This window comes from Rhododendron vialii, chromosome 3a (genome assembly GCF_030253575.1).
Source record: "Rhododendron vialii isolate Sample 1 chromosome 3a, ASM3025357v1".
Taxonomy (NCBI): Eukaryota; Viridiplantae; Streptophyta; class Magnoliopsida; order Ericales; family Ericaceae; genus Rhododendron; species Rhododendron vialii.
In genome coordinates this window covers 33,198,872-33,256,857 of record NC_080559.1, presented here as the reverse complement: position 1 = coordinate 33,256,857, position 57,986 = coordinate 33,198,872, and the positions used below count along the sequence as shown (strand labels likewise).

Below are 57,986 nucleotides of genomic sequence, written 5' to 3'. Positions count from 1 at the left end.
TTGTTTCTGTGGAACGGCCGCGTCCTGTCATTACAGCCCCCGGGGATGACTGCTCAATCATGGTTCTAGATGCGCTTCCGGCCGACCTCTGGGATGCGGAAGAAGCTATTAAGACCTCACCGCCCGCTGATATTTGGGACGTCGACAACATTGTCGACCTCAACATGGGGAACGAAGTATGGACCGTCAATACTGCTCTCGTCGATGGAGGATTTTGGGACGTTCCATTCGTCACTAACCCAGGAGCACCATTTGAAGAAGAGGCTGCACGGGATCCCGCCTTTTGGGAGGGTCTAGTGATGGAGGATTTGGAATGGGATACCGCTCTGGGGGCAGATTCGACTGCAGCGGTGGCATCAACGGACAAAGGGAAGCGCAAGCTGGAAGAAGTACCGGCCGATCTGTGGGATTCTATTGACTCATCATCTTGGTGGGACGTGGCCAATGTCACTAGGAGCGGCCGAGTGTTTCAGCCTTCCAACCTCCAGGCGGGAAGCTCGTCCAATCCGCCCGGTCAGAAAGCCACTGTTCCCGCTGCTCAGCGAACTGATCCGCTCTTTCCGAATGGGGCTCCAGAAGAAGACGCCATTTTGAAACAGCTCGAACGGATTCCTGCCGCCGTCTCTATCTGGGGCCTGATATCGTCATCAAAGGAGCATCGTGAGAAGCTGTCTTCCGCATTGGCCCGGCTCACTGTACCGATCGACATTACCCCCGAGGCCATGATTGCTCTCGTGCTACCACTTCTCTCTAAACACTCCGTCACTTTCACTGAGAGGGATCTGCCCGTTGAAGGAACTGCTCACAACCGCCCGCTGCACATCACCATCAAGTGCCGGGGACATTGGGTGCCAACCGTGCTAATTGACAACGGCTCAGCTATCAACGTTTGCCCGATGAGGGTTGCCTACCGTTTGGGATTCTCAAAGAGCGACCTAACGCCCTCCAATCTGGCCGTCAAGGCATATGACAGCACTCGCCGCATGGTGGAAGGAACTCTGATGCTGAAACTGGATGCTGAGGGTTTCGAAATGGATGTAGAGTTCCACGTGGTTGACGTCCCCGCCACCTTTAACCTGCTGCTGGGCAGACCTTGGCTTCATAGGGCCGACATTATGGCTGTACCTTCAACCCTACACCAGAAAGTCATGCTGGGGCTGCCTACCGGAACCTTAACAATCTGCGCGGACTCTGGGATCCGCCCGCTCACGGATGACGGCACGCCTGTCTTGGGCATTATGCACGGGGAAGAAGACTCGGACTTCGGGGGTTTCTCTTTCGACACATCTGGCTCAGTCCTCGCCATTGCCATGGATGATGACTTCACCATAAGCTCAACTGTCCTCGAAATGATGAGGAAGATGTCATTCATGCCGGGCCTAGGACTCGGGGCCAACCAACAAGGGATCGCCGAGTTCCCTGTCTTTCCTTCCAACAACGGCCGCTTTGGTCTTGGTTACACTCCACCGGCCAAAGGCGCCGAAAAGAGGAAAGACACGGGAAAACCTCGAACCCTTTTTGGTAACCCCGACAGCTACTTTGTGCGAGAGGGAGGAGGTTCTGCTTATTCGGGACAGATAGAGCCGTTTTGGGATCCAGAGGCTTCCACTTGGCTGCCGGGATTTGAAATATTTGCTGCGGACACCTGGTCCGATGAAGAGTCGGCCGAAGAAAAACTGGCCAAAAAGGAGTTCGAGAAGCAGCTGGGTCAGACCAAGGGAGAGTTTGACTGGCTGAAGGCTTTTGATCAAGGGGATCTGGAGATGCTGTTCTCCCAAGTAGGTTTGGTTGGCAAGGGCGAAGAAGCTGAAGTGCTGATGCTCGGGCCCGACTCCCCAGATACTCTCGAGGATCCTACCTCTCTCATTGTGAAGGCACAGGGAAGTCTCAATAATTGCATTTTCACTCCGCGTCTAACATGCATTGACGATGAGTCTGAGTCTGACACAGAGTCTGTCAAGTCTAAGTCTAGCTCAGAGTCGGAGCTTGAGCCTCTCGGCCCTCCACGTCGTAGCTTTTACTTCGAGTTCGAGTCTGTTGTACTTGGCAACCCCGTGGGGTTTTATGAAATGCATGATCCTACTTCTGACTACTTTGCTAGCTTCTATATAAACTGTGTCGACCCTGACGATGAAGGAACAGACTTCGACGGGGATATCCCGGCTGAGTTGCGTTCCCTCATCGAAAAGGAAGACGAAAGGCGTGCTCAGCCTCTAAAAGAAGAAGTAATTTTTGTAAATTTGAAAGACGAGGATGACCCCCGCATGATGCAAATCGGTGCAAATCTATCCCCAGAAAATCATGCCGGAACTATCGAGCTTCTCAAGGAATTTCCCGAGGTTTTCGCGTGGTCTCATAAGGATATGCCCGGCATCGATCCCGAGATAGTGCAGCATCGCATCCCGTTAGAGCCTGGGGCTGTCCCCGTCAAACAGAAGCTCCGCAGAATGAGGCCGGATTGGGTTCAGAAGATCAAGGAAGAGGTTACTAAACAGATTGATGCAGGGTTCATAAGGGTTGCAGAATACCCCAAATGGGTGGCCAACATCGTGCCCGTTCCTAAGAAGGATGGAAAGATCCGAGTCTGCGTCGACTTCCGGGACTTAAACAAGGCAAGCCCCAAAGACAGTTTTCCCTTGCCACACATTGACGTGCTTGTGGATAACACGGCGGGGCATGCCTTGCTCTCTTTTGTCGACGGATTCTCCGGATACAACCAGATCTCTGTGGCACCCGAGGACCAAGAGAAAACGACATTTGTCACGGAATGGGGGACTTACTGCTATGTAAAGATGCCGTTTGGGCTGAAGAACGCCGGGTGCACTTTCCAACGGGCTCAAACGACCTTGTTTCACGATTTTATCCATAAGACCGTCGAGATCTACGTCGATGACATGATTGTGAAGGCAAAGGAGGAAAAAGACTATCTCCCGACACTCAGGCAATTTCTCGAAAGGCTCCGCAAGTACAATGTGCGCCTGAACCCACAAAAGTGCACGTTTGGGGTCACGTCAGGCAAAATGTTGGGGTTTCTGATCACCGCGAGGGGAATTGAAGTGGATCCTTCCAAAATCAAAGCAATCCTTGAGATGGAGCCACCCAAGTCTGAAAAAGGTGTGCGAAGTTTTCTAGGGAAGGTCCAGTTCATCAGCAGGTTCATCTCTAAGCTAACTCTAACCTGCGGGCCGTTGTTCCATTTGCTCAAAAAGGGGGTCCCATTCGAATGGACGGAGAAATGCCAGACCGCTTTCGAGTCTATTCAGAGGTATTTGCAGAACCCACCGGTGCTGATGCCGCCAACGCCGGGTCGGCCTTTGATTCTCTATCTGTCCGTTTCTTCAACAGCCATGGGGTGTCTGCTAGCACAGGAAGGAAGCAATGGGGTCGAGAAGGCTGTGTACTACCTGAGCAAGAAGATGGTCGGATCTGAGGAGCGTTATACCCCTCTGGAAAAGACGTGTTGGGCGCTAGTTTGGGCTACAAGAAAGCTTAGACACTACATGCTAGCCTATTCGGTGAGACTGATTTCTCGGATGGATCCTATCAAGTATCTGTTCGAGAAGCCGGCGCTCACCCATAAGCTAGCACGTTGGTTGCTTCTGCCGGCTGAGTTCGAACTCCAACATGTCACGAGGAAGTCTGTAAAGGGGCGCGCTGTGGCCGAATTTTTAGCTGATCACCCTATCGACGGCCCGGAAGACGTGGATTTCACATTCCCCGACGAAGAGGTTCTAACAGTGGTCGAAGAAGTATGGACACTCTATTTTGATGGGGCTGCTAACCAAAGGGGATTCGGGATCGGAGTATTGTTGATCACGCCCGCCGGTGCACACATTCCTCTCGCCTTCAAACTGAATTTCGATGTCACCAACAATCAAGCCGAGTATGAGGCCTGCATCGTCGGAATGGAAGCTGCTATCGCTTTAGGGGTCGAGAAGTTGGAAGTAATTGGCGATTCGAACTTGGTGGTTTCCCAAGCCAATGGAGATTGGAAGGTTCGTGAGGAAAAGCTGAAGCCTTATCACCAAGATTTGGAAGAACTGATTCCTCGCTTCAATAAGGTGACTTTCACCCATGTCCCACGCTTGAGGAATCAGTTCGCCGATGCCTTGGCGACTTTGGCTTCAATGATCGAACTTCCAATAGGAGTTAAGCTGCGGCCAATTGTGATTGAACAGAGGGACTTGCCCGCTTACGAGTATATCAACGCCATTGATGATGTCGATGATGGCCTACCCTGGTACCATGACATTTGGAACTTTGTGGAGCGCGGGGAGTTCCCTATTGAGGCCACGAAGAAGGACCGGATTGCCTTACAGAGGCTGGCTTCTCAGTACATCATCTGTGGGGGGAAGCTGTATCGAAGGTCGCACTGTGGGATGCACAAGCTCTGTGTCAACGGCGTCGAGGCAACAAGGATAATGGAAGCGGTTCACGAAGGAGTCTGCGGGCCTCACATGAGCGGCGTCATGCTCGCTAGGAAAATCCTCAGGCAGGGTTATTACTGGTCTACAATGGAGACGCAGTGCGTCGACTATGTCCGGCGCTATTACAAGTGTCAAATCCACGCAAACTTGCAGCATGTCCCTCCGTCTAAGCTGTATGGCATGACTTCGCCGTGGCCGTTCTCTGTTTGGGGCATCGATGTTATCGGGATGATCAGACCGTCTGCTTCAAACGGCCATAAGTTTATACTAGTAGCGATAGACTATTTCACCAAATGGGTCGAGGCCGAATCCTGCAAGACGCTGACAACGGTTCAAGTTGCTCAATTCATTCGAAAGAACATCATTTACCGGTACGGAGTTCCTCAGGCATTTGTATCCGATAACGGGAGCCATTTCAAGGGAAGGGTTCTGGAGCTCTTCGAGGAATTTGGTATCGAGATCCATCATTCAACGGCCTATCGCCCGCAAACAAATGGGGCCGTCGAAGCTGCAAACAAGAATGTCGAGATGATCATCAAGAAGACTACCGAGTCTGCAAGGGATTGGCACGAGCAGCTGCCTCTCGCCCTCTGGGGGTACCGGACATCTATTCGCACTTCAACGGGTGCAACTCCTTTCTCTTTAGTCTATGGGATGGAGGCGGTACTTCCCATCGAGCTCGAGGTACCATCGCTGAGAATCATGGTCGAAAGCGGTCTTGAGGAAACTGACTGGTTAAGCGGAAGGTTTATCGAGTTGATGTTGTTTGATGAGAGAAGACTCCGGGCCTTGTATCATGTTCAGGGGTATCAGCGTCGAATTGCCCGTGCATTCAACAAAAAGGTGAAGTCCAGGGGCTTGGTCGAAGGAGACATGGTCACGAAGGAGATCCGGGCTCCAGTGTTTGATCCTCGTGGGAAATTCAGGCCGAAGCGATCCGGGCCATACATCATCAAGGCCATCCTATCCGGGGGTGCTGCTAAGCTCATCGACCTCGACGGCAATGAATTCAACACCCTGGTCAACCTGGATCAGCTCAAGCGTTATTTTCCCTGAGAGATGCTCGTTGGGTCGAAAACCACAAGGGTGGGCGATTCCAAGCAAAAGTTAGAGCAGCCTGCTAGACCGAAAACCTAAGGAGGCGGTTCTAGGCAAAAATAAATAGGCAAAAGTCGAAAGCTCGCTAGACCGAAAACCTGCAAAGGCGGTACTAGGCAAAAGTTAGAGCGTAAAAGGAGAGGTAAAATACACGAGTGAACCTTAGCCTGAACTACGTTCTGACCTGATTCCCTGAAAAAGGGATACGTAGGCAATCTCACCTTGAGATTCGGTCACACTCTATCAAAATTTCGATCCAGGTTCGACACTTTTGGGTCAATAGCGCAGTTCGAGGGGATCGAGCACAAGTCAAAGGCTGCACCGAAGCGAGTCAGAAAGGGGGAAACCTGTTGTCTTTCAACTTTATTGCAAATTACTATTTCTAATATATAAGCTGAGCACAAAAGCCTTAAAAACAGTTGAAGCATGAAAAACAGAACAAAATGCTTAAGAAGCCTAACGGCTCGCAGTTTATTCTAAGCATAGCAGAGTGGCCCGGAGTCAGTCAATATTTTCCCTTGCATGCACATCTGCTCTCAGCCACTGTCTGTAGCGGCTCTTTAGCCCTGTTGAAAAACCCGGCATCTCAGCCTGAAGGGCTCTAAGGCCTCAGCGCCGTTGGTAACCGCCGAGTGTTTGAGCATTGAAGTTCGGGACACGGAAATCCCCAATGCTGGTGCGGTGGTTCTCTTGAGAGGCGCCCAACTGTCGAAGAACACGGCCGGGAGTGTAGAAAGTGAAACTCGATAGCCCAGCAATCACCATCCGGTCGAATCCGTCGGAGGAAATAGCCATATCCGGGAGGTCCAGCCAGGGGCACCTCCAAGCAATCTCATCAGGCTGCATTTGCTGCATGAACTCATACCAGCCTTCTATGTCCATGTCCGGATACCGCATCTCCCTTTGATGGATCCTCTTCGGAAAGAAATTCCAACCCGCTACCGGAGGGTGCAAGAGATTCAACTTGTCCGACAGCCACAACTGCATGAGCGAAAAGACAAGTAAGAAGCCAAATAAAGCCTGAGGGAAAAGACAAGTAAGGAGTTAGGAAGCAGCCTAAGCCGAGTGTCGAGGTAAAATGAGAACGTGTGAAAAACCGGAAAAAGGTGAGCTGAGTGAGATTACCTGAAGCAAAAGCGGGCTGCCGCTGAAAACGGCGGACTGGCCCGTATACACCAAATCCAAACCCAAGAGAGTTTCGGCCAGGACCAGAGGGACCACGTTCCTTCGCGCCCCCATCTGTGCAGCAACGCTCACCAGTGAAGGGCTGACCCGCCCGTCGGCCGGCACAAGCAGGTAGGCGGCCAGCAAGCAGATCACCAAGGCAAAGCGGCGACGCGCCTGAGCATCATCACTAGCCAAATTACCGTCCGGGCTGTACATTTCGATCAACCGCATGATTTTCAATTGGCCGCCCTCCAGGATGGTATTCGCCAAGCTCCGGGAAATATTGAGTGAACTGGCCAGCAATTTGGGCATGCTCGCCTGGTAGGGCGGAACTACAAGCGTAGGGGACGAGAAGGTCTGAAGGTACGCCTGGAATTCTTCGACAGTCGGGCACATCTCGTCGTCGCCAAAGCGAAAGACATGGACATCTGGATCCCAGAATCTGAGAGCAGCCTGCAGGAGCGCTGGGCGGAGTGGCACATGTCGAAGAAAGCGGAACGAGGCGAGACCGTGGTATTGAAAGTTGAGCCAGTCAACGCTTAGAAATTGCGCCAACCAGGGCCTAAGTAAAGTCGGGAGGGGGTTGTCCATGACAAATATTGAAGTATACTGGAGGAAAGGGGAAGCAGTGCGCCTTGGGAAACCTTTGCAGGGCCTCTGCTTTATAGGCCTTTGCCCTTTGAAATTTTTGCCAATAATGGGGCATCCGAAGCCTCATGCTAGACTCCAAATCATGTTCATGCAAAGGACACTGCCCCCTGAGACACCCAGAAACCGTGTGCAAACCGTGTAGGGGTGAAGACAAAGTGGCCCCCGAAAAAGGACAGTTGGTCAGTCAAGTGGATCTGGCACTCAGGACCCTGGCGTACGCCAGTTATTTACTGGCGTGTCCGTGTCCCCACACTACTGGCGTACTGCCCTCAACTTCTGGCGTACGCCAGTAGGCTTCACCAGAAACCAGTCTTGAGCAGCTACTGCCTCCGTGTGGTCGTTTTCAATTCCGGGGCTGGCTTTGGCTATTTGTTGGGTCCTACAAGTCACAAATGACATTTAAGACTATGGCCAAGTATCGGATTCCAAAAGCCACGCCCGATGAAGATTTTGGACCCTCGGTGGCCCGTGTCGAGACAAAATCAAGGATACGGATGGTCAAAACTCGTTTCCAGGGCTCTTGCCAAGTTTTGTCATACCATACAAGTTGCGTAGGACTTATGTGACTGTGTGGGGGTGTCGGTTTTCAGTCCGGGACTATATCGAGTCATCTTTGGCGTCTTATGCCCGTTTTTATGGCATTTTTAGCGTTTTCTTGGTATTTCCCTTGCACCGGTACATTTCTATCGGTTTGGATGATTCGTACAAGTCATTTTGCATCTATGTCACCGTTCAAAAGGGTCAGTTTCCTTCCCCGGGGTAAATGATGGAGTTTGGCCTACCGGCACCCAAAACTCCCGTATCCCCCGCGTGTCTGGGATACGTGTGGTATCCTAGGACGTTTCTGTCCATCTTTTCTTCGAGCTAAGTCAATTATGTGCGTAGTCAAGTGTCTGTGGTCGACTCAAAGTATTCATCAATGCATGATAGATATTAGCGGATGTTTTGTTCTTTCCCTTTACCGAGTCTCACCAAAGTAATGGGAAAGCAGTAAAACAGAAAATGCATCTATTATATACTACTGTGTCAAAGCTACTGGTGGAAATGTACCGAGTATCAAACGACACAACGGCCCGGGCAGAGCTAAATGTATCAGGGCACACTCGCCCGCAAAATCAAGAGGCACGCAGGCCCCGTCCAAAACATCGAGTATCAAAGTATCTATCCAAAAGCGGCAAGTACCGGCAAAATAGACTAAGGCTCGGTGATAGCCCTCAGTCGTCAAAAAGGTCTTCCTCGTCGTCCTCGTCCTCGCTGTCCTCCACCTCCCTAGGGTCTATCCGGAACCTCGGATCGCTCGCCGAGTCGGAGCCGCTGCTGAGGGACGTCCCCTCTTCCTCTTCTTCCTCTGCCTCTTCTTCTTCTCTCCTCTTCTTCTGCGAGGGTCCCTCGGCAGGCTTCTTCTCTGCAGGCCTCTTCCTCAGCTCCCGGCGGAACTGGAGCTCCTCGCTGGCCGGAGTGATTTGCACTCCCTGTTCCACCCTAGCCGCTGGCCGGGAGGAGCTCGAAGCTGCCTTCTTTGCTGGGGGAGGCCGCACGCTCTTTCTCCTAGGAGCCGCCCTAGCGTGTCCCTGCATAGTCATTCAATTCAGTTAACATACTTTGTGCATATTGTATATATTGAAATGCTGAGTGCAGGAAATGTCAAAAGCAATCCCGATCAAAAGTAAAAGGAACAGTTATACCTGAGGCTGCTCAACGGGAGCTGGAACTGGTGGTGGGTACTCCAATTGCAAAGAGGCGCCGCCGGCTATCCTGTGGAACTCCTTCTCCATGGCCTTCATCAGGCGAGCTGCCTCCCGTACCCATTCTATCGGGGCCTGTGACATATTTCGGGACAGAATCAGAATGCAAGCCAAGTGTACATACTGAAAACAAATACGGGAACTACAAAAGGGTAAAGGAATGTCTTACCGGCCCTGTGATCTCTGCTGGGTCTGTCCTGGCGGGCTCGAACCGAACTATAGCCTCCTCTCCTGCCGTGTCCCGCACAGCTAGGGTCCAAGAAAGCCGAGGCAGCCCAGTCGCTGTGGCATAGTCGCTCCTCTCTCTCGGGCGGGATGCCCTGCTCTCCCGGCTCCGCCTCTCCTCACCAGCCTCAAGCGCCTCACTCTGCACGGCGACATGCTCCAGCACGCCGAGCGGCCTCGCCAGGTGCTGCCTCCGGTATACGGCGTAGTCACGCTCAGGCCTCAGAAAAGCAGCCAGCCCGGTCGGAACAGTGAAGCGCCTCAGCTCAGCCAGGGTATACTTGTCCGTGTGGGAAGCGTGAGGAGGAAGTGGCCCCGGCACCTGAAAGTCAAGAGCGCCTAGTGACTGCCGTGTCACCCGGTCACCCAGGTACCACCGCCACCCGAAGGCCGACTCCAAAAGCACCCGGCTCGCAGTCACCACCCTACTCTCCGCCAGGTACTCAGGCTCAGGCTCAGCGCCGCTCCAAGGGTTCCAATCCACCTGCAAGGCAATGGCACAGTTTGTAAGGTATCAGCGACAGCATTAAAGCAATTCTACGGGTATAATGATCAAATTCGACATAATTGCATACCTGAGTGCCAGACAGCTCGTCGAGGTAGGTCCGGAAAGCTAGGAGGCTCCCTCTGGACTTCTTTTTCCCGCTGTACATAGGACCCCAAATCATGGCACGGGGGAGCATCCTCAGGTTCGGGCACTTGTTCTCCGGAGGGTACATCTTCAGCACCTCATAAGCCCATAGCTGCAAATGGTAAAGACAACCAAGGCGTCAGGATACAGTTCATATGCAAATCAAAGTACAAATGCAATAAAGGGAAAAGCGGTAAGTAAATGATAGTCTTTGTTTCTTACCTCCCACACCCTCCAGTAGCCGGCAGTCGCCTTCTTCCCGCGAGAGAACGCCCCCATAAAGCCATAGCAGGTGCCCAGGGCAGCTCCTCCCCAGTCAAAACCTCGAAGCTGCGCCTAAGTCATGGAGGGCCGGTAAGTAGGACAGGTGCACTGTGGATCGCTTGTTCGGGTACAGGGTAGCCCCGAACAAGTACAACAGGTAGGCCCTCGCCATCTGCTCCGCCTCCAACTCTGACTCCGGCTCCCTCCCGTGCAAATACCGTTTGAACTGGTCATAATGGACGGTCTCCGCCTCACCCGCCGGCGCCTGCCCTAGAAACCACGTCAGAGCCGCCGGATCCCTGTAAATCTCTGAGTCAAACGAGATAGGCTCTCCACCTACCCTCAAGCCTGTGAGCGCTGCGAAGTCGGACGGGGTCACTGTCATCTCCCCAATCGGCAAGTGGAAGGTATTTGAGGAATCCCACCACCTCTCGGCCAGCGCTGTCAGCAGAGCGTGGTCGCTCTTCACGGCCGTCAACGTGAGGATAAACGGCCGGAACCCTGCGGCGTCAATCAAGGCCCTGACACGCTCAGGCAAGCTCCTGTACAGCTCAAGCGAACTCGCCGGACCTCCGTGGCCCCGAGTGCTGGCCGCCCCCCTCTGCACAACAAAGACAGACAGACAGCAGAAAGAACTTCATCAATGAATTGCAATCCAAACAGTTAGTCGAATTCAGAATATCAAAGAGTAACTCTACAGTCGAAACAGGTATCATAAAGGTCGAACAAAAGCTACTAGGCACTTGTATTCTCCTATCCAGCTCTGCTATCAGTCGAATCAATTCAAGGGTGTTTCTTAGTCGAGTTCCGAGCCACTGGGCCTCTCTTTTCTCAAGGTACATCTCTCAGTCGATTACGCGAGTTTTCGGTATGGCAATATGGTCGAATCAAGCTATTGGGCACGCCATCCGGGCGTCCGTCATGTCATGGCAATCTACTTAGTCGAAGTCAAGTTCAAAGGATAGCCTTATTGATCGAAGCCACTTATGGTCAATTCTAGTTTGGCGCTAACCATTTCCTCAAAGTCATGGGGCATCCTGCAAGTCGATTCAACTACTTCGATTGTTCTACCATTCAAGTCGAGTTTCTGCGTCGAGGCATATTATTCGAGGTTCCATTTTCTCAGTCAGGTTACAATCGAGGTTCCAATCTACATGCATTACGAGCTACGCTACAACAGTTCAAAACTACCTTTGGATTCAAATGATAAGACATGCATATCAAAGGAAAAAGTTCAAAAGGAACACCTGTGCCCAGTCCACTGACAAGTGCCTCTGCGGGTCCCTCAGTATCAGCTCGGCGTCATAACTCCCCCTCAAAGGCGCGAGGCTCTCGACCCCGGACGGTATAAACAGGTGTGGCTCGGGCGGAGCGTACGTAGCCGCGTCAAAATGACGGCGGGGTGCCAGCCGGGCGGACTCTGCGAGCGTCACTGCTCGCTCAAACGACCACACCTCCCCCTGAGCCTCCTCAGCTATCTCAGTCTCGCTCACAAAGGCTTCCTCATCGGCCCTGGCCCTCTCGGCCTCCTCCCTCAAGCGCTCCTCCTCCTGCGCTCTCTCCACTTGCCGGGCCCTATCCTCTCGTGCTGCCAGCACTGCAGCCACTACCCCCGGGTTCTCACGGAGCAACCGGCCGAGTTCCTCCTCGGACACAAACTCAGCAAAATCTCCCTGAGTGATGGGTACGTGTGCCGAAGACCCCACTGCTGGCCGAAACTCCACCTCCTCCGTGGGGACTGCCCCGGACGCTCCCTCCTCAACCACGGGACCTTTGCCCCTCGCCGGATCCCTCGGTGGCGTCCCCGGTCGGCCACCATCATCACCACTGCCCCTGCCGCTGCCGCCGGCTCCAGTCGAGTCCAAACCGGTAATCACCACACCCTCTACCCCACTGCTTGGATCCAGTCGACGAACCTGTGGACCCACTATCACAACAGAGCCTGGCGTACGCCGTATCCCTCCTGGCGTACGCCCCTCATCGCCACCGGCCACCGCCGCTGCATGGCCACCACTGTCGCCGCCGCCGCCTGCGGCCGCTACACTGACACTCGATGAAGGTTCGGCAGTAGCTTGATCGTCGATTCGAGACTCCGGAGTCTCGACACTACCCCGTGGCCGATTCCCCTCCTCGCCGGCATTGCCATTGCCGCCACCACCATTGGGTTCCGCCATAGATGGGTGAAGAGGTATGGATTTTTGCGAAAAATGGGAGAGTGAGGAAGAGATTGAAGGATTTCGAGAAGGCTTGACAGTTTCCAGAGTTCAAAACCAGAGAAGAGCGGTTTCTGCACCGCCTCAGAAGTTTATACGACGTATGGGACGTTTGGGCCGGGTCTGGACTCGGGTCTGGGCTCGGATCTCTGTGATAGATGGCGTACGACAATTAAGTGTACCGTACGCCAGTAATTTTTGGGCCTCAGGCCCAATCCATATCCAATACTGAAAATTCGTCCTCAAGTGAAAGCCCAACTTATTCTGAGAAGTTTTGGGCCCATCCCCAAGCAAGAGTCCGTCCAATTTCAAATCAACGACGATCCACTCGTCCAATCTCAAATCAACGACGATCCACTCGTCCAATCTCAAATCAACGACGATCTATCCGTCCGATTTCAAATCAACGACGATCCACTCGATCTATCTCAAATCAACGACGATCTATCCGTCCAGTTTCAAATCAACGACGATCCACTCGTCCAATCTCAAATCAACGACGATCCACTCGTCTAATCTCAAATCAACGACGATCTATCCGTCCAACTTCAAATCAATGACGATCTATCCGTCCAATTTCAAATCAACGACGATCTATCCGTCCGATTTCAAATCAACGACGATCTATCCGTCCAATTTCAAATCAACGACGATCCACTCGTCTAATCTCAAATCAACGACGATCTATCCGTCCAATTTCAAATCAACGACGATCTTCTCGTCCAATTTCAAATCAACGACGATCTATCCGTCCCACAATCTGCTGTCCCCAACAGAATCGGTGCTTCTAAAAAAGGGGGATCATTCCCCAGGAGAGTCCACATTTCTGTGATCTGTCTATCAAAAACAGCAAAGCGGCGGTCTATCCGCCCCAGCGTCGAATCAAACAGGTTCTTCAAATTTCTTGCATTCTGGATAGCCTTGAAGAGGGTGTCTAGAAAACCTTTGACGTTACTTGTCTTCAGTCAATGGTGCGTCAAGTGCCGTCAAAGGGGGGCTTCTGTAGACACCCCATTCTGGACTGTCCAGATAACGTTATTTGTCGATCTTATATTTCCCCAATGATGATTTTAGTCGAAAACAGTTTAAGGACAAAGGTGTGGTCGAGCTTTGAGCGTCCCGAACCTCTCTCAAACACCTTTCAAAACCCTTCAAACCAGAGCCAAACAGCCCCAGCAAAACCCAATTGGCATACGCCAGTGTCCTGGAGGCGTACGCCAGTTATCTGCCACGTGTCAGTCATCGACCAGTGGCTTAGCTTTTACTGGCGCACGCCATTTACAAGTGGCGCACGCCAGTCAAACCCAGTCAAATCAACTTTATTCAGCAACTTGGGCGGGACTTTTGTGCCACCCTGACGTCGGCTACAGCGTCCCTGATGATTACTTTCTGCAGAGACGTTCCCTCTCTCTCCTACACCCCCCATCAAGGCAAGTCCCATGCATTTAATGCATGGGAGGCTCCAACCTTGCCTTAGCCAGCCAAACAGGCCTTAGCACCTAACTGATCTCAGTCTTCCCCCCCTATAAATACCCCCCTTGCATTCATTTGCAAGGGGTTGGCCTCATTAAGAAGTAGAAGCTCTCTCCTTCCTCCTTTCTTGCTCTCTATCCCTTTTTCTTCCATTGAAAGAGAAAAGAAAACAGCCCACTTCCACACACCCTGCTGACATCCAGCCACCATCTAAGCTTCCATCTCCAAGCTTTAAAGTTCAATACCACCTTCAATCCTCAAACAAAAAGGTATACCACCTTTGTGTCCCTTTCTGTTTTTGGCCCCTGAGGGGAACCAGTGAGGCCCAGGCTAGTAAGTAATACTAGTCCTGGCCTCAAACTGGCAAAATACGACAAACGTATGAGGTGATACATGGCGCACGCCAGTAACCATATGCCGTACGCCAGTCATGGTAGAACGAGCACTACTGGCGTGGGGATCATGGATCGTCATTCCTCTTATGTTATCTTTCTGTCAGTCACCCTTGCATGCTAAATAACCAGTTTACCGCTTTCTGTATATTTAGAACTGTTTAGATGTAGTAGTTAATACTCGCTTCTTATCTGCTCAAAAGGCCCCTGGGATCCTTCTGGTCATGCTCCAGAGCCCAGATGATGCAAAAGCCAAGCACTGGATTAGGGTCCAACGTGCGTACGACAGTCCATGACTGGCGTACGGCAGTTAAAGCTAGGATCCAGTGGCTGGCCCTTTGCATCTTAGTTCAATCCTGGCCTCCTTTCTGTCCCCACATTGTTTAGGGGGTTTCCTGTCTATTTTCATGGCTTCAAGCCATCTCATCTGTCTGTAAATGTATATATCCTGCTTATTTAACTGCATGGTTTGTCCTGGGTGTGCGCTGGTCCCTTTCCAGAGCCCAGAGGATTGCAAATAGGGACTGTGAAGCTTAACAAGTGGAGTACGCCAGTTATGAGGTGGCGTGCGCATGTACAATCAGCATGCAGTGGCTCGGCCAGTGCATGCTGACGGAACCTGCTTACGTTCCTTCAGGGCAGCGTACTTCAGTTTATTCAAGCTACTCAGTACTTGTTCTCAATCTATGTTTAGCATTGCAATCAAAATCATCCATAAACATTTTGTCGCCTAATTGCAACTTGTTAAAGTTTTAACCCCCCATTAACTGTTCCCCCGCCCTAACTGGCTAAAAAATGATCAAATGAGAGAAAAATGCAAATGTTTTATAAAACGCCCGAGTAGAGACCGATCTCCGGATTGGGCGAGAGGGGTGCCATAAAACCCTTCCCCTCTCGTAACATGGCTCCCGAACCTCAGATATCGAAGGTGACGACGGACCGGTCTATGCCTTTTCAAAATCAAACAAACGTGGCAAACGTTTTTCGAGTTCGGTTCCTTGGGTGCTCCTACCGCTAAAACCCGAGTGGCGACTCCGAATCGAGGCGTTTCGCCGCGCTCTTCCAACAAAAAGGGCCGCGCCCAATTTTACGAATAAAATTTCCGGGGGCGCGTGCCCACAAGTATATGTTCTTATTAGTTTAATATTTGATATGTGGGCCATCGGTTTACTTTTATTAAGTTAATAATTTTTTGAGGAGAGGGCCCACTATAGTAGCTGCAGGAGCCTATAATGCTTTGCCTTGGTGTGGCACTATTGCCTTGGCTTGGCGCACCCCAACCAAACAAAGTCCAAATGTTTCTGCTACTTCAGGTCTAAAACCAAATTAGTTGGCTTGACATATGCAGATCTCTTTAATTGAGAAGTACTAGTAGTTTGTCGACTGTTTAATTGTAGGGTTATCTCTTTCCCTATTAAGAGGATCATCAATCCTCCTGCTCTCAACACTGTACTTGTGCACTCAATCCTCGCACTCTCAATTCATAATTTTACAATCTACTATATAAGATCCTTGGTGAAGTAATTCGGTTGGAGATCGATCCAAGTTGTTCAATAAGTCCACATCTTCATGGATGGAACTCTTGGAATCCATTCCTATACTGGCTTCTTGTGCCTCTCTTATGCTCGAACAACCCTTGGAGTCACTTCATACTGGCTTCTTGTGCCTCTCTTATGCTTTGAAAAATTGTTATAATGTTTGAAGGATTACCTTTTTTCAGTCTAGCTCCAATTCAGACTAGACAAACTCAGTTAAAAAAACAAATGAAAAATATTTGCCGCTTCACATGTGCCTCAGGCACATTTAAGTTGTGCCCGGGCACATTCACATTTTCTATCCTTTTGTAATGTGCCTCGGGCGCATACTATTTTCTCTCATTCTATAGGGCGCCTCAAGCGAATTTCAACTGCACGTTGGGAGCATTCAGTTTTTTCTGTTGATGTAATTTCATTGCTACATATAACATCCAGTGGCTCATAGATTTCAAGAATTTGAAGGTGCAATAGATTTCCAGAAACAAACCCATGCATTCATCATTAGGCTTCAACGCAGCTCCACCTCGGCTGCTCTCCATACTTCTTCAACTCTATCCCACCTTTCAACAACAGCTTAAACTTTACTAAGTGTAGTAGCTAGCCAGCATTTTAGGGTTCCAAATATAAGAGCCATTTTGCTACATATTCCCCTCATTTTTTGGTTCCCATGAACTCTACAAGCTACCAATAGTGCTCCCAAAATCCTACCACATAGAAAAGTCACTAGTTTCAGAATCATACCAAATGCCCATTCCATGATTGGCCCAACAAATCCTCGTTGAGCTTCCCATTCCGAATCTCCATTTCATGGCATAAACGACTCTACAGCCTTCACCTATATGGCCAGAGTGGTTACAAGCAATTAATAAGCTCAAGAAGGTCATACTTTTCGGCTCCATTCCTTCTTCCACCATTTGACGACAAAACTGCAGAGCTTCAAAACCTAGCTCATGGTCATATTATATCAGCTCTCCATCAATATGACCTTATATAATAGCACTCCAAGTAATGCTGTTCTCTATGTCCCCAAACTTTACATCAAAATCCAACAATGAAGTTTGGAAAACATTGTGATTAAGTCCATTTTCAATAGCAAAATTAGACATTTTGCCTTGAAAAGATTGACATTCTTCCCAGAAGCAACAGACATTGGGGTGTGGAGTTTCCACAGATGTCAGGGTTGAAAGGGTGGAGTGAGTTGCCGGGGATTGGAGTGATCGGAGACATTCTTTCGTCGTCGGATCTCAAGGATAGAGCATCTGTGCTGGTGGTGCAGCAACAGAAAACCACTGCCTAAAACTGTGATGGAAGGTGCAACTTTTATCGATGTTTAAAGGCCCATTTTGGTCTTTTCCAGTGGTCCTGTGGAACTTGTAAACTCTCAAATTACATAGCACTGGATGAGATGTATTTTGCTAGAATTGTGTATTGTATACCAACATATTTTAAGAGCAAATAGATGAGAGGATACAACGAATGAGTTGATTGAAAGAAAAGGAAGGAAGAGTACAATAAGTTGGATCAATGTGTATGAATATGAACCATTTATTCTGCATAAATATCTGTGAGAGCAATTGTATGTTTGTTTTTTCTCTGATAATTGAGAAATTCATGGAGAAGAACACCAGGTCCGGCTTCAAGGCTTCTCTTGGGGGCGGCTATTCGCAACAAGGGAGATAAGCTATAGATAAATTAATTGGCCGTGTCGAATTACACTTGACCGCATTTAATTTCACTTGGCCGCTACGAATTACTCTTAGCCGCGTTGAATTTCACTTGGCCGCTTCAAATTACTCTTGGCCGCTTCTAGTTGCACTTTGCAGTGCAATTAGATGCGGCCAAGTGCAATTAAACGCGGCCATTTGCAATTCGACGCGGCCATGTGCAATTAAACGCGGCTATGTGCAATTCCATGTGGCCAAGTGCAATTCAAAGCGGCCTAGTGCAATTCAACGTGGCCAAGTGTAATTAAACGCGGCCAAGTACAATTTGAGGCGGACATGAGTAATTCGCAGCAGCTAAGTGCGATTCGATGCGGCCAAGTGCAAATCGATTTAGCCAAGATCAATTCGATGCGGCCAAGTGCAATTCAACACGTCCAAGAGTAATTTGTAGCGGTCAAGGGAAATTCGACGCGGCCAAGAGTATATTGATTTTTCTCGAATAACCGAATACTTTTGTTTGTAAATAATGCATAATTAATTCCGTCCCTGGTACACTGCTCCTTTTCTTTTTTCTTTTTCTTTTTTGACAAATTGTTTTAGCAAATACATTATTTTTAAGTTTAAAAATTACAAATAATTACTTATTTTTTAAAGAAAACTTAGCAGAACGGGGCTAGTCTTAAGGTACTTACATTTGAATTGAATGAAAGTCGAATTTAATTAACTCAAACATGACTCGAAATGAGTTTCAAAACATGTTCAAACCTTGGCTTGTTTATACGTTAAAAGACTGGTTTTTAATTAAGGAGAAGAAAAAGAACATGACACATATTGCAAGTGGAGTGGAGTGCAGTTGGTGTCTCCCTTATACTCCGACACACATGGGCAGGGTTCGATTCCTGCGGTAAGCACCCATCCCTCTACTCAAGTCTCCTAGGATATAGTAGAATAGGAATAAAGAATGACAAAAAAAAACCACCCCTATTACGTCACAAGTAGGTTTCATCGTAAACTAAATTTCCAGATGTCTCAACATTGCATAGCTATTTGTAGGAAATTCCAATGCATCTATTTCAAGTCCGAAGCTAAGATATTACCATGTGATATGAGCATTAAAGCAGATGTTTAACTCTCCCCAACAGATTATGGAGACTTGAAACTCGAGTTTTAAGCAAAAAATTCCAAGCAGTTAACATCACGCGCATGTATTTATTATGAAAAAAAAAACAGTCCTTTGTTCAAATCGAATACATCTATTTTCAATTTAAGAAAATCCTACTAGGAGAAAGGAAAGTAGGGTTGGGGTTTGAACTCTCACCAAATTAAGTGTTCATTGCTTGCTCTACCAATTAAGATGGGAGGCAACTTCACGCTTACCCTTTTTGCCTATTACATTTCTCCTCCACTTTTCAGTCTTCCCCACAAGTTCAAAGGTCCAAACATAAGTTTGAAAATTCCATCTTTTGTGATGCATGTGGTATCTAGTGTATATGAGTTTCCAAAGATAAAAATGAATGGTACTATACGATTCTCGAAGACTTTGGAACACAGGAAACCCAATATATTTGGAAACGTGTACGTTAATTCCTATCAAGACCACATATTTCTTCTATAGAGATTCATCGTTTTCTTCAAAACCGGATGTACCATGTACTAGACAAGGTCCAAACCAAAATAGAAAGAAGAGAGGAATTACAGGGCTAAAAAGCAGAAGGGAACTTGAGGGGTAGCAAAGACTTCCTAAAGCTAGAACCAAGTCAATCACATTCTAAGCTATACAGAGCTATTGAACTCATTATTGGGCAATTTAGAGGGCTAATTTAGATATCTAAAGGGCTAATGGGGTTAAAGGGGGGGGGGGGGGGGTGTGGGGGGGTGGGTGGGTGGGTTGTCCCAAGTAATCTGATACTCAATAGATTCAACAGCTACAATGTAATTGGTGGACACAAAGACTCACTAGGTGCTCAGAGCCTTCAAACAACCGAGTCGAATTGACGGCACAAACCAAGTAGAATATGTGCAAAAGCAGCAAAACCCAATTTGTTACTTTAGGGTTTGTTTCCCACACCAACTTAGCCGAAAAACGAGGAGAGAAAACTTGACTATAAAATAGGCAGCTCAAGAGAAGTGAGAACATACCTTTCTCGGCCTTCAGGCAAAGATCAAGTGTAGTATCTGCTCTTATTAGTTTAATATCTGATATGTGGGCCATCGGTTCACTCTTTATTAAATTAATATTTTTTGAGGGGAGGGCCCACTACAGTAGCTTGTTACTACGGCCTCTAATACGTTGCATTGGTGTTGCACTATTGCCTTGGCTTAGCGCACCCCAACCAAACCAAGTTCAAATGTTTCAGCTACTTCGGGTCTAGAACCAAATTAGTTAGCTTGACATATGCAGATTTGTGTAATTGAGAAGTACTAGTATTATGTTGACTGTTTAATTACAGGTTAGTCTCTTGCCCTACTAAGCGGATCATCAATCAGCTGATCTAGTTTTAACTCCTTCAAATTAATGTCTTACGCTCCCTCTCTCAATTCTTAAACTGTACTTGCGCACTCAATCCTCGCACTCTTAATTCGAAATTTTACAATCTACTATAGGAGATCCTTGGTGAAGTAATTCGGTTGGAGATCGATCCAATTTGTTCAATAAGTCCACATCTTCATGGATGGAACTCTTGGAATCCCTTCCTATACTCGCTTCTTGTGCCTCTTTTATGCTCGAACAACCCTTGGAGTCACTTCGTACGGGCTTCTTGTGCCTCTCTTATGTTTAAAAATCGTTATAAAGCTTGAAGGATTGCCTTTTTTTAGTCTTGTTCCAATTCAGACTAGAAAACCTCAATTAAAAAAACAATTTAAAAATATTTGCTGCTTCACATATGCCTCAGGCGCATTTAAGTTGTGCCCAGGTGCATTCACATTTTCTATCCTTTTGTAATGTGCCTCAGGTGCAATTGAATCACGCCTCGGGCATTTTCTATTTTCTCTCATTCTGTAGGACGCCTCAACCGAATTTCCACTGCACGTTGGGAGCATTGAGTTTTTTCTGTTGATGTAATTTCATTCCTACATATAACATCCAATGGCTCATAGATTTCAAGAATTTGAAGGTGTGATTGATTTCCAGAAACAAACCCATGGATTGATCAATAGGCTTCAACGCAGCTTCACCTCAACTGCTCTCAATACTTCTTCAACTCTATCCCACCTTTCAACAACAGCTTAAACTTTACTTAGAGTAGTTGCTAGCCAACATTTTTAGGTTCCAAATATAAGAGCCATTTTGCTACATATTCCCCTCATTTTTTTGTTCCCATGAACTCTACAAGCTGCCAATAGCGCTCCCAAAATCCTACCACATAGAAAAGTCACTAGTTTCAAAATCATACCAAATACCAATTCCATGATTGGCCCAACAAATCCTCATTGAGCTTCCCATTCTGAATCTCCATTTCATGGAATAAATGACTCTACAGCCTTCAGCTAGATGACCAAAGTGGCTACAAGCAGATTATAAGCTCAAGAAGGTCATGCTATTCGGCTCCATTCCTTCTTCCGCCATTTGACGACAAAATTGCAGGGCTTTGAAACCTAGCCCATGGTCATATTATATCAGCTCCCCATCAATAAGACCTGATATAATAGCACTCCAAGTAATGTCCCCAAACTTTAATTTGCATAAAAATACAACAATGAAGTTTGGAAAACACTATGATGAAGTCCCATTTTCAATAGAAAAATCAGACATTTTGCCTTGGAAAAAATTAACATTCTTCCCAGAAGCTGAGATACGCAAGGTCAATGTACATCTGCTAGGCCTTACTTCACCTTGCAGTTTGTTAAAACAATTGTCAACTTCCACAATACCTTGTCTTGAAATGTACCAAGAAATCAAGATATTGTCAACTTGCATTTTAAATGAATAGGCCTTTTAGCTAGTTAACTAATTTTTTGTAACGAAAGCGTAACCAACAAAGAATGCCGCCATTGATGAGAAATAATTTGATGATGAGTAATTTTACATTCCAAATGAAATTCTCGGTGAAGTGATTTGATTGGAGATCGATTTAAGTTGTTCAATGAAATCTTCATGGATGGAACTCTTGGAAACCCTTTGCCCTGGCTTCTAGTGTGTCTCTTTTGCTTGAAAAATTCTTACACTAATTAATGTTTAAAGGCAGGCCTTTTATAGTCTCCAGCCGACCCGGGCTAAAACGAACGAGTCCAAAAACATTTGCATCACATGCGCCTCGGGCATATTTGAATTGCGCCAAGAGCGTGCATCCTGATTAATTTGCACTCTTTTTGTAAGGCACATTTAAGTCGCGCCCCGGCTTGTCGCACCCAAAATTTCTTCTTTTTTGTAATGTGTCTAAGGTGCAATTGAATTGCTCCCTAGGCACATCCTATTTTTTAAGTTTCTGTAATGCGCCTTGGGAGCATATTCAGTACATTTTTTCTTTTTTGATGTAATGAACAACTGAAATCCATCATTCTGATTCAAAACACATTTATAGTTGTTGCCAAACAATGTATCATTCAGATTGATGCTTCCAAAAAAAATACCAATCGCAAGCAAGAATATCAATTGGTTCAATGTGGGGAAAGAGAAACTATATGTTCAACTCCCATTTATGGTTGGATCCCATCATCTTTTAGTACTTTAAAAATACTATTTATTGATATATAATGGGTGTTGATCCAATATAAAATGAGTAACATACAGGCGTTTTGCCGGAACGAATCATATTTTGACCCATCCAGGGTAAAATGCTCACTTCATTAGATATACAAATGATTTTTTATCCAAAATACTTGGGCTAGAAAGTTAATTGGACAAGCTTTCTAACGGTTTAAACCATGTGAAAATTGGAGTTCGGGAGTGTCCAGGCCAAGTCCGGAAAGTTTAACATGTTATCCAGCATTACAATGAGCCTCAGGTGCACTCCTTTGCGCCCAGACGCATTACAATGCGCTCCGGGCTCATCATGAACATTGCAAACAAGTCCAACTTTGCAGACTTGCCCCAGACACTCCCGAACTCCAATTTGGTCGTGGATTGAACCGTTAGAAGTCTTGTCCAATCTAAATACATAACCGTTTACCCTCAATTGGTAGAAAAATAAATTCTTTCAATAAAATGCTCGTATAGTTTTTTTAAAATAGGATTAAGACCAATTATATAATGATAAATAAGGTTTTAACTGTATTAAAAGATGATGGAAATGACCAATTAATAATAAAATTTTATTTATGAAAAGTCAGTCGAAGGGAGACCGATTCAAAGATCATTGGAGCAACAAAGGCTAAAGTTCATTTTCACGACCATTTACACATTTTAAGTTCCCTTTGACGCACACATCCCTAGTTCTACGGTACTCATTCATTGGGCACTCCACACTTCATTAAATAATCAAAAACCGTTTCATCATCAGGATTCACCCAATGCGAGATTTGTGGTGAGGATGAGAGATAACCAGAGGGAGTCGAGCTCAAAGGATTGCTCCTCTGGAGAGTCTTTTTTTTTTTTGTAATGTTATTGCATATGATCCAATAATAGTTAAGTTTTCTCTCAATTCGTGTGTGAGTGTTTGGTTTTGATCCTCGAAACGCTACACGAGTCCATTCAATAAGCTTTAGTACAATATTGTTTTGGTAAGTGGCTTTTCATTGAGAGAAAAAACAAACTAAAAAACATGGACCAAGGGGATATTGGATACCCTTGAGAGTCCAACACAAAAACCTGTCATGTACAACACAAGGTCCAAACCAAAACAAAGAATAGAGGAATTACAGGGCTAAAAAGCATAATAAAGGGAACTCTATGGGGTAGCAAAGACTTTCTGAAGCTAGAACCAACTCAATAACATTCTAAGCTATACAGAGCTGCGTATTGATCTCATTATTGGGCAATTTAAAGGGCTAATTTAGATATCTAGTGGCCTAATTTAGGGGGGGACTCACTAGGTACTCAGAGGCTTCAAACAACCTAGTGGAACTGATGGCACAAACCAAGCAGAATATGTGCAAAAGCAGCAAAACCCAGTTTGTTACTTTGGGATTTGTTTCCCACATCAACTAAGCAGAAAAACGAGGAGAGAAAACTTGACTATAAAATAGGCAACCCAAGAGAAGAGAAGACATTCCTTTCTCGGCCTTTTGGCAAAGATCAAGTGTAGTGTCTATTCTTATTAGTTTAATATCTGATATGTGATATGTGAGCCATTGATTCACTCTTTATTAAATTAATAATTTTTTGTGGGGAGGGCCCACTACAGTAGCTTGCTACTGTGGCCTCTAATGGGTTGCCTTAGTGTTGCAAATAGCCTTGGCTTGGCGCACCCCAACCAAACCAAGTTCAAATGTTTCTGCTACCAAATTAGTTGGCTTGATATATGCAGATCTGTGTAATTGAGAAGTACTAGTATTTTCTCTTTCTCTGTTTAATTACAGGGTTAGTCTCTTTCCCTATTAAAGCGGATCATCAATCAGTTGATCTAGTTTTAATTAACTCCTTCAAATTAATGTCTTACGCTCCCGCTCTCAATTCTTACACTGTACTTGCGCACTCAATCCTCACACTCTCAATTTGTAATTTTACAATCTAGTATATGAGATCCTTGGTGAAGTAATTCGGTTACTTTCAGTTGGAGATCGATCCAAGTTGTTCAATAAGTCCACATCTTCATGGATGGAACTCTTGGAATCCCTTCCTATATATATTGGCTTCTTGTGCCTCTCTTATGCTTGGACAACTCTTGGAATCACTTCGTTCGGGCTTCTTGTGCCTCTCTTATGCTTTAACAATCCTTATAATTTTTAAAGAATTGCCTTTTTTTAGTCTCCTACCAATTCGGACTAGAAAAGCTCAGTAAAACACAAATCAAGAATATTTACTGCATCAAAAGCGCCCCAGGCGCATCCACATTTTCTCTATTCTTGTAATGTGCCCCGGGCGCATCTTATTTTCTCTCATGATTTCCTATATAAACAGTTTGGATTTAAATTTTCAGATTTCAAAATGAAACCTATTTCGAGGGAACAGAGCCTGCTGTGCTCCTAAGCCAGCAGTCCACACAACACACTTCAAACCTTACAAATGTGTGTGTGTGTGTGAGAGAGAGAGAGAGTTTCAATTGAAAAAAGTGGCCAGTTTGTGGCTGGGAGTTTTAGTACAAAAGCGTGACTGATGAATACGTTTACACAAATGTTTGCGGCCACGAGTAATTAAACGCGGCCAAGTCTAATTCAACGTGGCCAAGTGTACTTTGACGCGGCCAAGAAGCATGTATAAAACACAAGAGAATGTAATTTGACACGGCCAAGTGTAATTCGACGCGTCCTCAAGTAATTCGAAGCGACCAAGTGTAGTTCAACGTGGCCAAAAAACATGTAAAACACAAGAGAATGTAATTTGACGCGTCCACGAGTAATTCAAAGCGGCCAAGAAGCATGTAAAACACAATAGAATCATGCGTAGTAATCACGCTTTCAATAATTTGCGGTAGGGGTGTGCACGGGTCAGGTCGGGTCCGACCAAAAACCGAATAGATCTTTATGGATTGGTCAGGTGGGGTAAGAAACACACCAATCCGAACCCCGAACCGAAATCTAATTTTTAATTGAAATTGAACCCGTACCCGTTCGAACCACATGTTCGACCCCGCCCGAGACCCTTCGGGTCGGGTCGGGTCGGGTCGGAGGGTTGCCGGGTTTTTAGCACATGCCTAATTTGCGGCCATAAGGAATTGTTTGCGGCCAAATGTAATTCTTTCATCTTCTTCTTCTTCCCTAGATGACCAAAACCAAGAAGAATCAACACAACGGAGAAAGATTATTGCAGCAGCAGAAAATTTTGCAGGAAGAAAATTTTCGTTCAGTTCTGGGCAAAACCCAACTTCTTCTTTCAAAATCACACGACGTAAGTTCTTCTTTATTGCACTTAACATTATTATTATTATTATTATATATTTCATCGATTAAAGTTCTCTTCTTCCCATGTTTGTAATTCATTTTGACAAAGCAAGAAAACAAGACAAGTTTGAATCTTTTTGTTTGCATACGGGTACCAACAAGGACAGAATCAAGATTTTGTAAACGCGGGAGCCGAAATAGGAACAACAAGAAAGATGCCACCATCTAGTTCAAGGGCAAATATCTAACACCATAAGTCTATGTTCAATGAAATCTTCATGGATGGAACTCTTGGAAACCCTTCGCACTGGCTTCTTGTGCATCTCTTTTGCTTGAAAAATCCTACACTAATTAATGTTTAGAGGCTGGCCTTTTATAGTCTCAACCAACCGGGACTAAAACGAACCAGTCAAAAAAAAAATTAATCACATGCGTCTCGGGCGTATTTGAAATGCACCAAGGGCTTGCATCCTGAATAATTTGCACTCTTTTCGTAAGGCACATTTAAGCCACGGCTGGCTGGGTGCACCCAGAATTTGTTCTTTTTTGTAATTTGTCTCAGGCGCAATTGAATTGCTCCCTGGGCACTTCCTATTTTTTTCCCATTCTGAAATGCGCCTCAGGCGCATATTAATTGCGCCTTGGGAGCATTCAATACGTTTTTCTTCTTTGATGTAACTAACTACTGAAATAGACATTCCGTTTTTCATAAAATAGCCAAGTGGCATACCAATGCACCAACATTTTACATAGAAATCCATCATTCTGATTCACAACAAATTTATAGTTGTTGCCAAACAATGTATCGTTCAGATTGATGCTTCCAAAAAAAATACCAATCGCAAACAAGAATATCGCTTGGTTCAATGTGGGGAAAGTGAAACTATATGTTCAACCCCCATTTATGGTGGGATCCCGTCATCTTTTAGTAATTTAAAAACACTATTTATTGATATACAATGGATCTTGATCCAATTTAAAATGAGAAACAAAAACGTGTTTTGCCAGAACGAATCATATTTTGACCCATTGAGGGTAAAATGGTAACTTCATTAGATATACAAATGATTTTTTATCCAAACTACTTGGGCTAGAAAGTAAATTTGACAAGCTTTCTAACGGTTCAAACCACGCAAAAATTGGAGTTCTGGAGTGTCCAAGGTAAGTCCGCAAAGTTTAACATGTTATGCAGCAAAAATTGCGCCTCAGGCGCACTCCTTTACGCCCAGGCGCATTACAATGCGCCCCGGGCGCATCCTGAACATTGCAAACAAGTCCAACTTTGCGGACTTACCTCAGACACTCCCGAACTCCAATTTGGTCGTGGATTAAACCGTTAGAAGGCTTGTCCAATCTAATTTCCTACCAAATTGGTTCCAATGAAATATATTTTTTGCTTCAAAACACATGACCATTTTACCCTCAATTGGTCGAAAAACAAATTCTTTCAATAAAACGCTAGTATCCTTTTTATTTTAAATCAGATTAAGACCAATTATATAATGATAAATAAGGTTTTAACTGTATTAAAAGATCATGGAAACGACCAATTAAAATAATAAAATTTTATTTTTGAAAAGTTGGTCGAAGGGAGACCAATTCAAAGATCATTGGAGCGACAATGGCTAAAGTTCGTTTTCACGCCCATTTACACATTTTAAGTTCCGTTCGACACACACATCCCTAGTTCTATGGTACTCGGTCATTCTGTAAGAGTGTCCACAAGGTTCATTGGGCTCTCCATACTTCATTAAATAATTAAAAACCGTTTCATCATAAGGATTTACCCAAGGCGAGATTTACGGTGAGGGTGAGAGATAACCAAAGGGGATCGAGCTCAAAGGAGTGCTCCTCTAGAGAATCTCTTTTTTTCTTTTTTTTTTGTAATGTTATTGCATTTGATCCAATAATAGTTAAGTTTTCTCTCAATTCGTGTGTGAGTGTTTGGTTTTGATCATCGACGCACTACATGAGTCCACTCAATGAGCTTTAGTACAAGTTTGTTTGGTAAGTTGCTTTTCATTGAGAAAAAAACAAACTAAAAAACTTGGACCAAGGGGATATTGGATACCCTTGAGAGTCAACCAAAAAAAATGCCATGTACAACACAAGGTCCAAACCAAAACAGAAAGAAGAGAGGAATTACAGGGCTAAAAAGTGTAACAAAGGGAACTCCAGGGGTAGCAATGACTTCCTGAAGCTAGAACCAACTCAATCACAATCTAAGCTATACACAGTTGCGTATTGAACTCATTATAGGGCAATTTAGAGGGCTAATTTAGAGGGGTATCTTTTTTTTTTATCCCAAGCAATCGGATACTCAATAGATTAAGAAGTTACAATGTAATTGGTGGACACAAGGACTCACTAGGTGCTCAGAGGCTTCAAACAACCGAGTCGAACTGAAGGCACAAACCAAGCAGAATATGTGCAAAAGTAGAAAAACCCGGTTTGTTACTTTGGGGTTTGTTTCCAACAATGACTAAGCATAGAAAAGAGGAGGGATTACTTGACTATAAAATAGGCAGCCCAAGAGAAGAGAAGACAAACTTTCTCGGCCTTTTGGCTAAGATCAAGTGTAGTATTTGTTCTTAATAGTTTAATATCTGCTATGTGAGCCATCAGCTCATTCCTTATTAAATTAATTTTCCTTTTGTAATGTGCCTCAGTCGCATTCTATTTTCTCTCATTCTGTAGGGCACCTCTAGCGAATTTCAACTGCACGTTGGGAGCATTCAATTTTTTTTCTGTTGTAATTTCATTCCAACATATAACATCCCATGGCTCATAGATTTCAAGAATTTGAAGGTGCGAGAGATTTCCAGAAAAAAAAACCCATGGATTGATCATTAGGCTTCAACGTAGCTCTACCTCAGCTACTCCCCGTACTTCTCCAACTCTATCCCACCTTTCAGCAATTGCTTGAACTTTACTAAGTGTAGTAGCTCACCAGCATTTTTAGGTTCCAAATATAAGAGTCATTTTGCTACATATTCCCCTCATTTTTTGGTTCCCATGAACTCTACAGGCTACCAATAGCGCTCCTAAAATCCTACCACATGGAAAAGTTACTAGTTTCAGAATCATACCAAATGCCCATTCCATGACCAGCCCAACAAATCGTCGTTGAGCTTCCCATTCCGAATCTCTATTTCATGGCAAAAATGACTCTACAGCCTTCACCAAGATGGCAAGAGTGGCTACAAGCAAATAATAAACTCAAAAAGGTCATACTATTCGGCTCCATTCCTTCTTCCGCCATTTGACGACAATATTGCAGGGCTTCAAAACCTAGCCCATGGTCATATTATATCAGCTCTCCACCAACAAGACCTGATATAATAGCACTCCAAGTAATGCTGTTCTCCATGTCCCCAAACTTTGCATAAAAATCCAACAATGAAGTTTGGAAAACACTGTGATGAAGTCCATTTCCAATAGCAAAATCAGACATTTTGCCTTGAAAAAGATTAACATTCTTCCCAGAAGCTAAGATACGCAAGGTCAATGTCCCACTGCTAGGCCTTACTTCACCTTGCAGTTTGTTAAAACAATTATCAACTTCCCCAATATCCTGTCTTGAAATGTACCAAGAAATCAAGATATTGTCAACTTGCATTTTAATTGAATAGGCCTTTAGCTAGTTAACTGATTTTCTTGTAACGAAAGCATAACCAACAAAGAATGCCGCCATTGATGAGAAATTTGATGATGAGTAATTTTACATTCTGTATGAATGTCTCAGTGAAGTGATTTGATTGGAGATCGATTTAAGTTGTTCAATGAAAACTTCATGGATGGAACTCTTGGAAACCCTTCACACGGGCTTCTTGTGCGTCACCTTTTCTTGAAAAATCCTTACACTAATTAATGTTTAAAGGCAGGCCTTTTATAGTCTCCAGCCAACCAGGACTAAAATGAACCAATCAAAAAGAAAATTGCATCACATGCGCCTCGGGCGTATTTGAATTGCGCCAAGGGCGTGCATACTGATTAATTTGCACTCTTTTCGTAAGGCACATTTAAGTCACGGCCCAACTAGGCGCACCCAGAATTTCTTCTTTTTTGTAATGTGTCCCAGGCGCAATTGAATTGCTCCCTGGGCACATCCAATTTGTCCCTTTCTGTAATGCGCCTCAGGCGCATATGAATTGGGCCTTGGGAGCTTTCAGTACGTTTTTCTTTTTTGATGTAATGAACTAATGAAATAGACATTCAGTTTTTCATAAAACAACCAAGAGGCATACCAATACACCAACATTTCACATAGAAATCCATCATTCTGATTCAAAACACATTTATAGTTGTTGCCAAACAATGTATCATTCAGATTGATGCTTCCAAAAAAAATACCAATCGCAAGCAAGAATATCGCTTGATTCAATGTGGAGAAAGTGAAACTATAAGTTCAACTCCCATTTATGGTTGGATCCCGCCATATTTTAGTACTTTAAAAACACTATTTATTGAAATATAATGGGTCTTGATCCAATTCAAAATAAGAAGAAAAAAAACGCGTTTTGCCAGAACGAATCATATTTTGACCCATCGAGGGTATAATGGTAACTTTATTATATATACAAATGATTTTTTATCCAAACTACTTGGGCTAGAAAGTAAATTGGACAAGCTTTCTAACAGTTTAAACCATGTGAAAATTGGAGTTCGGGAGTGTCCAGGCCAAGTCCGAAAAGTTTAACATGTTATTCAGCATTACAATGAGCCTCAGGTGCACTCCTTTGCGCCCAGGCGCATTACAATGCATTCCGGACTCATCATGAACATTGCAAACTAGTCCAACTTTGCGGACTTGCCCCAGACACTCCCGAACTCCAATTTGGTCGTGGATTGAACCGTTAGGAGTCTTGTCCAATCTAAATACATAACCGTTTTACCCTCAATTGGTAGAAAAATAAATTCTTTCAATAAAATGCTCGTATAATTTTTTTTAAATAGGATTAAGACCAATTATATAATGATAAATAAGGTTTTAACTGTATTAAAAGATGATGGAAATGATCAATAAATAATAAAATTTTATTTATGAAAAGTAAGTCGAAGGGAGACCGATTCAAAGATCATTGGAGCAACAAAGGCTAAAGTTCGTTTTCACGCCCATTTACACATTCTAAGTTCCGTTTGACGCACACTTCATTAAATAATCAAAAACTGTTTCATCATCAGGATTCACCCAAGGCGAGATTTGTGGTGAGGATGAGAGATAACCAGAGGGAGTTGAGCTCAAAGGATTGCTCCTCTGGAGAGTCTTTTTTTTTTTGTAATGTTATTGCGTATGATCCAATAATAGTTAAGTTTTCTCTCAATTCGTGTGTGAGTGTTTGGTTTTGATCGTCGACACGCTACACGAGTCCACTCAATAAGCTTTAGTACATATTGTTTTGGTAAGTTGCTTTTCATTGAAAAAAAAACACAAACTAAAAAACATGGACCAAGGGGATATTGAATACCCTTGAGAGTCCAACTCAAAAACCTGCCATGTACAAGACAAGGTCCAAACCAAAACAAAGAAGAGAGAAATTACCGGGCTAAAAAGCATAATAAAGGGAACTCTAGGGGTAGCAAAGACTTTCTGAAGCTAGAACCAACTCAATCACATTCTAAGCTATACAGAGCTGCGTATTGATCTCATTATTGGGCAATTTAAAGGGCTAATTTTGATATCTAATGGCCGAATTTAGGGGGGGGGGGGGACTCACTAGGTACTCAGAGGCTTCAAACAACCACGTGGAACTGATGGCACAAACCAAGCAGAATATGTGCAAAAGCAGCAAAACCCAATTTGTTACTTTGGGGTTTGTTTCCTACATCAACTAAGCAGAAAAAAGAGGAGAGAAAACTTGACTATAAAATAGGCAACCCAAGAGAAGAGAAGACATTCCTTTCTCGGCCTTTTGGCAAAGATCAAGTGTAGTGTCTATTCTTATTAGTTTAATATCTGATATGTGGGTCATCGATTCACTCTTTATTAAATTAATAATTTTTTGAGGGGAGAGCCCACTACAGTAGCTTGCTACTGCGGCCTCTAATGCGTTGCCTTGGTGTTGCAAATAGCCTTGGCTTGGCGCACCCCAACCAAACCAAGTTCAAATGTTTCTGCTGCCAAATTAGTTGGCTTGATATATGCAGATCTGTGTAATTGAGAAGTACTAGTATTTTCTCTTTCTCTGTTTAATTACAGGGTTAGTCTCTTTCCCTATTAAAGTGGATCATCAATCAGTTGATCTAGTTTTAATTAACTCCTTCAAATTAATGTCTTATGCTCCCGCTCTCAATTCTTACACTGTACTTGGCACTCAATACTCACACTCTCAATTTGTAATTTTACAATCTACTATATGAGATCCTTGGTGAAGTAATTCGGTTACTTTCGGTTGGAGATCAATCCAAGTTGTTCAATAAGTCCACATCTTCATGGATGGAACTCTTGGAATCCCTTCCAATATATACTGGCTTCTTGTGCCTCTCTTATGCTTGAACAACTCTTGGAATCACTTCGTTCGGGCTTCTTGTGCCTCTCTTATGCTTTAACAATCCTTATAATTTTTAAAGAATTGCCTTTTTTTAGTCTCCTACCAATTCGGACTAGAAAAGCTCAGTAAAACACAAATCAAGAATATTTGCTGCATCACATGAGCCTCAAGAAAAATTCGAAAGCGCCCCAGGCGCATCCACATTTTCTCTATTCTTGTAATGTGCCCCGGGCGCATCTTATTTTATCTCATGATTTCCTATATAAACAGTTTGGATTTAAATTTTCAGATTTCAAAATGAAACCTATTTCGAGGGAACAGATCCTGCTGTGCTCCTAAGCCAGCAGTAGGGTCCCCATGTCCAATATTGGAGTTCCAAACGCCTCCGTCTAACCTAATAATTCCAATAAGCTAGGAGTAGTAGAAAACAACATCCGTACGTACCATAAAAATATATTCATTGAGGAAGAAAATTAAGTAAACGCATAGTACAATACATTCTCTTCTCGTTTATTTGATAATGGAGTTCAATCCAACAGATTCCTAGATTAAACTTCCATATCTTCACAAAAAAAACAGAAAAGAAAAGTAACACGTGGAGAAGGAATTTCACAATCCACACAACACACTTCAAACCTTACAAGTGTGTGTGTGTGAGAGAAAGAGAGAGTTTTTTTTTTTAAAGGCAGAGAGAGAGAGAGAGAGAGAGTTTCAATTGAAAAAAGTTGGCCACAAAAGAGAGTTTCAATTGAAAAAAGTTGGCCAGTTTGTGGCTGGGAGTTTTAGTACGAAAGCGTGACTGATGAATGCGATTACAAAAATGTTTGCGGCCACGAGTAATCCGACGCGGCCAAGTCTAATTCAACGTGGCCAAGTGTACTTCTACGCGGCCAAGAAGCATGTATAAAAAAGAGAATGTAATTTGATGCGGCCAAGTGTAATTCGACGCGTCCTCAAGTAATTCGAATCTACCAAGTGTAGTTCAACGTGGCCAAAAAGCATGTAAAACACAAGAGAATGTAATTCGACGCGGTCAAGTGTAATTTGACGCATCCACGAGTAATTCAAAGCGGCCAAGAAGCATGTAAAACACAATAGAATCGTGCGTAGTAATCACGCTTTCAATAATTTGTGGTAGGGGTGTGCACAGGTCGGGTCGGGTCCAACCAAAAACCGAATAGATCTTTATGGATTGGTCAGGTCGGGTAAGAAATACACCAATCCGAACTTCGAACCGAAATCTAATTTTTAACAGAAATTAAACCTGCACCCGTCCGAACCACATGTTCGACCCCACCCGAGACCCTTTCGGTCGGGTCGGGTCCGCGGGTTGACGGGTTTTTAGCACATGCCTAATTTGCGGCCATAAGGAATTGTTTGCAGCCAAGTGTAATTCTTTCATCTTCTTCTTCTTCCCTAGATGACCAAAACCAAGAAGAATCAACGCAACAGAGAAAGATTATTGCAGCAGCAGAAAATTTTGCAGGAAGAAAATTTTCGTTCAGTTCTTGGCAAAACCCAACTTTTTCTTTCAAAATCACACGACGTAAGTTCTTCTTCTTTATTGCACTTAACATTATTATTATTATTATTATTATTATTATTATTATTATTATTATCTCATCGATTAAAGTTCTCTTCTTCCCTTGTTTGTAATTCATTTGGACAAATCAAGAAAACAAGACAAGTTTGAATCTTTTTGTTTGCATACGGGTACTAGCAAGGACAGAATCAAGATTTCGTAATGCGGGAGCCGAAATAGGAACAACAAGAAAGATGCCACCGTCTAGTTCGAGAGCAAATATCTAACACCATAAGTCTATGTTCAATGAAATCTTCATCGATGGAACTCTTGGAAACCCTTCGCACTGGCTTCTTGTGCGTGCGTCACCTTTATTTGAAAAATCCTTACACTAATTAATGTTTAAAGGCAGGCCTTTTATAGTCTACAGCCAACTAGAACTAAACGAACCAGTCGAAAAAAAAAAATGTATCACATGCGCCTCGGGCGTATTTGAATTGAGCCAAAGGCGTGCATCCTGATTAATTTGCACTATTTTCGTAAGGCACATTTAAGTCGCGGCTCGGTTGGGCGCACCCAGAATTTCTTTTTTTTTGTAATGTGTCTCGGGCGCAATTGAATTGCTCCCTGGGCACATCCTATTTTTTCCCTTTCTGTAATGCGCCTCAGGCGCATATGAATTGCGCCTTGGGAGCATTCAATACGTTTTTCTTTTTTGATGTAATTAACTACTGAAAAAGACATCCAGTTTTTCATAAAACAGCCAAGAGGCATACCAATGCACCAACATTTCACATAGAAATCCATCATTCTGATTCAAAACACATTTATAGTTGTTGCCAAACAATGTATCGTTCAGATTGATGCTTCCAAAAAAAATACCAATCGCAACCAAGAATATCGCATGGTTCAATGTGGGGAAAGTGAAACTATATGCTCAACTCCCATTTATAGTTTGATCCCGCCATCTTTTAGTACTTTAAAAACATTATTTATTTATATATTATGGGTCTTGATCCAATTTAAAATGAGAAACATACACGCATTTTGTCGGAACGAATCCTATTTTAACCCATCGAGGGTAAAATGGTCACTTCATTAGATATACAAATGGTTTTTTTATCCAAACTACTTTGGCTAGAAAGTAAATTGGACAAGCTTTCTAACGGTTCAAACCACGCGAAAATTGGAGTCTGAGAGCGTCCGGGGCAAGTCCGCAAAGTTTAACATGTTATGCAGCATTACAATGCGCCTCAGGCGTACTCCTTTGCGCCCAGGCACATTAAAATGCGCCACGGGCGCATCCTGAACCTTGCAAACAATTCTAACTTTGTGGACTTGCCCCAGACATTCCCGAACTCCAATTTGGTCTTGGATTGAACCGTTAGAAGGCTTGTCCAATCTAATTTCCTACCTAATTGGTTCCAATGAAATATAATTTTTACATCAAAATACATGACCATTTTCCCTCAATTGGTCGAAAAACAAATTCTTTCAATAAAACGCTCGTATCGTTTTTATTTTAAATCGGATTAAGACAAATTATATAATGATAAATAAGGTTTTAACTGTATGAAAAGACGATGGAAATGACCAATTAAAATAATGAAATTTTATTATTTATGAAAAGTCGGTCGAAGGGAGACCGATTCAAAGATCATTGGAGAGACAAAGGCTAATGTCCGTTTGCACGCCCATTTAAACATTCTAAGTTACGTTTGACGCACACATACCTAGTTCTATGGTACTTGTTTATTGGGCTCTCCACGCTTCATTAAATAATCAAAAACCGTTTCATCATCAGAATTCACCCAAGACGAGATTTGTGGTGAGGGTGAGACATAACCAGAGGGAGTTGAGCTCAAAGTAGTGATCCTCTGGAGCGTCTTTTTTTTTTTTGTAATTTTATTGCGTATGATCCAATAATAGTTAAGTTTTCTCTCAATTCGTGTGTGACTTTGATCCTTGACGCGCTACACGAGTCCACTCAATGAGCTTTAGTACAAGTTTGTTTTGGTAAGTTGCTTTTCATTGAGAAAAAACAAACTAAAAAACATGGACCAGGGGGATATTGGATACCCTTGAGAGTCCAACACAAAAACCTACCATGTACTAGAGAAGGTCCAAACCAAACAGAAAGAAGAGAGGAATTACAGGACTAAAAAGTAGAACAAATGGATCTCAAGGGGTAGCAAAGACTTCCTGAAGCTAGAACGAACTCAATCACATTCTAAGCAATACAGAGCTGCATATTGAACTCATTATTGAGCAATTTAGAGGGCTAATTTAGATATCTGACGGGCTAATTTAGAGGGGTTTTTTTTTTAATCCAAGCAATCTCAAACTCAATAGATTCAGCAGTTACAATGTAAATGAAACTTCCATCTTCGATCGGAATACGGATGAGATCAGAGAGGACATCATTTGGGCAAACGATGCAATAGCTTTGGTTAGAATAAAGCCCAAAATGTGATAACCAAATGATTGTTTAGCCAATGATGGAGGTGGACACAAGGACTCACCAGGTGCTCAGAGGCTTCAAACAACTGAGTCGAACCGGCTGCACAAACCAACCAAAATATGTGCAAAAGCAGCAAAACCCAGTTTGTTACTTTGGGGTTTGTTTCCTATATCAACTAAGCAGAAAAACGAGGACAGAAAACTTGACTATAAAATAGGCAGCCTAAGAGAAAAGAAGACAAGCCTTCTGGCAAAGATCAAGTGTAGTATCGGTTCTTAGTAGTTTAATATCTAATATGTGGGCTATCGGTTCACTATTTATTAAATTCATAATTTTTTGAGGGGAGGGCCCACTACAGTAGCTTGCTACTGCGGCCTCTAATGCATTGGCTTGGTGTTGCACTATTGCCTTGGCTTGGCGCACCCCAACCAAACCAAGTTCAAATGTTTCTGCTCCTTCGGGTCTAGAACCAAATTAGTTGGCTTTGACATATGCAGATCTGTGTAATTGAGAAGTACTAGTACTAGTATTTTCTCGAAGGGAGACCGATTCAAAGACCATTGGAGCAACAAAGGCTAAATTTCGTTTTCACACCCATTTACATATTCTAAGTTCCGTTTGACGCACATATCCCTAGTTCTACGGTACTCGTTCATTGGGCTCTCCACACTTCATTAAATAATCAAAAACCGTTTCATCACCAGGATTCACCCTAGGCGAGATTTGTGGTGAGGGAGGGAGATAACCAGACGGAGTCGAGCTCAAAGGAGTGCTTCTATGGAGAGTCTTTTTTTTGTAATGTTATTGCGTATGATCCAATAATAGTTAAGTTTTCTCCCAATTCGTGTGCGAGTGTTTGATTTTGATCCTCGACACGCTACACGAGTCCACTCAATGAGCACTCTTATGCTAGAACAACCCTTGGAGTCACTTTGTATGGGCTTCTTGTGCCTCTCTTATGGTTTAAAAATCGTTATAATGTCTGAAGGATTGCCTTCTTTTAGTCTCGCTCCAATTCAGACTAGAAAAACTCAGTTAAAAAAACAAATTTAAAATATTTGCTGCATCGCATGTGCCTCAGACGCATTTAAGTTGTGCTCGGGCGCATTCACATTTTCTATCCTTTTTTAATGTGCCTCAGGCGCAATTAAATCATGCCCCGGGCGCATTCAATTTTCTCTCATTTTGTTGGGCGCCACAAGTGAATTTCAACTATACGTTGGGAGCATTCATTTTTTTTCTTTGATGTAATTTCATTCCTACATATATATAATAGGCTCATAGTTTTCAAGAATTTGAAGGTGCAATTGATTTATAGAAACAAACCCATGGATTGATCATTAGGCTTCAATGCAGCTCCACTTTGGCTACTCTCCGTACTTCTTCAACTCTATCCCACCTCTCAGCAACAGCTTGAACTTTACTGAGTGTAATAGCTAGCCACCATTTTTACGTTCCAAATATAAGAGCCATTTTGCTACATATTCCCCTCATTTTTTGGTTCCCATGAACTCTACAGTCAGCCAATAGCGCTCCCAAAATCCTACCATTTGGAAAAGTCACTAGTTTCAGAATCTTACTAAATGCCCATTGCCCAACAAATCCTCGTTGAGCTTCCCATTCCGAATCTCCATTTCATGGCATAAACGACTCTACAGCCTTCACCTAGATGGCCAGAGTGGCTACAAGCAGATAATAAGCTCAAGAAGGTCATACTATTCGGCTCCATTCCTTCTTCTGCCGTTTAACGACAAAATTGCAGGCTTCAAAACCTAGGGCATGGTCGTATAATAACAGCTCTCCATCAATAAGACCTGATATAATAGCACTCCAAGTAATGCTATTCTCCATCTCCCCAAACTTTAATTTGCAAAAAAATCCAACAATGAAGTTTGGACAACACTGCGATGAAGTCCCATTTTCAATAGCAAAATCAGACATTTTGCCTTGGAAAAGATTAACATTCTTCCCAAAAGGTGAGATACCCAAGGTCAATGTCCCACTGCTAGGCCTTACTTCACCTTGCAGTTTGTTAAAACAATTGTCAAGGTCAATGTCCCACTGCTAGGCCTTACTTCACCTTGCAGTTTGTTAAAACAATTGTAAACTTCCACAATATCCTGTCTTGAAATGTACCAAGAAATCAAGGTATTGTCAACTTGCATTTTAATGGAATAGGCCTTTTAGCTAGTTAACTGATTTTCTAAGCATAACCAACAAAGAATGACGCCATTGAAGAGAAATAACTTGATGATGAGTAATTTTAAATTCCATATGAAATTCTCAGTGAAGTGATTTGATTGGAGATCAATTTAAGTTGTTCAATGAAATGTTCAAGGATGGAACTCTTGGAAACCCTTTGCACTAGCTTCTTCTGCATCTCTTTTGCTTGAAAAATCCTTACACTAATTAACGTTGAAAGGCTGGCCCTTTATTTATAGTCTCTAGCCAACCAGGACTAAAACGAACCAGTAAAAAATAATTTGCGTCACATGCGCCTCGGGGGCATATGAATATTGCCAAGGGAGTGCATCCTGATTAATTTGCACAATTTTCGTAAGGCACATTTTAGTCAGGCCTCTGGCTGGGCGCAACCAAAATTTCTTCTTTTTTGTAATGTGTCTCAGGCGCATTTGAGTTGTTCCCTGGGCACATCCTATAATTTCCCTTTCTGTAATGCGCCTCAGGCGCATATGAATTGCGCCATGGGAGCATTCAGTGCGTTTTTCTTTTTTGATATAATGAACTACTGAAATAGACATTCAGTTTTTCATAAAACAGCCAAGAGGCATACCAATGCACCAACATTTCACATAGAAATCCATCATTCTGATTCAAAACACATTTATAGTTGTTGCCAAACAATGTATCATTCAGATTGGTGCTTCCAAAAAAAAATACCAATCGCAAGCAAGAATATCGCTTGTTTCAATGCGGGGAAAGAGAAACTATATGTTCAACTACCATTTATCGTTGGATCCCGCCATCATTTAGTACTTTAAAAACACTATTTATTGATATATAATGGGTCTTGATCCAATTTAAAATGAGAAACATACATGCGTTTTGCCAAAACGAATTATATTTTGACCCATCGAGGGTAAAATGGTCGCTTCATTAGATATACAAATGATTTTTTTTATCCAAACTACTTTGGCTGGAAAGTAAATCGGAACTTTGCGGACTTGCCCCAGACACTCCCGAACTTCAATTTGCTCGTGGATTGAACCGTTAGAAGGCTTGTCCAGTCTAATTACCTACCAAATTGGTTCCAATGAAAAAAAAAATTGACATCAAAATACATGACATTTTTACCCTCAATTGGTCGGAAAAAAAATCTTTCAATAGAACGCTCGTATTGTTTTTATTTTATATTGGATTAAGACCAATTATATAATGATAAATAAGGTCGTAACAGTATTAAAAAATAATAGAAACGACCAATTAACATAATGAAATTTTATTTATGAAAAGTCAGTCGAACGGAGACCGATTCAAAGATCATTGGAGAAACAAAGGCCAAAATTCGTTTTCATGCCCATTTACATATTCAAAGTTCCGTTTGACGCACATATCCCTAGTTCTATGGTAATTGTTCATTGGGCTCTTCACACTTCATTAAATAATCAAAAACCGTTACATCATCAGGATTCACCCTAGGCGAGATTTGTGGTGAGGGTGAGAGATAACCAGACGGAGTCGAGCTCAAAGGAGTGCTCCTTTGGAGAGTCTTTTTTTTTTTTTGTAATGTTATTATGTATGATCCAATAATAGTTAAGTTTTCTCCCAATTCGTGTGTGAGTGTTTGATTTTGATGCTCAGCACGCTACACGAGTCCACTCAATGAGCACTCTTATGCTCGAACAACCCTTGGAGTCACTTCGTATGGGCTTCTTGTGCCTCTCTTATGATTTAAAAATCGTTATAATGTTTGAAGGATTGCCATCTTTTAGTCTCGCTCCAATTCGGACTAGAAAAACTCAGTTAAAAAAACAAATTAAAAATATTTGCTGCATCGCATGTGCCTCAGACGCATTTACTTTGCGCCCGGGCGCATTCACATTTTCTATCCTTTTTTAATGTGCCTCAAGCGCAATTGAATCATGCCCCGGGTGCATTCTATTTTCTCTCATTTTGTAGGGCTTCGCAAGCGAATTTCAACAGCACGTTGGGAGCATTCAGTTTTTTTCTGTTGATGTAATTTCATTCCTACATATAACATCCAGTGGCTCATAGATTTTAAGAATTTGAAGGTGTGATTGATTTCTAGAATCAAACCCATGGATTGATCATTAGGCTTCAACGTAGCTCCACTTCGGCTACTCTCCGTACTTCTTCAACTCTATCCCACCTCTCAACAACAGCTTGAACTTTACTTAGTGTAATAGCTGGCCACCATTTTTAGGTTCCAAATATAAGAGCCATTTTGCTACATATTCCCCTCATTTTTTGGTTCCCATGAACTCAACAGGCTGCCGATAGCACTCCCAAAATCCTACCATATGTAAAAGTCACTAATTTCATAATCATACCAAATGCCCATTCCATGACCGGCCCAACAAATCCTCGTTCAGCTTCCCATTCCGAATCTCCATTTGATGGCATAAACGACTCTACAGATGGCCATTTCATCACAAAAACAACTCTACAACCTTCAAAGTGGCTACAAGCAAATAATAAGCTTAAGAAAGTCATACTATTCGGCTCCATTCCTTCTTCTGCCGTTTGGACAAAATTGCAAGGCTTCAAAACCTAGCACATGGTCATATTATATTGGCTCTCTAATATAATAGCACTCCATGTCATGCTGTTCTCCATGTCCCCAAACTTTGCATAAAAATCCAACAATGAGGTTTGGAAAACACTGTGATGAAGTCCAATTTCCATTGCAAAATCAGACATTTTGCCTTGAAAAAGATTCACACTCTTCCCAGACGCTTAGATACGCAAGGTCAGTGTCCCACTGCTACGCCTTATTTCACCTTGCAGTTTGAAAACAATTGTCAACTGCAACAATATCCTGTCTTGAAATGTACCAAGAAATTAAGATATTGTTGTCAACTTGCATTTTAATTGAATAGGACTTTTAGCTAGTTAACGGATTTTCTTGTAACGAAAGCATAACCAACAAAGAATGCCGACATTGATGAGAAATAATTTGATGATGAGTAATTTTATATTGCATATGAAATTCTCAGTGAAGTGATATGATTGGAGATCGATTTAAGTTGTTCAATGAAATCTTCAGAGATGGAACTCTTGGAAACCCATCGCACTGGCTTCTTGGGCGTCTCTTTTGCTTTAAAAATCCTTACAATAATTAATGTTTAAAGGCTGGCCTTTTATAGTCTCCATCCAACCGGGAGTAAAACGAACTAGTCCAAAAAAAATTGCATCACATGCGCCTCGAGCGTATTTGAATGGCGCCAAGGGCGTGCATCCTGATTAATTTGAACTCTTTTCGTAAGGCACATTTAAGTCACACCTCCGGCTGGGCGCAACCAGAATTTCTTCTTTTTTGTAATGTGTCTCAGGCGCATTTGAATTGCTCCCTGGGCACATCCTATTTTTTCCCTTTTTATAATGCGCCTCGGGCGCATATGAATTGCGCCTTAGGAGCATTCAGTACGTTTTTCTTTTTTGATGTAATGAACTACTGAAATTGACATTCAATTTTTCATAAAACAGCCAATACCAATGCACCAACATTTCAAATAGAAATCCATCATTCTGATTCAAAAAACATTTATAGATGTTGCCAAACAATGTATCATTCAGATTGATGCTTCCAAAAAAAATACCAATCGCAACAAAGAATGTCGCTTGTTTCAATGTGGGGAAAGAGAAACTATATGTTCAACTCCCATTTATCGTTGGATCCCTTCATCTTTTAGTACTTTAAAAACACTATTTATTGATATATAATGGGTCTTGATCCAATTTAAAATGAGAAACATACATGCGTTTTGCCAGAACGAATTATAATTTGACCCATTGAGGGTAAAATGGTCGCTTCATTAGATATACAAATGATTTTTTATCCAAACTACTTTGGCTGGAAAGTAAATCGGACAAGCTTTCTAACGGTTCAAACCACGCAAAAATTAGAGTTAGGGAGTGTCCGGGGCAAGTCCTCAAAGTTTAACATGTTATGCAGCATTACAATGCGCCCAGGCGCACTCCTTTGCGCCCAGACGCATTACAATGCGCTCCGGGCGCATCCTGAACATTGCAAACAAGTCCAACTTTGCGGACTTGCCCCAAACACTCCCGAACTCCAATTTGCTCGTGGATAGAACCGTTAGAAGGCTTGTCCAATGTAATTACCTACCAAATTGGTTCCAATGAAAAAAAATATATACATCCAAATACATGACATTTTTACCCTCAATGGGTTGAAAAACAAATTCTTTCAATAAAACGCTCGTATCATTTTTATTTTAAATCGGATTAAGATCAATTATATAATGATAAATGAGGTTGTAATTTTATTAAATGTGTTGGAAACGACCATTTAAAATAATGAAAGTTTATTTATGAAAACTCGGTCGAAGGTAGACCGATTCAAAGATCATTGGAACGACAAAGTCTAAAGTTTGTTTTCACGCCCATTTACATATTCTAAGTTTCATTTGATGCACACATCCCTAGTTCTTTGGTACTCGTTCATTGGGCTCTCCACACTTCATTAAATAATCAAAAATCATTTCATCATTAGTATTCACCCAAGGCGAGATTTGTGGTGAGGGTGAGAGATAACCAGACGGAGTCAAGCTCAAAGGAGTGCTCCTTTGGAGAGTCTTTTTTTTTTTTTTTTTGTAATGGTATTGTGTATGATCTAATAATAGTTAAGTTTTCTCTCAATTCGTGTGTGAGTGTTTGATTTTGATCATCGACGCGCTACACGAGTCCATTCAATGAGCTTTAGTACAAGTTTGTTTTGATAAGTTGCTTTTCATTGAGAAAAAAAAAACCTAAAAAACATGGACCAAGGGGATATTGGATACCCTTGAGAGTCCAACACAAAAACCTGCTCCTAAAAGAATTCATAAGAGACAAGGACGATGGTTCAACAGCTAGTCTGGTATTTGATTCCAGTTTACAATCCGTGAGCCTATTTGTTGTCGTGGCTATGCTTCTCAAAGAGCTCAAAATCCTCAATTCAGAGCTCGGTCGGTTAGCACTAGCTTCATCTCTCTCCAGTGAAATACTAGACATAACTCTCGCATTCATAATGAATACGCTTAGGTCTTTCATGGAAGACCATTCGTTATCAAGCACACTTCAGCTCATCGGATTGATTATTTGTTTCATTCTTGTTGTCATTATCATCATTCGGCCTGCAATGCTATGGATCGTCAAACAGACACCAGAAGGAAGGCCTGTCAAGGACTCATACATTTGCTCTGTCATTCTGCTTATTTTACTCGCTGGTGCATTTACTCACTGGATTGGAGAATTTCCTATATTGGGTCCTTTTATCATCGGATTTGCTGCACCAGATGGACCGCCACTGGGGTCCGCATTGGCTGATAAGCTCGATTCCTTTGTTTCCGGTCTGTTTATACCACTTTTCATGACCTTGATCTCATTGAGGGTGAATCTGCAAGCCATAAATCTGTCTAACCCGTATGCGATTTCTATTGTCGTCCTCATCATTGTGGTTTTCTTGGCGAAGGTTGTTGCGTGTATCATACCTGCATGTATTTGCCGAGTGCCCTTCAAGGATGCTCTAGCCTTGGGCCTCATCATGAGCTCTAAAGGCATCGTTCAAATGTCCTTCTACAGCTTCTTCAGAGATGATCAGGTAACTAAACTCGCCGTTATTGAATTTCCCCTTTGTTCGAGATCTCACTGATTTGTAGGAATTGGCCACTTACATGCTCCCATCATTTTAGTTGTTTGTTTAAATGAAAAAGTCCTTTTCTGACAAGAGATTTATGTATCCAGAAAAACTATTTGATGTATATTTGGCATGTTTGCAAACTAAGATGGGGACTTTTTTCCATGTCCAATAGGTACATGTAAATGAGCCATATCATTCTGTATGAAGTTTCTGTAAGTAAAGTCTGTTTGTATGTACTGTGTTACCCTACTTACATACGCTGTTATTTTCATAAATTCTAGATATACAGGATTGGAGAGATGTAGATAAGTGCACATAGCACCTCTATGGTCCAGAATTGTTGCCCGCACTTTCACATTGGTTGCAGGGGTGGATCTGGGGGGAGACCCTCCCCCCATAGATCCACCGCCAATAACCACAAAATCAGGAGCTCGCACCCACTAGGTCGGAATATTACAGGAGCTTGCCTCCCCTAGGTCGGAATCCCGAATCCATCCCTAACTTGATGAATCTCTCGCAAACTGCATTTTCTGGCAGTTTTAAGTGTCCCAATTCTGCAAGTTTTGATTTTTTTTTTGTGATATTTTTCATGGGTGAACACAGCACATTTTTCCATGTTGCAACCATAGTGGATGCAACATGATGTTATTGCTTCCCAAATGTTGAAACTCAACGACACAAAATACTTCAAAACCATGGCAAGATGCCTTCTAAACAAAGTTTCCCTTTTATATGTACTACTGCAGGCATTCAATGAGGAGACATTTGCATTGCTTGTGACTAGCACAGCAGTGGCATCAGTGGTCCTTCCACTCTTGGTAAAACAACTCTACGATCCATCACAGAAATATGCAGGCTACCAAAAAAGAAGCATCATGCATTCCAAACAAGGTGGTGAGATACGTATAGTCATGTGTATCCACAGGCCAGACAACATCTTGGCATTCCTCAACCTCATCGACATCTCCTGTCCGACCAGAGAAAGCCCTATGATGGTTTATGCCCTTCACCTAATCGAGCTCCACGGTCGAGCTCTTCCCCTCTTCATCTCTCACGAAAATCATCAAAATCCCGAAGAAAGCCCCTACTGCGGCGATGTGGTCTACGCTTTCGGTCACCATGAGAGAAGGCACAAAGGGAGCATTTGCGCACTGGCCTTCACGGCAATTTCTCCGCGAAAACTAATGCATGAAGATATATGTACTCTTGCTCTGAACAAAACTGCTTCCCTAACAGTAATCCCATTTCACCGAAAATGGGCGGTTGATGGGACGGTTGAGTCGGAAGATTTTGAGCTGAGGTCAGTTAATTGTAAAATCCTTGACATGACTCCTTGTTCTGTTGGGATCCTAGTTGATCGTGGTCGCCATCAGGGGGGCCTCTCGTAGCAGCGGTAGCAACGTGTGGCTGTGATCTTTTTCAGGGGGAGCGATGACCGTGAGGCTTTGTTTTACGCCAAACGGATGGCAAAGAGTAGGACCTCGGGCATCGGACTATCCATGGTTAATTTCAAACCCATGGTATGTGAAGCTTCTGATGAAGGGAAAAAGCGAGACTCTGAGGTGTTGAACGAGTTTACGAACGTTGGTGGGGGGGAAATGGTCTACGTGGAGGAGGTAGTGAAAGATGGGGCGGAAACTGAGTTGATAGTAGGGGAAATGGTGGGCGAATTCGACCTTATAATCGTGGGGAGACATTGGGGTGTGGAGTTTCCACAGACGTTGGGGTTGAAAGGGTGGAGTGAGTTGCCGGAGATGGGAGTGATCGGAGACATTCTTTCGTCGTCGGATCTCAAGGGTAGAGCATCTGTGCTGGTGGTGCAGCAACAGAAAACCACTGCCTAAAACTGCGATGGAAGGTGCAACTTTTATCAATGTTTAAAGGCCCATTTTGGTCTTCTGCAGTGGTCCTGTGGAACTTGTTAACTCTCAAATTACATAGCACTGGATGAGATGTATTTTGCTAGAATTGTGTATTGTATACTAACATATTTTAAGTGCAAATAGATGAGAGGATACAACAAATGTCTTGATTGAAAGAAAAGGAAGGAAGAGTACAATAAGTTGGATCAATGTGTATGAATATGAGCCTTTTATTCAGCATAAATATCTGTGAAAGCAATTGTATGTTTGTTTTTTCTCTGATAATTGAGAAATTCATGGAGAAGAACACCAGGTCCGGCTTCAGGGCTTCTCTTGGGGGCGGCTATTCGCAACAAGTGAGATAAGCTATAGATAAATTAGTTTTGGCCGCATCGAATTACACTTGGCCGCTACGAATTACTCTTGGTCGCATTGAATTGCACTTGGCCATATTGAATTGCACTTGGCCGCATGGAATTGTACTTGGCCGCGTCGAATTGCACTTGGCCAAGTGCAATTCGACGCGGCCAAGTGCAATTCCATGTGGCCAAATGCAATTCGAAGCGGCCTAGTGCAATTCAATGCGGCCAAGTGCACTTAAACGCGGCCAAGTGCAATTCGAGGCAGACATGAGTAATTCACAGTAGCCAAGTGCAATTCGATTCAGCCAAGAGCAATTCAATGCTGCCAAGTGCAACTAAACGCGTCCAAGAGTAATTCGTAGGGGTCAAGCAAAAATCGATGCGGCCAAGAGTGGATTGATTTTTTTTGAATAACCGAATACTTTTGTTTGTTAATAATGCATAATTAATTCCATCCCTGGTACACTGCTCCTTTTCTTTTTTCTTTTTTTTTTTGACAAATTGTTTCAGCAAATACATTATTTTTAAGTTTAGAAATTACAAATAATTACTTATTTTTAAAGAAAACTTAGCAGAACTGGGCTGGTCTTAAGGTACTTACAATTGAATTGAATGAAAGTCGAATTTAATTAACTCAAACATGACTCGAAATGAGTTTCAAAACATGTTCAAACCTTGGCTTGTTTGTATGTTAAAATACTGGTTTTTAATTAAGGAGAAGAAAAAGAACATGACACCCATTGCAAGTGGAGTGGAGTGCAGTTGGTGTCTCCCTTATACTCCGACGCACATGGGCAGGGTTCAATTCCTGAGGTTCTTGCGGTGAGCACCCATCCCTCTCCTCAAGCCCCCTAGAATATAGTAGATTAGGAATAAACGAATGACAAAAAAAAAAAAAAAAAACACCATATTACGTCACAAGTAGTTTTCTTCATAAACTAAATTTCCAGACGTCACAACATTGCATAGCTATTTGTAGGAAATTTCAGCGCATCTATTTCAAGTCCGAAGCTAAGATATTACCATGTGATATGAGCGTTAAAGCAGATGTTTAACTCTCTCCAACAGACTATGGAGACTTGAAACTCAAGTATTGAGCAAAAAATTCCAAGCAGTAAACTTCATGCACATGTATTTATTATAGAAAAAAAACAAACCTTCTTTGTTCGAAGCGAATACATCTATTTTCAATTTAAGAAAATTCTACTAGGAGAAAGGAATGTGGGAGTGGGGTTTGAACTCTCACCAAATTAAGTGTCCATTACCTGCTCTACCAACTGAGATGGGAGGCAACTTCACGTTTACCCTTTTTTCCTATAACATTTTCCTCCACTTTTCAGTCTCCCCCACAAGTTCAAAGGTCCAAACATAAGTTTGAAAATTCCATCTTTTGTGATGCATGTGGTATCTAGTGTATACGAGTTTCCAAAGATAAAAATGAATGGTACTATACGATTGTCGAAGACTCTGAAACACAGGAAACCCAATATATTTGGAAACGTCTACGTTAATTCCTATCAAGACCACATATTCCTTCTATTGTAGAGATTTATCATTTTCTTAAAAATCGGATGTCCCATGTACTAGACAAGGTCCAAACCAAAACAGAAAGAAGAGAGGAATTACAGGGCTAAAAAGTAAAACAAAGGGAACTTGAGGGGTAGCAAAGACTTCCTGAAGCTAGAACCAAGTCAATCACATTCTAAGCTATATAGAGCTATGTATTGAACTCATTACTGGGAAATTTAGAGGGCTAATTTAGGGGGGGTGTTTATCCCAAGCAATCTGATACTCAATAGATTCAGCAGTTATATTGTAATTGGTGGACACAAGGACTCACTAGGTGCTCAGAGGCTTCAAACAACCGAGTCGACTTGACGGCACAAACCAAGCAGAATATGTGCAAAAGTAGCAAAACCCAGATTGTTACTTTGGGGTTTGTTTCCCACATCAACTACGCAAAAAAATGAGGAGAAAAAACTTGACTATAACATAGGCAATCCAAGAGAAGAAAGGACATAATTCTCTCGGCCTTCTGGCAAAGATCAAGTGTAGTATTTGTTCTTATTAGTTTAATATTTGATATGTGGGCCATCGGTTTACTTTTATTAAGTTAATAATTTTTTGAGGGGAGGGCCCACTACAGTAGTTGCAGGAGCCTATAATGCTTTGCCTTGGTATGACACTATTGCCTTGGCTTGGCGCACCCCAAACAAACAAAGTTGAAATGTTTCTACTACTTCAGGTCTAGAACCAAATTAGTTGGCTTGACATATGCAGATCTCTTTAATTGAGAAGTACTAGTAGTTTGTCGACTGTTTAATTGTAGGGTTATCTCTTTCCCTATTAAGAGGATCATCAATCCTCCTGCTCTCAATTCTTACACTATACTTGTGCACTCAATCCTCGCACTCTCAATTCGTAATTTTACAATCTACTATATGAGATCCTTGGTGAAGTAATTCGGTTGGAGATCGATCCAAGTTGTTCAACAAGTCCACATCTTCATGGATGGAACTCTTGGAATCCCTTCCTATATTGGCTTCTTGTGCCTCTCTTATGCTCGAACAACTCTTGGAGTCACTTCATACTGGCTTCTTGTGCCTCTCTTATGCTTTGAAAATTTGTTATAATGTTTGAAGGATTACCTTTTTTTAGTCTCGCTCCAATTCAGACTAGACAAACTCAGTTAAAAAAACAAATGAAAAATATTTGCTGCTTCACAGGTGCCTCAGGCACATTTAAGTTGTGCCCGGGCACATTCGCATTTTCTATCCTTTTGTAATGTGCCTCAGGCGCAATTGAATCGTGCCCCGGGTGCATACTATTTTCTCTCATTCTATAGGGCGCCTCAAGCGAATTTCAATTGCACGTTGGGAGCATTCAGTTTTTTCTGTTGATGTAATTTCATTGCTACATATAACATCTAGTGGCTCATAGATTTCAAGAATTTGAAGGTGCAATAGATTTCCAGAAACAAACCCATGCATTCATCATTAGGCTTCAACGCAGCTCCACCTCGGCTGCTCTCCGTACTTCTTCAACTCTATCCCACCTTTCAACAACAGCTTAAACTTTACTAAGTGTAGTAGCTAGCCAGCATTTTAGGGTTCCAAATATAAGAGCCATTTTGCTACATATTCCCTTCATTTTTTGGTTCCCATGAACTCTACAAGCTGCCAATAGCGCTCCCAAAATCCTACCACATAGAAAAGTCACTAGTTTCATAATCATACCAAATGCGCATTCCATGATTGGCCCAACAAATCCTCGTTGAGCTTCCCATTCCGAATCTCCATTTCATGGCATAAACGACTCTACAGCCTTCACCTAAATGGCCAGAGTGGTTACAAGCAATTAATAAGCTCAAGAAGGTCATACTATTCGGCTCCATTCCTTCTTCTGCCATTTGACGACAAAATTGCAGGGCTTCAAAACTTAGCCCATGGTCATATTATATCTGCTCTCCATCAATATGACCTTATATAATAGCACTCCAAGTAATGCTGTTCTCCATGTCCCCAAACTTTACATCAAAATCCAACAATGAAGTTTGGAAAACATTGTGATTAAGTCCATTTTCAATAGCAAAATCAGACATTTTGCCTTGAAAAGATTAACATTCTTCCCAGAAGCAACAGACACTGGGGTGTGGAGTTTTCACAGATGTCAGGGTTGAAAGGGTGGAGTGAGTTGCCGGAGATGGGAGTGATCGGAGACATTCTTTCGTCGTCGGATCTCAAGGGTAGAGCATCTGTGCTGGTGGTGCAGCAACAGAAAACCACTGCCTAAAACTGTGATGGAAGGTGCAACTTTTATCGATGTTTAAAGGCCCATTTTGGTCTTTTCCAGTGGTCCTGTGGAACTTGTAAACTCTCAAATTACATAGCACTGGATGAGATGTATTTTGCTAGAATTGTGTATTGTATACTAACATATTTTAAGAGCAAATAGATGAGAGGATACAACGAATTTGTTGATTGAAAGAAAAGGAAGGAAGAGTACAATAAGTTGGATCAATGTGTATGAATATGAACAATTTATTCTGCATAAATATCTGTGAAAGCAATTGTATGTTTGTTTTTTCTCTGATAATTGAGAAATTCATGGAGAAGAACACCAGGTCCGGCTTCAAGGCTTCTCTTGGGGGCGGCTATTCGCAACAAGGGAGATAAGCTATAGATAAATTAATTGGCCGCGTCGAATTACACTTGGCCGCATCTAATTGCACTTGGCCGCTACGAATTACTCTTAGCCGCGTCGAATTGCACTTGGCCGCTTCAAATTACTCTTGGCCGCTTCTAGTTGCACTTTGCAGGGCAATTAGATGCGGCCAAGTGCAATTAAACTCAGCCATGTGCAATTCGACGCGGCCATGTGCAATAAATGCGGCCAAGTGCAATTCAAAGCGGCCTAGTGCAATTCGACGCGGCTAAGAGGAATTCGTAGCGGCCAAGTACAATTTGAGGCGGACATGAGTAATTCGCAGCAGCCAAGTGCAATTCGATGCGGCCAAGTGCAATTCAACACGTCCAAGAGTAATTTGTAGCAGTCAAGGGAAATTCGACGCGGCCAAGAGTATATTGATTTTTCTCGAATAACCGAATACTTTTGTTTGCAAATAATGCATAATTAATTCCATCCCTGGTAGACTGCTCCTTTTCTTTTTTCTTTTTCTTTGTTGACAAATTGTTTTAGCAAATACATTATTTTTAAGTTTAAAAATTACAAATAATTACTTATTTTTTAAAGAAAACTTAGCAGAATGAGGCTAGTCTTAAGGTACTTACATTTGAATTGAATGAAAGTCAAATTTAATTTACTCAAACATGACTCGAAATGAGTTTCAAAACATGTTCAAACCTTGGCTTGTTTATACGTTAAAAGACTTGTTTTTAATTTAGGAGAAGAAAAAGAACATGACACCCATTGCAAGTGGAGTGGAGTGCAGTTGGTGTCTCCCTTATACTCCGACACACATGGGCAGGGTTCGATTCCTGTGGTAAGCACCCATCCCTCTACTCAAGTCCCCTAGGATATAGTAGATTAGGAATAAAGAATGACAAAAAAAAAAACACCCCTATTACGTCACAAGTAGTTTTCTTCATAAACTAAATTTCCAGATGTCTTAACATTGCATAGCTATTTGTAGGAAATTCCAATGCATCTATTTCAAGTCCGAAGCTAAGATATTACCATGTGATTTGAGCATTAAAGCAGATGTTTAACTCTCCCCAACAGATTATGGAGACTTGAAACTCGAGTTTTAAGCAAAAAATTCCAAGCAGTTAACTTCAGGCGCATGTATTTATTATGAAAAAAAAATAGTCCTTTGTTCAAATCGAATACTTCTATTTTCAATTTAAGAAAATCCTACTAGGAGAAAGGAATGTAGGGTTGGGGTTTGAACTCTCACCAAATTAAGTGTCCATTGCTTGCTCTACCAACTGAGATGGGAGGCAACTTCACGCCTACCCTTTTTGCCTATTACATTTCTCATCCACTTTTCAGTCTTCCCCACAAGTTCAAAGGTCCAAACATAAGTTTGAAAATTCCATCTTTTGTGATGCATGTGGTATCTAGTATATACGAGTTTCCAAAGATAAAAATGAATGGTACTATACGATTGTCGAAGACTCTGGAACACAGGAACCCCAATATATTTGGAAACGTGTACGTTAATTCCTATCAAGACCACATATTTCTTCTATTGTAGAGATTCATCGTTTTCTTCAAAACCGGATGTACCATGTACTAGACAAGGTCCAAACCAAAACAGAAAGAAAAGCGGAATTACAAGGCTAAAAAGCAGAACAAAGGGAACTTGAGGGGTAGCAAAGACTTCCTGAAGCTAGAACCAAGTCAATCACATTCTAAGCTATACAGAGCTATTGAACTCATTATTGGGCAATTTAGAGGGCTAATTTAGATATCTAAAGGGCTAATTGGGCGGGGGGGGGGGGGGCCCAAGTAATCTGATACTCAATAGATTCAACAGCTACAATGTAATTGGTGGACACAAAGACTCACTAGGTGCTCAAAGGCTTCAAACAACCGAGTCAAATTGACGGCACAAACCAAGCAGAATATGTGCAAAAGCAGCAAAACCCAATTTGTTACTTTGGGGTTTGTTTCCCACACCAACTAAGCCGAAAAACGAGGAGAGAAAACTTGACTATAAAATAGGCAGCTCAAGAGAAGTGAGAACATACCTTTCTCGGCCTTCAGGCAAAGATCAAGTGTAGTATCTGCTCTTATTAGTTTAATATCTGATATGTGGGCCATTGGTTCACTCTTTATTAAATTAATATTTTTTGAGGGGAGGGCTCACTACAGTAGCTTGCTACTACGGCCTCTAATACGTTGCATTGGTGTTGCACTATTTCCTTGGCTTAGCGCACCCCAACCAAACCAAGTTCAAATGTTTCAGCTACTTCAGGTCTAGAACCAAATTAGTTAGCTTGACATATGCAGATTTGTGTAATTGAGAAGTACTAGTATTATGTTGACTGTTTAATTACAGGTTAGTCTCTTGCCCTACTAAGCGGATCATCAATCAGCTGATCTAGTTTTAACTCCTTCAAATTAATGTCTTACGCTCCCTCTCTCAATTCTTAAACTGTACTTGCGCACTCAATCCTCGCACTCTCAATTCGAAATTTTACAATCTACTATATGAGATCCTTGGTGAAGTAATTCGGCTGGAGATCGATCCAATTTGTTCAATAAGTCCACATCTTCATGGATGGAACTCTTGGAATCCCTTCCTATACTCGCTTCTTGTGCTTCTTTTATGCTCGAACAACCCTTGGAGTCACTTCGTATGGGCTTCTTGTGCCTCTCTTATGCTTTAAAAATCGTTATAAAGTTTGAAGGATTGCCTTTTTTTAGTCTTGCTCCAATTCAGACTAGAAAACCTCAATTAAAAAAACAATTTAAAAATATTTGCTGCTTCACATATGCCTCAGGCGCATTTAAGTTGTGCCTAGGCGCATTCACATTTTCTATCCTTTTGTAATGTGCCTCAGGCGCAATTGAATCACGCCCCGGGCATTTTCTATTTTCTCTCATTCTGTAGGACGCCTCAACCGAATTTCAACTGCACGTTGGGAGCATTCAGTTTTTTCTGTTGATGTAATTTCATTCCTACATATAACATCCAGTGGCTCATAGATTTCAAGAATTTGAAGGTGTGATTGATTTCCAGAAACAAACCCATGGATTGATCAATAGGCTTCAACGCAGCTCCACCTCAGCTGCTCTCAGTACTTCTTCAACTCTATCCCACCTTTCAACAACAGCTTAAACTTTACTTAGGGTAGTTGCTAGCCAACATTTTTAGGTTCCATATATAAGAGCCATTTTGCTACATATTCCCCTCACCTTTTTGTTCCCATGAACTCTACAAGCTGCCAATAGCGCTCCCAAAATCCTACCACATAGAAAAGTCACTAGTTTCAGAATCATACCAAATGCCCATTCCATGATTGGCCCAACAAATCCTCATTGAGCTTCCCATTCTGAATCTCCATTTCATGGAATAAACGACTCTACAGCCTTCACCTAGATGACCAAAGTGGCTACAAGCAGATAATAAGCTCAAGAAGGTCATACTATTCGGCTCCATTCCTTCTTCCGCCATTTGATGACAAAATTGCAGGGCTTTGAAACCTAGCCCATGGTCATATTATATCAGCTCCCCATCAATAAGACCTGATATAATAGCACTCCAAGTAATGTCCCCAAACTTTAATTTGCATAAAAATACAACAATGAAGTTTGGAAAACACTATGATGAAGTCCCATTTCAATAGAAAAATCAGACATTTTGCCTTGGAAAAAATTAACATTCTTCCCAGAAGCTAAGATACGCAAGGTCAATGTACCACTGCTAGGCCTTACTTCACCTTGCAGTTTGTTAAAACAATTGTCAACTTCCACAATACCTTGTCTTGAAATGTACCAAGAAATCAAGATATTGTCAACTTGCATTTTAAATGAATAGGCCTTTTAGCTAGTTAACTAATTTTTTGTAACGAAAGCGTAACCAACAAAGAATGCCGCCATTGATGAGAAATAATTTGATGATGAGTAATTTTACATTCCAAATGAAATTCTCGGTGAAGTGATTTGATTGGAGATCGATTTAAGTTGCTCAATGAAATCTTCATGGATGGAACTCTTGGAAACCCTTTGCCCTGGCTTCTTGTGTGTCTCTTTTGCTTGAAAAATTCTTACACTAATTAATGTTTAAAGGCAGGCCTTTTATAGTCTCCAGCCGACCCGGGCTAAAACGAACCAGTCCAAAAACATTTGCATCACATGCGCCTCGGGCATATTTGAATTGCGCCAAGAGCGTGCATCCTGATTAATTTGCACTCTTTTTGTAAGGCACATTTAAGTCGCGCCCTGGCTTGGCGCACCCAGAATTTCTTCTTTTTTGTAATGTGTCTCAGGCGCAATTGAATTGCTCCCTAGGCACATCCTATTTTTTAAGTTTCTGTAATGCGCCTTGGGAGCATATTCAGTACGTTTTTCTTTTTTGATGTAATGAACAACTGAAATTCATCATTCTGATTCAAAACACATTTATAGTTGTTGCCAAACAATGTATCATTCAGATTGATGCTTCCAAAAAAAATACCAATCGCAAGCAAGAATATCAATTGGTTCAATGTGGGGAAAGAGAAACTATATGTTCAACTCCCATCTATGGTTGGATCCCATCATCTTTTAGTACTTTAAAAATACTATTTATTGATAAATAATGGGTCTTGATCCAATTTAAAATGAGTAACATACAGGCATTTTACCGGAACGAATCATATTTTGACCCATCCAGGGTAAAATGCTCACTTCATTAGATATACAAATGATTTTTTATCCAAAATACTTGGGCTAGAAAGTAAATTGGACAAGCTTTCTAACGGTTTAAACCATGTGAAAATTGGAGTTCGGGAGTGTCCAGGCCAAGTCCGGAAAGTTTAACATGTTATCCAGCATTACAATGAGCCTCAGGTGCACTCCTTGGCGCCCAGGCGCATTACAATGCGCTCCGGGCTCATCATGAACATTGCAAACAAGTCCAACTTTGCAGACTTGCCCCAAACACTCCGAACTCCAATTTGGTCGTGGATTGAACCATTAGAAGTCTTGTCCAATCTAAATACATAACCGTTTTACCCTCAATTGGTAGAAAAATAAATTCTTTCAATAAAATGCTCGTATAGTTTTTTTTTAAATAGGATTAAGACCAATTATATAATGATAAATAAAGTTTTAACTGTATTAAAAGATGATGGAAATGACCAATTAATAATAAAATTTTATTTATGAAAAGTCAGTCGAAGGGAGACCGATTCAAAGATCATTGGAGCAACAAAGGCTAAAGTTCGTTTTCACGACCATTTACACATTTTAAGATCCCTTTGACGCACACATCCCTAGTTCTACGGTACACGTTCATTGGGCACTCCACACTTCATTAAATAATCAAAAACCGTTTCATCATCAGGATTCACCCAAGGTGAGATTTGTGGTGAGGATGAGAGATAACCAGAGGGAGTCGAGCTCAAAGGATTGCTCCTCTGGAGAGTCTTTTTCTTTTGAAATGTTATTGCATATGATCCAATAATAGTTAAGTTTTCTCTCAATTCGTGTGTGAGTGTTTGGTTTTGATCCTCCACACGCTACACGAGTCCACTCAATAAGCTTTAGTACAAGTTTGTTTTGGTAAGTTGCTTTTCATTGAGAGAAAAAACAAACTAAAAAACATGGACCAAGGGGATATTGGATACTCATGTACAAGACAAGGTCCAAACCAAAACAAAGAAGAGAGGAATTACAGGGCTAAAAAGCAGAATAAAGGGAACTCTAGGGGTAGCAAAGACTTTCTGAAGCTAGAACCAACTCAATCACATTCTAAGCTATACAGAGTTGCGTATTGATCTCATTATTGGGCAATTTAAAGGGCTAACTTAGATATCTAATGGCCTAATTTAGGGGGGGGGGACTCACTAGGTACTCAGAGGCTTCAAACAACCAAGTGGAACTGATGGCACAAACCAAGCAGAATATGTGCAAAAGCAGCAAAACCCAGTTTGTTACTTTGGGGTTTGTTTCCCACATCAACTAAGCAGAAAAACGAGGAGAGAAAACTTGACTATAAAATAGGCAACCCAAGAGAAGAGAAGACATTCCTTTCTCGGCCTTTTGGCAAAGATCAAGTGTAGTATCTATACTTATTAGTTAAATATCTGATATGTGGGCAATCGATTCACTCTTTATTAAATTAATAATTTTTTGAGGGGAGGGCCCACTACAGTAGCTTGCTACTGTGGCCTCTAATGCGTTGCCTTGGTGTTGCAAATAGCCTTGGCTTGGCGCACCCCAACCAAACCAAGTTCAAATGTTTCTGCTACTAAATTTGTTGGCTTGATATATGCAGATCTGTGTAGATTAGAAGTACTAGTATTTTCTCTTTCTCTGTTTAATTACAGGGTTAGTCTCTTTCCCTATTAAAGCGGATCATCAATCAGTTGATCTAGTTTTAATTAACTCCTTCAAATTAATGTCTTACGCTCCCGCTCTCAATTCTTACACTGTACTTGCGCACTCAATCCTCACACTCTCAATTTGTAATTTTACAATCTACTATATGAGATCCTTGGTGAAGTAATTCGGTTACTTTCGGTTGGAGATCGATCCAAGTTGTTCAATAAGTCCACATCTTCATGGATGGAACTCTTGGAATCCCTTCCTATATATACTGGCTTCTTGTGCTTCTCTTATGCTTGAACAACTCTTGGAATCACTTCGTTCGGGCTTCTTGTGCCTCTCTTATGCTTTAACAATCCTTATAATTTTTAAAGAATTGCCTTTTTTTAGTCTCCTACCAATTCGGACTAGAAAAGCTCAGTAAAACACAAATCAAGAATATTTGTTGCATCACATGAGCCTCAGAAAAAATTCAAAAGCGCCCCAGGCGCATCCACATTTTCTCTATTCTTGTAATGTGCCCCGGGCGCATCTTATTTTCTCTCATGATTTCCTATATAAACAGTTTGGATTTAAATTTTCAGATTTCAAAATGAAACCTATTTCGAGGGAACAGATCCTGCTGTGCTCCTAAGCCAGCAGTAGGGTCCCCATGTCCAATATTGGAGTTCCAAACGCCTCCGTCTAACCTAATAATTCCAATAAGCTAGGAGTAGTAGAAAACAACATCCGTACGTACCATAAAAATATATTCATTGAGGAAGAAAATTAAGTAAACGCATAGTACAATACATTCTCTTCTCGTTTATTTGATAATGGAGTTCAATCCAACAGATTCCTAGATTAAACTTCCATATCTTCGCATAAAAAACAGAAAAGAAAAGAAAACACGTGGAGAAGGAATTTCACAATCCACAAAACACACTTCAAACCTTACAAATGTGTGTGTGTGAGAGAGAGAGAGAGAGACCGAGAGTTTTTCTGAAAGGCAAAGAGAGTTTCAATTGAAAAAAGTTGGCCAGTTTGTGGCTGGGAGTTTTTGTACAAAAGCGTGACTGATGAATATGATTACACAAATGTTTGCGGCCACGAGTAATTAAACGCGGCCAAGTCTAATTCAACGTGGCCAAGTGTACTTTGACGCGGCCAAGAAGCATGTATAAAACACAAGAGAATGTAATTTGACGCGGCCAAGTGTAATTCGACGCGTCCCCAAGTAATTCGAAGCGACCAATTGTAGTTCAACGTGGCCAAAAAACATGTAAAACACAAGAGAATGTAATTCGACGCGTCCACGAGTAATTCAAAGCGGCCAAGAAGCATGTAAAACACAATAGAATCATGCGTAGTAATCACGTTTTCAATAATTTGCAGTAGGGGTGTGCACGGGTCAGGTCGGCTCCGACCAAAAACTGAATAGATCTTTATGGATTGGTCAGGTCGGGTAAGAAACACACCAATCCGAACCCCGAACCGAAATCTGATTTTTAATAGAAATTGAACCCGTACCCGTCCGAACCACATGTTCGACCCTGCCCGA

At 42.5% G+C, this 57,986-nt stretch overlaps 1 protein-coding gene, 7 non-coding genes and 2 pseudogenes across 8 annotated transcripts; all 10 read left to right on the top strand.

The window, feature by feature from the left end:
- The first annotated feature begins 15,384 nt into the window (after nucleotides 1-15,384).
- Nucleotides 15,385-15,566, top strand: LOC131321542 (U2 spliceosomal RNA; annotated as a pseudogene).
- A 4,054-nt stretch (nucleotides 15,567-19,620) lies between these two features.
- On the top strand, nucleotides 19,621-19,818 carry LOC131321520 (U2 spliceosomal RNA). The gene has a single exon (XR_009198560.1). It is a non-coding gene; the product is annotated as a U2 spliceosomal RNA (small nuclear RNA).
- A 3,815-nt stretch (nucleotides 19,819-23,633) lies between these two features.
- Nucleotides 23,634-23,838, top strand: LOC131321529 (U2 spliceosomal RNA). Its single transcript, XR_009198569.1, has one exon. It is a non-coding gene; the product is annotated as a U2 spliceosomal RNA (small nuclear RNA).
- A 4,113-nt stretch (nucleotides 23,839-27,951) lies between these two features.
- Nucleotides 27,952-28,085, top strand: LOC131321539 (U2 spliceosomal RNA; annotated as a pseudogene).
- A 3,215-nt stretch (nucleotides 28,086-31,300) lies between these two features.
- Nucleotides 31,301-31,498, top strand: LOC131321521 (U2 spliceosomal RNA). The gene has a single exon (XR_009198561.1). It is a non-coding gene; the product is annotated as a U2 spliceosomal RNA (small nuclear RNA).
- A 4,620-nt stretch (nucleotides 31,499-36,118) lies between these two features.
- Nucleotides 36,119-36,307, top strand: LOC131321533 (U2 spliceosomal RNA). The gene has a single exon (XR_009198572.1). It is a non-coding gene; the product is annotated as a U2 spliceosomal RNA (small nuclear RNA).
- Nucleotides 36,308-42,927: 6,620 nt separating this feature from the next.
- Nucleotides 42,928-45,113, top strand: LOC131321354 (cation/H(+) antiporter 4-like). The gene is made up of 2 exons (XM_058352340.1): nucleotides 42,928-43,686; nucleotides 44,472-45,113. The coding sequence occupies exons 1-2, from the start codon at nucleotides 43,012-43,014 to the stop codon at nucleotides 45,111-45,113; spliced, it is 1,317 nt and encodes a 438-aa protein (XP_058208323.1). The 5' UTR covers nucleotides 42,928-43,011.
- A 2,854-nt stretch (nucleotides 45,114-47,967) lies between these two features.
- On the top strand, nucleotides 47,968-48,161 carry LOC131321535 (U2 spliceosomal RNA). The gene has a single exon (XR_009198574.1). It is a non-coding gene; the product is annotated as a U2 spliceosomal RNA (small nuclear RNA).
- A 3,996-nt stretch (nucleotides 48,162-52,157) lies between these two features.
- On the top strand, nucleotides 52,158-52,355 carry LOC131321500 (U2 spliceosomal RNA). Its single transcript, XR_009198543.1, has one exon. It is a non-coding gene; the product is annotated as a U2 spliceosomal RNA (small nuclear RNA).
- Nucleotides 52,356-56,144: 3,789 nt separating this feature from the next.
- Nucleotides 56,145-56,342, top strand: LOC131321528 (U2 spliceosomal RNA). The gene has a single exon (XR_009198568.1). It is a non-coding gene; the product is annotated as a U2 spliceosomal RNA (small nuclear RNA).
- The last annotated feature ends 1,644 nt before the right edge of the window (nucleotides 56,343-57,986 follow it).

Coding starts and splice junctions, on each gene's coding strand:
- LOC131321354 (XM_058352340.1), top strand. CDS start 43,012: ATGCTTCTCAAAGAGCTCAAAATCCTCAATTCAGAGCTCGGTCGGTTA. Junction 43,687..44,471: donor GCTTCTTCAGAGATGATCAG/GTAACTAAACTC, acceptor GTACTACTGCAG/GCATTCAATGAGGAGACATT.